Raw genomic sequence first — 72,089 nt, 5'->3', positions numbered from 1 at the left:
AACCCTGTGTTGCCCTCTCTCTGTTGGATCGGCTGCTATTCCTGGTATGTTCCCCTCGTATGTGTAACACTTTACTGTATTTGCAGAAAGCTAGGACCAGATACTAGATTCGGAAGAGCAGTTTAAAACTAGTTAAAGTCAGATGTCACAGACCAGGAATATGTTTGAACGGCTGATTTTATGTAGAAAATATAAACATACACATCTGCACCGTATCACGTTACCTCACAGATAAAGACAGTGGAATTGTGCAATTAAATCCCTTGAAAACATCCAAAATAAATACCACAATCTCAGAAAATAAATACGTCTGTTTTATCTAACTTTGGTTTGATTTAAACCTATTTGAGATCAAGATAAATAATTCTACTTTAATTCCTTTAAGTTGTTATTTAGTTTCTCTTGTCTCTTTTAGTTGACTCGGTTCCAAGTTCTCATTCTATCATATTTGGACCTATTTAACCGTTTAGTCCCAACTTCTCATTAATTTACTTAACTAGTAAATTAAGGTCAGACTTTACAGTAAGACAATCCCATTTGCATTGCCGGTTTGGCACAAAATCAATTGAGAATAACAAACAATTTAATATAGAAACAAAATCCAAAACTGTCACACAATGACATACAGTATATGATCATTAATTAAATTTCACAAGTAAATAGTCCTTTTGAAAAGTCTTTTGTTCTCCAAATTAATTCCACTGCGTGTCGCAGCAAAAATATTGAAAGTCCCAGTCCTACCACGACTCAGGTGTATGAATCAGTGTGTCCTTATCCAAGGAGTGTAGTTTCGTCTGGCAGAAGCAATGCTGTCCAACTCAATTTCTCTTCTATGGGTGGCTCGCCATCTTCGTTTCCCGGCTTCCGGTGTGTAAAAACCAAGCGATCATCTCAGCTGAAAAAAATGTTTCACATATTCAATCACAGAATGAAGTGCTTGAATAGAACTAGCACCTAAATACAGATTAACCATTTGAACCACACAAAATGGCACAAACTGAACCATGCTAACAAGGCTAACCTTGAACATGCCTGCTGCATGTAGCTTCTCAGTTCACTTTACACACAGACAAATGCACAAACTACACGATATGAACTTATTCCCACCGTCTTAGTTTAGCTACGGGACATTTTGGCTCCACATTCAACTTAAGAAAACAAGGAAATAGCATACTAATTTGACGTGAAAAATACAGTCACCAAATCCTGATTCAAAATTCAATCGAACCTCTTCCAGCAACAGGACGATAAAATAGTCCACGTACGTAACATTAAAGTTTACACTCTTCCAACGTATTTCTGAACTCATTTGTTTGTCTCTTTACTCGTTTGCGACCTCTCTTTCGCTTATATCTCGCGATCTACCGCGCTCTCGCTGTATTGTCCCTCTCTCACACACACCAGCAAGCGGCGCTACAGTAACATTGGATGCTGTATTTCTAAAAGGAACAGTACACAAATTATACAGGTAAAACCAACAGTGTAAACCACCATTCTGAGAGTTATTGTTTAACCTTTTATTTGTTTAAGGTTCTATATCTCATTTGTGCCCTGCTTTGTTCCCTGCTATGTTCCCTAGTATTTATCCTGCCTTGTTCTTTAGTATGTTCCCTGCTTTGTTCCCTAGTATGTTCCCTGCTTTGTTCCCTAGTATGTTCCCTAGTATGTTTCCTGCTTTGTTCCCTGCTTTATTCCCTCGGATGCTTCGTGCTTTGTTCCCTAGTTTGCTTCCCGCTTTATTCCCTAGCATGCACCCTGCTTTGTTCCCTGCTTTATTCCCGGCTTTGTTCCCTGCTATCCTGCCTCCTGTATCCTTTTTCCTGATTTCCCTGGTTAATCTGTAATTTTACCTGTTTATGGTTTTGGGGATTTTTTTCAGTTTCTCCTTTTTGCACTCTTTTGCTCTGTTAGTTTTGTTTGTGTAAGACGTTGCTTTGAAAAGGTGTGTTTTGTGTGTTTTTTCTTTATATTGTATCTTTTTTTTCACTTTAGCCGGAGTGTATTTCACCAGTGTTTCTGACCGTGAGTAGCCGCGACTTGGGTGTGACGGGAACTGTTAGTGTATCGCTGTGGGTGCAAACAACTGTAATAAGGAAAGCGGCACTACTACAGGCTAAGCATTCTGTTCATTCTGGAAAAGCATATTTTGAGCAGGTGTTTTTTTTTAATTCAGGGTGTTTCACTTTTTAACAATTTAAATGCATAATGTAATTCCGAGGAAAAGCCTTGCACCAGGGGCCAAATGTTCACTGCTTCACATCTACACCTTCTTCTTTTTTTAAATGGTCAACCAAAGAGAAATACAGCTCGAAGTCTAAATATCTCAAGAGGTAAAGGAACATTTTTAAAATGAGAATCCAGTAGTGGTTGAATCACCCTCATGTTGGTGGAGAAGCCATTGAAGTTTGCAGGATGATGAAACGCACAGCCAGTTAGCCTTCATAAATCTCAGCCTCTTCCCCAAACTACTGAAGTTATTCCACTGCCCCAAAATCCTGGCTACTTTTACCATTAAAAATAAATAAACTGCACATGTTTTTTTGTAACTCGAGTATTCAAAGGGCAATAGTGTATAAGACATAACATAAGGCTTTGACTGTCTCGGCCTATATTAAGATAATTTGATAAACTATTACGATACTAAATATTTATATATTTTTTTAATCAAAAAATGCATTTCCTTTTGTCTCATAAGATTTCATTTCCCTCAAAACATAATTACCTACTTATGTTACCTAGACGACCCGCACTGTGAGGAAGCTTTTCATTTGTAATCACGAGCGGCGTCTAGCCGATAAAGGCAGACAATTGCACGTATGTGGAGTCACAGGTTTGCGTCCCGAGTCTCATGCAACTTCCATTCGTAACAGTCTGGGTGTGGAGTGCAAGACCGGACAGGTGTGTGTGCACACCCACACATGCTGCTGAGTAAATCATGACGTCTGTCTCGACTTTGTGAGCGCGCCAGATCGCCCCGAGGCCAAAGCGCCGCTGTGACTCATCAACTTCCGCCAAATACTAGCAACAGTCATTATATACAGTACACGCTGCCTGCAGCGTGATGATACTGAGCCGAGTACGACAGGGACAAAGGAAAAAAAGTTTTTCTAAAATTTCATGCGAAGGTTTTTGAAACAAGATCAATGACGATTCTGTGGAAACCCATCTGCTGCCACGTGGGAATGAGGAAAGATAGAATAAGGAAGTACTGATAAGAGGGGGTGTTGTTGTTGTTCGCCAGAATTGCACATAATTTCTTATCTACTGTAATTGAGATATTACCAATTTCTTCCCCAACTGTCAGCCATGTAATGTTCTACTTCCCTGACTGCTTTTTCACAAGGTGTTCTGAGTGGTTTCCCTGTGTTTTCCATAATTGAGCCGCTGGTTGAACTTCATTCATTCGCACCACAATGTGGTGATTGATTGTTTTTTAGCCCATGTAAGTCCATGTCAACGAGTCCCTGGGTAGGACACTTAACCCCAAATTGCTCCCGAAGGTTGTTCCATCGGTGTGTGAATGGCTGACCGGCCCTGACGGATGGCGGCACCTCCAGTGTATGAATGGGTGTGAATGGGTTAATGACATGTAGCGTTGAAGTGGTCCGAGGACTAGAAAGCCGCTGCACAAGGCCATTACCATTCATCACCAGTACAGGAACCTGGTCTTTTTTTGAAGTAATGCATTAGGACCAAGTAATTACATTGTTATATTTAACTTAATTCATTTCACACACTTCACAGCAATTATATAAAAATTGATGAATTAAATGCTGCTTATAAAGGGGATATTGCCCATCTTTGTGTACACATACATTGTCAGGAAAATGTTGTGTTCCTTTTTTTTATGGGACATTTTTGAGTGAGAAACTTGATAAAAATACTATATAACATTCTGCCTTTTTTGTTAAATGTTATGTATACTTTTGTTCTTAGTTTTCTCCTTGACGGTTTTGTTTACATTCCTTTTTAAATCTTCTTTTAAATTTTCTGTTATGTTTGTATATCTTATGTCTTATATGTAGTTGTGTGTTTTCTGTATTGTTTCATGGCGTCTATAAACATTAGGTAAATGTAAGACGTGGTCTCATCGACGGTGTAAGTAGATATTTTATGTTGTAATGTTCTGGACTGAAGCCCTAACTGAGCGCATTCAGTTATATTTCTTGAAAAACTGATGCCGTCTTCCTGTTGCTCATCCTCTTCTAGCAAGAAGTACCGAAAAACCTAATTAACTTCCCGTACAACTGGATTTCTTGTTTATTTTTTGTGTCAGCGTTTGTGGGTTATATCTGAGGGAGAGAAAGCGTGAGAAAGTGTGTGTTTATGAGGAAGGGGGTGTGTCTACAGGTGTGCCGGCCCTCCTTTGTGTGTGTGTGTGTCGTCAGCAGTACATTGTTGTACTGATGTGACACCTACCTGCTGCTGTGTCTATAAAAGCGAACTCACGATTCATCTGCTTCATTATCAGTTCAGTGAACCAAATAGTTTCGGCTCGACAACTTCCCTTCCATGGCTGCTTCACAAGTTTCTGGTATGAAGATGAGGACTCTTCTTTTTGGGGTTATTCTTGGACTTCTTGCTGTGGTCCACTCAACACCTATTCATAGTAAGTAATACTCTGATATTCCTTTCTGTTTTAGAGCAGTGAATATTTTCCTAAACACTTAAACCAACACTTTCTATTTTAGCTGAGTACATGTGATAATATGAGCCATGTGGCTTTGTCTTATAAGATTACACTGTAAAAGGAAACGTTCTTTTTTTTCTGCTCGGCTTATATCCTCATAAGATATTCACTTTTCATGAATAGGATTCTGAGGTTAAATTACACTCTTTCACCTGAGTACTATAGTGAGGCCGTAGTTTTGGGTTTTCCGTTGTACAAACGCAGTAATTCTTCTCCACAGACCTCTGACATTTCAATAATGCCCACGGTGTCCTTGTTCTCACCCCCATGAGTCAGCATTCTCCTCTCTCCCTCTCCGAGATGCTCTTTACGTTTCAGGTCCAAGTCTCTCTGTAAGAATTCCAGGGTACTATTTCATCGTCTGTGCACAGGTTTCACCGGCACCGACCGGTTTAGACAACGGAGATCTTTGTAAAAAAAAAAATGTTCTGAGCCGCTCCAGGAGGTGCATTAATGGGAGTGTTTCTGAAGTAAGGTGAAACCAAAGATCAGCAGAAAGCTGTCACACAAGTTTGGGCAAATGGGTAACTTCATAGGGAACCAGAGCTGCACATGACGGGGCAGAAAGGGAGGGTGGAGGTGTCTTTCTATCTATTTATTCCCTTTTTTTTACCTTTTACTTTAATGTGAGTTTTCAAGGCAGCAGTTGGTTGCTTATTATGGCATGACGTGCTAAGTAATTGGATTATTTAACTTGGTACCATTAACCACATGTACAATACTCCATTACAAGTGTTTAAAGTATAGAAGTATTATCAGCAAAAGTACTTCTGCAGAAATGGTCCCTGTGACTAAAAACATTTTACATTATATGAATATTAGATTGTTAACACTGTTGTCAATGAGTAAGCATTTTACTGATGCTTCTGTTGTATAGCTAGTATTAACTCATTTACATATATAATTATCTTAGGCAGTGGTTCCAAAGGTTTGGGGAGTCGAGCCCCTCAAAGAGGTCACAAGATTAATCTGAGGTGTCATGAAGTGATTAATGAAGCGAAAAAGGAAAAGCATTTTGTTTTTACTACCCTCTCAAATGTGGATCATGTTTCCTCTTTGGGCCCTGAAAAGTATTTACAATCTAACCATCTGATACGTTTTTGAATCTCATAGACATTGTGTTTTGCAAGATTATGCAATTAATGTAACATCTTATTCTGAAAAGCCGGTTCTACAGCCGTCCAACAAGCGTAGCGCAGTATTGGAGTAGAATCAAGTAAAGTAGAACCTGAAGACTCACTAAATGTATGCTATGAAATATAAAACAAAAATTGGCAATAAACAATGACTATTTGCATTCATAATGCAGAACATTGCCTATTAATTCATCTTATTCTCCCCCTCCCAACTGGCACAAACCTCCTGATTATGGCTTCCTTCCAACTTAAACAAAGAGAAGCGTCATGGTTTACTCTGTTGCACTGGGTGTGTCAAACAAGCGCTCTGCTCTTCAATGAATGCTTTGATGAGGCTGCCTATCTTTTGTTAGCCCACTTACAGCTGATTAGTCACTCGGGTTAATCATTACCGTCGCCCACCTCATGAAAGAAGAGCGCGACAAGTTCATACAAGTATTGTTTTGGGGCGAAGCGCTTGAAAGCCCTGGTAACTTTCCTTTGCTCCGCTCGTGTCGGGTCAGGTAGGCAAACACTCGACGTGACCTGTGTTTTTTTGTTTTTTTTTCCTTTTCTTCTAGTCCTAGATGTGACCCAGATCCCCGCCAAAGCTGAGGATGAAGTAATCAGAGAGGCCGTGACGGACGGCTTCCTCGTCGAAAACCTTTCCCTCCCTTCAGGCGCAACTGGATCGCCCACAACTGAATCTCCAGCAACTGGATCGCGGGAGTCTCCTGCAACTGGATCGCCCACAACTGAATCTCCAGCAACTGGATCGCGGGAGTCTCCTGCAACTGGATCGCCCACAACTGAATCTCCAGCAACTGGATCGCGGGAGTCTCCTGCAACTGGATCGCCCACAACTGAATCTCCAGCAACTGGATCGCGGGAGTCTCCTGCAACTGGATCGCCCGCAACAAGCGTAACCGTTCAGGCGTCCCAGACGCCGGCCACCGACTCCAAAGAGGGCGTTGCGATCAAGGGCAGCGGTGGGGAGACCATCGTCGAGGCCACGACCGCCGTGTCTCTCCAGTTTGGAAACGCAACTGCTTCACATGCTCCGAGCTCCGCCTCCACAATGTCGCCAAAAGAAATCGGCGACTCCAGTTCAGTTTCATCCGCCACCCAAAGCCCACCGTCCGGCTCGACCCCGGTGCCGAACGAAGCCCAGCCGAGCGCCACCCCGGATCGCATCGCGGCCTCGCAAACCACCGACCCCGCCGTCTCCACCTTTGGCTTCCTGAGCTCCCAGGGTTCTGGTTCTGGCTCGGGGTCCGGCGATGGTGAAATGTTTGACCGGTACTTCACGACTACTACACGCTCCAGTATGACCTCCGGCTCCAGTGCAGAAACTAGCGCCGCATCGTCGACCTCCACGACCAGACAAAATGTGTTACCAAGAAGTGGCTTTGGCATAGGATCAGTGAACGGAGGACTGCAAGCGGAGCTCAATGATGCTGGTAAATATCAAATACATACCTGCCCCTAGTGATGCTGACAATTACTTTAATAACATCCTTATCGATTGCTTATGGACAATTTTACCTATTTCTTTCCAGAACAAAGCAAAAGGGATGTTGAACTTCCGCCCACAGCAGGAGGTACACCAGGTGAGTCCCAACAAAAAATGCTTTTAATAAACCAGATGTTCTGACTTGAGTCCATTTGACTAACTCCTACTCCCCCTTATCTCCAGGATGGATGATCATCGTTGGTTTTATTGTTGGTCTTGCAGCACTCGTAATGCTCTTTGTCGCCATCGCCACTAGAGACAAGTAAGAGGATCAGACGGAGACAAAAGATATGTTGTATTTAACTATTTTGAGCGTAGCCTTGAATTCTCAATGTTCCCTCTTTGTTTTTTCTGCGCAGGTGGAATGGACCGAGCCGGGCGTCCACGTTGGAGGACAAAGCTAACTCCTCAAACCAGCAGAGGGAGGTGGAGATGGAGACGTTCCTGCAAAAAGACCAACCCAAGGAGAACGGGCACGGCTCAGAGTACACGGTCATCCCCCTGGAAGAGCTTCCGGAGAAATGCTCGTCTCACTGAGGATCAGAAGCATGACCCTCTGGAGGCTTCAGACTCGTCACAGAACCACACGGACTGCGTTTGAAGCGTTTTTGTTCATCAGAACAAAACGGTTGGGGCTGTTGACCAAAAAGGTTTCTGTGGACTTTCACAGCTCTGAGCCCAGTGCCCAAAACTCATCATATCATATATTTACTTTGAGACAACAATATTCTGGTTAATGCATTTTTATTGTATTAACTGTAACATAAAAACTGGTTGGGTAAGTTGCACGAAGGCCCCTTATTTCAAGTCTTTCCTGTTTTGTTTTTTTGTTGTAAATATTGTTTTTAACTTGCAAGCCTTGGACAAGTACATGTCCAGTATGGTGAATTTTATTTTGTAAATTGTCCTTAATATAAATATGATTTTAAAACCTTTTGTAATAACACAACTGATGTCTGTTATGCATTGTAACTTATATTAAGCTGTTCTGTTGTTTCCCCCACATTCATTAAAGAAACAGTGCTCGGAATAACTAACTCGCTGGCTTTATTGACCTCGTCGGAGAAATAAACACAACGGCAGCTCATCAATAAACATTTATTTGTTTCCATTAATATTTACACGCGAGTATTAAGACATTTACACACGTTCAGTCCACTTGCTTGACAAATACCGCTTGTGCTCTGTTGTAAGTTTATGTAGCGCGAGGAAGCGTTGAATACATTCTTGCACCAATATGTGCACGGAATCCAAAAGAAAGATAGAAAATGTTTTATCTAAAGATTGTACAATTCCACATGTCCATAGAAAACACTTGCTACGCGAGGCCAGTCCAATAAGAAACCATTCCTATTTAGACCGAGGCCCAATAAGAAATGCAATAAATTGGAAAATTATGTGATTAATTAATAGATAATGGGGTTATTGAAATGAATCGGTGTGCTGTTAATTTGTGAGGAAGGCTGTCACAGCATGTAGACATACTGTAGCTGCCAACACCAATGTTCCACATGCAAAAAAAACAAAACGACCCTAATGTGCTCACAACTCTTAAATAATCAATAACAACATTCAGTAATATTGGGCTTTGTTTTTTCTCCCTGACAAACATTTGGAGCTCAGTTTCTTTTTAAAAACGAATAAATTGAATGCCTTGTTTGCAAGTAATCTAAATTCACAACCTATCGGGGCAACTAGCGGCCCATAAAAGGAAAATTGACGTACTAACATTGTTGCATACATATAGTTATAGAAACTTTTAGCATAGCAAAAACAATCCTGATGACATGAAATGTCAAATTCTATACATTTGATTTATACACTTTATCTAAAGAGAGTATATACACAAAGTGCAAGGAGGCACTTTAAACATGATTATATAAGCTGTCGCTTACAAAAAAAAAGACAAATAAATAAACCCGTTTGAACAGAGTTGCGACACAGAGTTAAACTCAAAAACGTGCACATTATTCAGCCAACATCCAAAGACCTTTTGTTGTCGCGGCCTCAGATTCAAGCGAGTGCCGGAGGGCAGAACTTAGTGTGCACTTGCCCAACTTTGACCACAGCTAATCCCAGCTCGTTCTTTGTGTTTTAAATATGCGGCGTGGAAACTACACCGTGAGATCTAAGTGACATCCTGAGAGGGAAGACCCCGCCCGCCGTCGCTCGGAGTGAAGCGACGCCGGGACGTGGAGGAACTCTTCTTCTTACTCCCAACTCCTCTAATTTAAAAAAAAAAAAAAACGGCCTCAAAATCCGTGAGTCCCTCTATTCGGTTGAAATGAACAGTTCTGACAGAAACGTGTTAGTCATCACACTGACTGCACTCTGCAGTTGACATCGTCAAGGCAAGGTTTGTCATGTAGCAAAGAAATAAAACAGTTTGACATAAAACACAGAGCAATGCACCGGCCTGCTGAGCGATGCCATCTTTGTTTCCTCCTGTTGAACCTTCCGACTTTCTTTCCTCTTGTTAATCTTGCTCTTGCTCTCAGAAACACACACATGAATACGCGGCACATTCCAGCACACAGGCATACTTTTTCTTTCCTTTTTGGACTGCAAACAGAAACGTAGTGCATTGCTCACACAGAACATGTATACAAAAAGTAATAAATCAATAAATAAACAGCTGTGAGGGCACCCTTCACGTACTCTATTTTCTGCTTTAAAGCTCCCTGCAAGACATCCTGTACTGTTGCTGCCACTTTTAGAGGTCACCCCCCTCTGCTCTTATGGTCTTAGCCTTAAGCTTTGCTTCTTAGGCTTGGCCATGTGTGTGACATCACGGTGTAATCCCATAAGTCAAACAGTCAAAAGGTAACGCAGCGTAACCATCACATACATCACAGTGCCACACGAAGCGCTCTGTCGCTCTGCCCAAGCTTTGTGTTCATAAACCCAGTTTGCATTATTTGGAGCATCCTCGGGTCTAGAGTTTACGGACATTTTATAAGAAGACAGAGCGTCTCAGAGTACACAAAACAATCACCTGTCTGATTCTGATCGGCCGATCTCCTCCAGTAACAGTTCCGAGTCATTTACACCGACGTTGACGTTTTCTCTTACTTGGTCCTTGCATTAAGTGGAACAAGTACATCGTCCACGTGTCGCGCCGCTGCCCTTCGAGCTACAAAGGAAAATTCTTCGATACAAAAGAAAAATGAGCTGTTGCACGAGGTCGAAGAAGTCTTTCGTTGAGGGGACAAGAAGGAAGCTTGCAGCGGCACCGAGTAAGGCCCTGAGTGGAGTCAACCGCGGGATGTTTTGTTCTGTACAAAGCGCTGGAAATGCACCAGTTCATTACAGTTTGTGTCTAGTGCAAATGCAAGATCTAACACAAGTTCGGAGAGTCATCTGTAGTACGCTCCAGCAGCTCCCCGGATGGGTAACTGAGAGAAGAAGAAGAAGAAAAAAAAGACTGTCCGACTGTTTGTTCTCGTGGTCTCTGCTTACTTTCACTGTTTCGCTCCTTCTTTTTCTATGCGATTTCTTTTTTTTTTTTTTGTGTGTTTCCTTTCTTTTTGTGTTGCTTTTTTGTTGATTTCTATAGTCGTGTCGGCAGAAAGTTAAAGCTGTCGGAACTCGGGGTAAGGCGCGGCAGCATCGGGATCTGCTTTACTCGCATTTCCACGGTCCCTCCTCAACAAGAGAGAACCCTGCGGTGTTGCCAATTTTGCCATTGGTGACCTGCAAGCAATTATCAAGAACATCTAACTGTGGGGGAGGGGGCCAAGGCACCGTCATTTACACACCGTCAGCGGTTGGGAGCAGAGAAGCCATTGTACGTCTTTACATTCTGGCCATTGGCCTCGGGGCTGAATTATTGTTTGAATCCCCCGGCATTGAAACGCATGTCATCTCATACACTGATACAATGACACAGTGATGCTGCTTACATGTCAATGTGGTTCGTCAGTAACAACATTATATGAAAATATGGAGCATCATAGTTTTCTTGAGAGTTGGCCATGTATTTTATGGATTCTCTGCCCAACCGAATTACAATAATCAGTCATCAAAGTAATCAGCATGCAAAAGTTGCATCATACAGACAACAAAATATCAGCAAATATTCTATCGTATGAGTGAAATTCTCCTAAAAACTAACTTTCATAGGCATTTCATAAATGTATGCATCACTCTGGATGAAACATTGGGTGAAACAGCAGTCTTTATGTATACCACTGGCTACAGGAAAAATAAAATAAAAATACTCTTTTAAAAAGATGGCCAATGATTGAAAAGTGTAATTTGGTCAGGGCTGCCATAAATACATGTCCAATTAAGTAGACAAGAGAAGAAGAAGAAACAAGAACAGTTTCTTAATGAAATCAAAACATATAACATCAAAATACAACTTAAATATAATTGTGTACAAGACAACGCATTGGAAAATGGTTGATGCTTAAAATTGAACACTTACATGTGTGTTTCACGAGATTAAAACAGAGTTTTTGACGATGATAAAAATCTATAATGTAAAAAAAAAAGAACGTACTTTGCTTTTGCTGAACCCGGTACCACAAAAACTGCTTTTTCATATGAGTAACAGGTGAATAAATAAATATAGAAATATTTATTCAGCGTTTTCACCAAATGTGACATTGTCTATTCACACACGCACACACAAATACACCGATACAAGAAGTCACATTGAAACACGGAAAGGAAAAGAAAGACGAACACAGCAGACACAGAGCTGGGGGAGGATTCTCTACATGCACGTCTCTATGTCCGTTAACGTGAAATGTACCTTGCAGTCGTCTATCAAGATTGAGTTGTGGTGAGCGTACACATTCTGGTTGCTGTTATTTTCAAAGAAGGATTGTGTCTTTGCCATCTCAAAGTCCTCCATCCGGGCCTGTTGGTCAAAGGAGTCCAGCTCGTGCTTGGAAAGGTGGTACACGATGCCGGCCCCGTAGGAGTCCCCCACCACATTGACGGAGGTACGGAAACGATCCCTGCATGTTGAGGAGGACAGTTGCATGGATGGATAGAAACAGAAGGGGTAATTGATGGAAGAAAAGGAGAACGGTTTCTTTTTGGGGGTGGAGGGGGGGTAATTTTGGTTTTGGAGATGGAAGCGAGTGAATGAGTGGGCATGAAGAGAGTAAATACTCCGCTGAAAAGTTATCAAAGCCCGAGTGTTTTTACACCCACAAAACACATGTCGGAGACCGGGAGAGAAAAACGCTCACTTTGCAAATCAAAGTCAAGCGTCTGTTTTGAAGATACTTTGGCCACGGCGGTGGTTTTATCTCCGCCGGGAATAAATTATGTCATTGTCGTGCGATTCCGAAAACCAAAGATGTGTCGTTGAATGTCGGCGTTTTTGCATTCGGTGTATCGAGCGAACATTGTTGAAAGTTACGTGGTATGAAAGTGAAGTAGCAGACAAACGAGTAGCAAGAAAGTTCACAAAGGGTGGGCGGCGGCTGGTGGACCCGTGCGAAACCGAGGAGAACTCTTTAATTTATTTGTGGTAAAATATAGTCGATGAAACATTACTTAAACGTTTTCTCAATCCGTTTGCTTGACAGAATGTAATGAATTATACAGAGCAAACCCTGTTAAAGTTGTTAAATGATGAAATAATTATTTAACTATACAGCAAGTTTTGTCTTTAAGCTTCTTGGGCATCATTTATAGTCATAATAATGGTCCAAGAAGAAGAAAAAAATCCTGCTGCATAATATGTTTCAGCATCCTGACTGGGACACTGCTCCTAAAACCTGAGTCTGTCTGGCTGGTGCTGAACTTCAAATAAGTAGCAACACTATGGGTTGATTTCACTTCTATATAAGATGCATAGCCCATGCATAATAATATAACAATAAACTGAACACCATTGATCACAACTGACAGTGTATCATGCTGAAATAAATAATAAATAAATAGGAATAGGGAGCAAGAGATTGCTGATACCGGCCAACAAGCACGTTTTACTCATCTGTCAATGTGATATTTCTCCTTCACAAATCTCTGTGGTTTTGTTGTCAAAACACGACACGTTCTGCCCTGCATATGTTAAAGAAGTGTTTAAGTTAACTGTTATGTGTTTTCATTGTTTCATGCATAATTGGGTGTAGCGCTTTTATTTTGAAACCTGTAATGAAGCAGGAAGTGAGAAACAGGAAGTAGGACGTTAAAGAGCTGTAAACTGCAGGGAGCATGGTCATGGCTGTGTGGCACCCCATGTTTAATCAACAGTAATCCTTTGCCTGTATTCCTCAGAAAGCAATGACTGTAAGTGTTTTATATTCTTCACGTGTTGTACAATTAGGAATAGTGACTTTTGGCTGTTAATATTTATCTGCTATTCAATTAAGATGTTTTGTATTTTCTTTTCTAGTTTTACTCTGATTCAATGTTGTCTGTGCGACCTCGCTGGTATACAACGTGTTCTCTGCATGCAGCTTTCTAGTGAAGATACTTAAGCATCCAAAGGATTGTTGGGGGGAATTTGAGACAATGTGGTGGACGGAGTTATGCTTTGAAGCTGGATATTGGTATTTCTTAAAAACCCGCTGATATATGTTTCTCATTTTCTCAAATGTCATAGTTTTGTTGAAATGACGGCACATTCTGAAGAAAGAAAATGTGAATTTGGTCTCATTTAGGGATTTTTTTGAGGGGTAAACAGATTGCAAGTGTCTTTATGTTTTTCAATGGTATCATTGGTGTCGCTGGTGAACTCACAGCAGCCAGTCGACAGCGACCAGGAGGCTGATGTCCTCGGTGGGCAGCCCCACCGCCGTGAGGATCAGAAGCATGGTCACAAGTCCAGCACTGGGGATACTGGCTGCTCCAACACTGGCCAGGGTGGCTGTCATACTAAACAAGGGAAGCAAATTCATACTCTCAGCAGGAGGACAGAGGGCATGGCCATGAAAAACTATTTCAACATGCAGGCACGGTATTTCTAATAAAAAAACGGTTTGACGACCAACCTGAACATTTGAAATGACTCACCAAACGCACGAGGAAGTGCATGAGTAACACAGTGCCTGACCATAATCAAGACACTGAATTAATTCATATCCACAATGGTTCGCAAACTCCCAAATTATGGTTTTCATTAAATTTATGTGAAACAAATTACTGTATTTGACCTCTTCACTGCATATAATTTCTCATGCTCAGGCCAATTTACTGCCAAAATGCGAACCCTTTGCAAACGTCTGCAACCCCCTGCAGCCGCATGCTCACCTGACGGTAACAATCTGGCCCCAGTCCAGGTGGATCCCATTCATCTGAGCGATGAAGATGGCGGCCACCGCCTCATACAGCGCCGTGCCGTCCATGTTGATGGTGGCGCCGACTGGGAGGACAAAGCGCGTGACCCTCTTGTCGATGCCCAGGTTGTCCTCCAAGCATCGGAACGTGACGGGCAAGGTGCCGGCACTGCGGTGAAATGAAAGGAGGAAGGAATGTTTTGCGATGGTCACGAAACCGAAAGTGCAGTCGGGGGTCTGTTTTCAAACCCTGCACCAAGTCGGCACTAACTTTCTGGTTAGAAATCAAGAACTTTACAGCAAATCCTAGACTGTCTGTTGAGAATTAATCAGACTGGGTCGCACTTGATGTTGCAGTATTTTTTGTCAAATTAATGACGCTATTCTTCTTTTCACACAGACATAAATCCACTCTGAACTATGGTAAAATATTCATGTTACATTGTTAAATAAAACAGACGAATGTAGACGAAGGCCTCAATGAGTTTCACTTCACCAAGGAAGCAAAAAGTTATTCAAGTTTGAGTTCACGTTGAGGCTGAATCTCATCCTGAAAAACAGCCGTTGTGGCTCAGCGGTTGTTGTGTATGTTTTTGTCTTGATAATTAACAAGTGTTTCTGGCACACGGCGGACGCCGAAGGGGCCAGAACGTGACGGGGCCGAGCTCAACCTCATTAATAAAACATCTGGTCCAGGGAGGTCCTCCCACACGGAGACACAGTGAGAAGCCAAAGATGGCAAGACGACTTCATAGTGACCATTTTTTAATAAAGCTTGCATCTGGTATTTACCATATGGACATGGGGGGGTGGGAGGAGAGGGAAATGTGAGTATTTATACAAATATGGGGGCGCTCACTACGGTCAGAATAAGCCAGGAATTAGAAGCAGGCACAGAAATCCCCTCATCATACCTGGACGCTGTTCCGAGTGCCGTGACCCAAGCTTGGAATATCCCCATGAAGAACGTGAAGGGGTTTTCTTTTACTATCACAAAATATATCAGCGGAAGGAAGATGCCTCCGTGGATGATCAGGCCCACTATCACAGTGACCATGTACATGCCCAGCTGCCTCGCGACCACCTCCAAGTCCGCGATGGAGATGATCTTTCCACAGATGAGGCAGGCGATACCAAAAGGGGAGTACCTTCAGAGAGACACAAGATGTTTGCCATCAAGATTACTTCTTTTTTTTTTGACGTTTTATGTCTGGAGGTTTTGAATGTATTGAGGAGGAATGGTTTGGCAGTGTCAATACGCCTGTAGTGGAGAGCACTTACCACATAATTGCGCCAACGAGCCTCATGACAATCTCATTCAGGACGTTGAAAAACTCTAACATCATCTTGGCCTTTTCCCCCATTTTGCCCATAATTACTCCAAAAGCGACAAAGAAGCCAATCAAGCCTGTACGGACAGAGTAATGTTGCATTACGCTTGGATACACGTGCCTTAAAGAAAATAAATAGCCTGGAACGAGGGCAAAATGTGGCACAGAAATGTAGATTTCTTTTGTGTTTGCAACAATAATAATAAAAAACAGGATAATGCAAGTATATCTGCAAAGTACAATAACTTTGGCGTCACAGGTGTTGGAAAAAGGACAATTGAATTCATTGTTACACCTGCCAAGGAGGTTTTGTTTTTGGATCTGTTTAGGTGCAGGTGGGTGTTAGCTTATTGTGTTCTCTAGTTATTATGTTCTAGAAAATGAAAAAGAAACTCTTGGTTTTCTTCAACAACTTCTCAGACTTTTCACCTACCAAGGACGTTCATCCCTCCTTTGAACTGGAGCGTCCTTTTTACGGTGAATTGCGGGGGCGCTTTGGTTCTGTTGGTGGGCACTTGTACTTTGGTGATTACTGTTTGGATCTACACAAAGAGAGCAGAGAGAAGAACATAGAGGTTGGAGGAAGTGACATGAATCAGACTCTCTGTGGTGGGCGGACTCTTTCGGCGAGACGCCTACCTGCTGGAAGCAGGCCTGCACCAAGTTCTCCGGGAAAAGGTTTCGGATGAGATCGAAGAAAGCGTCCACGCTCGACACGTCGTCGTTCTTCTTTCCCGGCCCGAGGTTGGCCTTCAGCTTGGGGTTACCGGGATGAATGAGCAGCACCAGGATCACTCCCAGGACGGCCGCGATCACCGTCGTCGACATGTAGTACACCATGGCCCTGGTGCCCAAGCGGCCGCTGGATTTGGCGTCCAAACCCGCGAGTCCTGTTGGCATAAGGGAAATTACAATTAAAGTGCCCCAGTACTGAAAATGTTTCTCTCTTTATTAGATTGTGATTAAGTACCATTTTGAAAATGTATCCATGCATTTATTCATGTGTCTGACCTCTTCTCTAAACCCCAAAACACAAAATGCAGAAATATTCTGCATTCTTTTTTTTATTTTAATTTTAAAATCCCACTAGAGCCGGAACCAAAAATGATTATACTGGGAATATCTGAGGCAATTAGGACATTGACCGCTTCTTAACAACAGACTATGGGCTAATAGTATTTATTAAAAAAAAGAAACTCTTAAGAACAAATGCAGAATTTCTTCCAATAAAGCTGAAGCCTCAAGAGGATTAGATGTATTTATTGTATAGTTTTTACTCCATTTGTTTTTTCTTTCCTTTGTCTGTCTTTGTTTTCTCTCTCTTCCATTTCATTTAAAGTAAATCATGGAAGAAAAGTAGTTCCCTACTATATACGAATGCCAATTATTTAGCACAAATGAGTTCAATGAAAATATTTGAAACTCAACATCACCATTAAGTTGATCAGCTGCCTCCACCAAACTGCTGCTTCCAGTCAGACCAGGTTGCAGCACTTGAACTGTGGATCCTCCACACACACACGGCTCACCTCATTTAGATAAGTGTGGATTGTGCGACTGTTCTCGCTGTGAGAACAAATTGTGCAAATCTATTGGAAAAACTAATTCTATTCCCCAAAAAATAAAAGAATTCACATGGCTAGCTTCCAAAAGTGAGATGAGTCAGAAACTCTGCTGTGAGAGAACACCAGAAGAACATTTCTGCACTTTAATTTCACATTTGTACGGACAATAGGACGAATCTATTGAATTTGTTTTTCAATGTGACAGCGAGTGATTGTAACACTGTGTCTCAACTTCTGGAACTGCACAGAATGAATAACTGGAGTTTCCAGCACATGAATTGTTTCCGGAGGGTAATCGAGTTCGTAGAGACGTTGTGTGAACTGTCAAAATATGTCTGCACATTGCGGCCTACTGTAGACAATATTTCTAATCGTCACATGTGCATCATAAATAGAAACAACTTTGTAAAACAAAGTTAAAACTATATTTTGTAAGCATATTTGACGATTATTTTCAACAAAAAAAACGTATGACAACGTAAATATTGTGTTCTTAAAACAGTTCTACTGTGATTTAGATACACATGAAAGAGCTGGACGTCATCATCGAAAGAACAAACAAACATAATAAACTAAATGTTCAAATGAAGGACTTCCATGTGCTCTTTAATTTCCAAATAAGTCTATTTTAAAAGGGAACAACATAATGAAATACTGAATATCAGTAGAATCTGTTAACCCAGTCGTCATAAAGTATGTGAGCATTGTAGATTTCTGCAAACCACGGATACGTTGAATGTCTATGTTTCTTTACAAAAAATAAAATAAAACACTTTTCAAAATAAAAGCACAATGACATGTGGTAACCATTGTGAAACGATTTGTTAGATGTAGGCGACACAACTACTTGGTTCAAGTTGGAAAAAAGATCATGGTTTGTGTTAAAACAATAAGATAACAATGTAATGTAACGTAAGAATAAATCAGGAAAATGGCGGTTGAATTTAATTTTCACTAAAGTAACGTAAAAAAAGTGCACGGTCAGCGCGGACTTTGCGCTTTTCTCAGGGGGGAGTGCCGTTCGATGACTTTGTGGCTTGTTATAGCCTACATATTATTATTATTATTATTATTATTATATCACGAAAATTATGTCCAAACGCAGGCGCTCAATATACGATGTATACAGTAATATACTGTCCCTTGCTCTGAGTGCGTGATTCGTTGTGCTGCTTCACCAAATGCTCTGACCAAATGTAAAAAACACAGACATTCAACGTATTCACTGTCTGTAGAAACATAAAACACCAAATTGGCAATTGGATTCATTTGGTCCAAGTTTTATCTTTTGAAGTCGTGTGATGTTCATGTTATCAATAAATATAGATTATAAGTGTGGACCCCCCGGCCAAAAAAAACATCTGTATGCCTCTCGTCCTCCAAACAGGTCTTCTGTTTAAACACAATATGCCGGAAGAAAAACCCCGCCCACTCTCTCATCTCTCCTGTTGCAACGCAACTCTCAGGCAGCAACAAGTTGCAACCGTTGCGACCTCATTTCGGCAAATTGAGCAGAACATTCGCAGCAGCCGCTGTACCAACTCGCCCACCTGTGACCAGACTGGAGACAACAAGAGGCAAAATAAGCATCTTCAGCATCCTCATTAGGATCTCTCCGGGGAAGGCGATGATCATAACGACGTCAGGAGGGAGAGGCGATATGTGCCGCAGCAACATTCCAGCGATGGAGCCCAGAAACACACCTGAGCCGGTGAGAAAAACACAAATCAATCACAAAGCGTGGTGACTCGGAGCCATGAGACGCTAACCCCGCACGCTGAAAGTGGCTGAAGGCGAACATATCGACGTCTGCGTGATGAATGTGGGCTCACATTTTTTTTTTTTTCTTTTAAGAGTTCATGAGTTTTTTTAATTAACAACACAACCCGGGTTATCTGAGCGCCGCGGTGCCATGGGCTTACATGGTTACCCCGTATAAAATAACGACACCAAGAGAATATTACTTTAATCCAAATGCTTTCCCAGTCACTGAACATCCGTCAACAAATGTAGAATAAAAATAGAGGAAAAATAACAGTGGAAAAATAACAAACGGAGGGCGACAGCTTTTTTCTTGTTTATATTCAGTTCAAATGAAATATTAAAGTAGCTCCCGACGTCAGAGCATCACAGAATAATCGCAATGCTTTGAACAAGAAGCTGTGAATCATTTTCATATTGGAATGGTTGGAATGGAATTCAATAACAAGTTATTGGCTTCACGTAGGGCAAGAGGGCTCTGGATTTGAGAGGGCGGGGCCTTCCTGAGGAAAGTTTGAATGTTTTTGGGAACTGGATTTTCTGCTGATGCTCCAGGTTCCTCCCACAGTTAATTTCCCATTGGTGTAAACATATAAATAAAATAGCGGCCATTTTTTAAGCAGTGGGATAACCTTCGTGTAAACTAAACTGACTGGAGGTGAAGGTTTTGCGGTAACGACTAAAACAAGTGAAGTCACAAAGCACCGAGAGAGCAAATGAGTCAATTCAAACAACTTAATGCTCCATTTACGCACTCCTATAGCACATCGCTATGAGGGACTACTTTGCCCGACTTGTTTTCTGTAACCAGGCTAGCATTAAAGCATGGTGGAATTTCCAAGCCAGCTAGCTAGTTGGCGAGCTAGCTTGAGGAGTCCACCATGCGGTGATGCTACACTGGTTACAGAAAACAAGCCACCGAGCTAACTAGCCAGCCATCCGTCTCACCGGAGCTTTTTTTGTTGGGTCAAATAACTATGTTCAATGTCCGTCCTCCTCTAATTCTATTTCTATCTGTGTTTTATTTGTCTAAGTGCGTTTTGTTTAATGCATGCTGGGAAAGTCTCTGTGAAGCGGGAGTTGAACGTGGGCGGATTGTGGATGAAAGTAGCGGCATCGAAAACAGCTTACCCAAGATGGTGAGAGTGAGGACCATGTTCTTCATGATTTTATCACACATGCTGCTACAAATGTTGTCAGGAGATTCCACGATGGGCTCAAGGTGGCTCCCGTCCATCTTGACCTCCACTTGCTTCTGCATTTTATTGGCACTGAAAGAGGCAAAGAAGGAAGAAGAGCTGGTGTTAATCAGACATTAACAATTCTACTGCACACCCATCTCTATTTTCAGCCTCCTTCATATTAAATTTGAGATTTAACTTTGAGTAGAAATGTTACATTATTACTAAGTATGGAACAAATAGAAAGATGTATGCACAGCCAGCTGTTGCTGAGACAACCTTTTTTAATTTACAGATATTATTTAGAGAATGCTAGAGGCTTCCGGCCTCGCTGTGCATTCTGGCAATGTTTATTAGTGTGAAGCCAGTGAGGGATCACATTATTGTCACTGGGATTTCAACTCCTACTGGTTGGTCAAGGGGCCTCAGCAGTGAATCTCCAACGCATTATACCCTCCTGGTAGCGAGATGATGTGCATAATACCCTCACTAGGCTAACCGTAGAGTTAGCAGTGACAAACCGGCAACACACAGGGTGGTGATGATGGCATTGACAAGCAATATGGCTACTTCAAAAGTAATCGATGAGGACACACGCACGCATGGTTAAATGTGATATAGTTCTGCAAAATGCTCTGCAGTCTGAATGCATGCAAAGTTGTAACAAAAAGTTTGCAGATGGCCTTTTACAATTAGTGATAGACATTCCCAAACAATTAGCACAGAATCAATAAAGAGCCCGTGTATAATCCGCATTTTAATCAATGTATTCCAGTTTGACTCATTTGAATAAAACGGAACGCCAGCTGTTCCCCGTATCCCCCTCTTTTGCTGCTTCTGCTGGATTTCTATGCATAGTCATTTATGATAATTTGAGAGATAAAAGTGTTTTTCACATCACAATACATGTGGGGTTTTTCTTTGTTATGTGGTCAGTGATTTGGCTCCATGCTTTTCTCTGAGTTTCCAGATCTTTCATTGCTCGGAGACGTTCACTTCAGACAGAGAACCCCGCCCCTCCTTTGATCTCGCTGCTTCATCATCTCGGCGAAGCAACAAGTGTCTCAGGTTTGTTGTGGTCTGCCGCAAAGCCTCTTTGACTTAGAGATCAGCTTTCCCCTGTGCAGCCGATAAATCCTCCGCAGAGCACAGACGTGCACGGTTATGTAACAGCGAGTGTGCCCGTTTCATTTGGACACTCGACCTTTGTGACTTTAACACCTGGAATATTAATGCTGGCAGCAAACGCCACAGAAGAAAAAAGTTGGAGTGAGGGAAAAGGTTTCTTCCCCATAAGGACGGCACACAGTCACAGAGGGGTGGACAAAGCTTTAATTATAGGCACGAAAGAAACTTAATGTACTCTTTCTTCCCACATTCAATGACATTGAAGATTGATAATCCAATATATTTGAATAACGTTCTGCAGAAGTGAAAGCGAACATGTGAGGTGAGGCCAGAGCAGCGGCCAAGTCAATCACACCTTTGTGATAAACTGTGCTCCAGCATTAATGAGACTTAAGCCTTCTAAAGAGGGTAAAATTAGCACCTCCAGCACACAAGTGATTGAGTTATGCAACAGAAAAGGGGCTTCCCAGGAAAAGTCAAGGTGTCACCGCCACTCAGCCTGACCACTGTTAAGCGGGAGATTACCAATCTGAATAACAAACTTTCGTGTTATTTGTTTAGGTTCCAACAAAAGCGTTAGACAAATCCTTTAAGACCGACAACAAGAAAACAAACATGACTGAGCAATATAATGGCACTTTCCCACCAAAGAAAAAGGAAATATTAAGGATTTACTGGAAGTTATTTTGGCGGTATTACCATTAACAGTCACAGAAAATGCACCTTATCAACATCTGTGCTTGTGAGGCTGATGAAAAAAAGGTCAACGGGGCAGAACAAGTACACGTGCTGTGACGAGATACATCTGAAAAACATCATACTTCAACATGTCAATAGCAGGATTGGACGGATGCTTTCCTTTATGTCGGTTGTTGCATCTGAACACAAAAGACCGCGGCTATTGTTGCATCCATCGTTCAGCTCTCAAGGCGAAGTTCCACGGGAGAGGCTGGACATTATTTTAATGTCCCCCCCCCCCATTCAGAACTACCACATACCACATGCTACTCAGAACGCTTACCAGTTGTTTTGTATGTTGCTTTGGACCGAAATTGTATTGGTGGAGAGCTACTGCACAGCCATCCGCGTCAGTGGGAAAAATAGAGTCATGACTCGTGCATTGGTAAATCCAGTCGGAACCTTGAAAAAAAAAAATTGTATCCCTTCAGAAGGGGCCTCGTCGCTCCTTTAAAATATCTGCAGATCACTTCTTTCTCAGCGTTTGGACGTCTATTCCCAAATCACCAAATCATTCAGCCTCAGGGTGGTGCGTAAAGGTAAACTGACTCCTGGAGGTCTGACAGGAGTCTCCCAGAGCGGGAGGGTGGAGTCAACCTGCTGAGATTAGCAAGGGGGTGAAAATCCTTGTTGCTGTCTTTTTCTTTTTTTCTTCCTCTACTTTTTTTCGTTGCTTTGGTTATATTTATTTACTTCTCCTTCCAGCAAGAAAGTTTTTTTCATTGCTTTGGACGTCCAATGGAAACAAGTCACAGGAGGTTCCCGAATGAGTGGAAATAAGTGCTGAGTCGTGTTCGTTTCCCGTTTCATTAAAAAGACAAATCGTGTTTAGGATATAAAAAAAAAGAAGCTAATTTACTTCGATTTCATGAATTAGAGAAATAGAACTAAACAATGCATATTCAGCAGGGACATTCTTTAAGCGTCTACGTGCTGCACCTGCACATCTTAATACAGATATTTATAAGAGCGTGGCTTGCAGATCTTTTTTCCTTTGCAGCCCTTTCAAAATAAAGGTTAGCAGGAGTTTTAACACCTCAGCTATTGCACGTACCGTGTTTTTCTCAAATGCTGTTATTAATCATTCGAGTCAAGTAACGCTCTTCATAACAGCTGATCGAACGTGTGCACTGTTCATCTGTGCCGCCATGTGGAGAATTTAAAACGATTTACCACGATTTGTGGGCAAACAACGCGGCTAAGCCTCTCTCAAAGCAAGTGATGATTTTGTAATCTCGAATGGGTTCATGCTTCATTGGTATGTGAGCCGCTTTTGTCAGGTTTCTCATTTAAAGTGTCGAGCACTCTGACAGGGGGGTTAAGGGGCTGTACATCCGGGTTCTGGTGTCGCCAGCTGATTCCCGCTGCTCGGTGTTTGCGGTCCGATTAGCAACTTGAGACGCGAGACTGGAGTTGGAGTTGTGAAACGACATCTTTCGACCAGATTGTCTCCTCAAGCAGATGGTGTAGGAGCACATTTTAAACCAACAAAAAAATATTTGTCGAACGGAATTGCGTAATTATGCAAGATTACATTCGGCAAATACGTTTTGGCTCCACCCGTTTACCCGCTCGGACGTAATCGGTCGATACGACTCGGACTGTCGGCGGAAAAACAGAACGCTTCCGATACCGAAACGTCGTCCTGTTCAGTCCCTAGCATGCGAGTGCAGAATCTGTTCGTAGCGATTAAGTTCGCTCTAAACAATGGCGTACAAATTAAACCGCAAAAGCTTCGAGGAGAACTCATCGAGCAGAATAAGAGTTGATTACGAGAGGAAAACCAAAAAGACAAACAACTGATTGCAGCTTTTTTCTTCAACATGTTTTCAGAGTATTTAATCAGACATCCATTATGCCTTATGTCTGGGTACGTGTTTGTACTACTTGTATGTTAACGGTTTTGCCGTGCGTGTCATTTCAGGAACGCTTGAGATGACTCGACGATTTGTATTTGGATGAAGGCAAATGTAGAAAAGAGGGGGAAATCAAGCCAAATATATTATTTCATGATTTTTTTTTTTTTAGAAATTGCATGTTTGATAATAATAGTATGACCATGAGTGTTTAGCCAGCACTAAATCTTGATTTGATTTGCAGGCATTTGCAGTGCTGCTTAGTCTTTTGAGTGGCCTCCTCTTCCCCGAGGCTCCTTTAAGCTGCACAGTGTGACACGGTCGTTGGACATGAAGGCAACGTGCCGCTGTTGCCATGGCAGCACTTATTCTTAAATGTTATGTTGGGGCATTTTTGACGTGGACAAGATGATTGCCGAGGTGCGCGTTGCCTCGGAGCCGTTTGAACATTTCGACACTTCTAGTGCTCTCGGTCGGCCATCATGACGAGGAGGCATCGGGCCTTATAATTTAGTCATTGAAACGGCAGCTTCACCACGTACACTACTTTGTCGTTTGACGTGGGAATCAGAGAATTTCTGTGCAGGAATTACAGGATAATTGAATGCCAACTGTCTGATTGCAGAGGGGCAGAAATGTAATACAAAATAGCTGCTGCGGGAGAGAAGAGTTTTGCAATTTTCGCCCGGTGAAAGTGTTTCGAGCGCGTCACAATTCCTCCCGGCGAGGTGTGTGAATATTCCCATTTGCGCGGGGGGCCAGAGAGGCAATCCTGAGAGCACACGGCCGAGCACACGTCCACGCGACGGCACACCTCGCCTCGCCTTTTTCCTCCCCTCAGCGCCGAGCCGACCTCATGCCGCAACACCTGACAACGCACGCCACGCTTAGACAGCAGGTGTCTATAATTAACTAATCTGTCCTGAGCCATCCTAATCCAGCACACACACACACACACACACTGAGGTGGATCAGACGCGCTCAGGGAACAGGTCTGCAAGTGTGGAGCACATTTCCACACATCATAAAAACAAAAAAAAAGGGCTGGTACTTTATATTGGGATATTGATGGAGGATCACTTCGTGGCAATCAAGGAATACATTAGTTGAACGGCGATACACAGAAATAAATCCAGTGATTTCAGGAAACCTTTTCTTCACACTTAATTGTTGCACACATCTGCTCTACAAACACCCCAATGAGCATCCAGTGTGATGACCTCTTACTACATGTTGCAAGTTCCAGGCCTCCATCACTAATGTAAAAGGATTAGACTGTTCTGATGAGACAGTTTAGCACACCGTTAATGTACGGAGGGTCCGTGAATTATTGCTCTATTCAGTAATGATTAGTAGATAAGTGAAGGAAAATTATATTGCTATGATGTGCTATCATGGAAAATGTATTTTTTGGCAAGAAACTCGAAGGAAGTTGTTTGAAAGAGATTCTTTCATAGCAATATCAAATAATGGAATTAAGATTTTTAACTATCTAAAACTAGCTCAAAGTAGCCTATCATGCCTTATTGGAACTACTAATGCAAAGATTAGCAAAAATATGATTTCTCTAAAAGTTATATTGGCTCCTTTTTATTTTTCTGTTTTGCGATCTGTTCTTTGTTTTTTTTTACTGTTATTTCTGTTTCTGAGGAATCTGAAGATTTATTTTTTTTAAACTTGATTGATTGCACATGGAGGACGAAATAAAACACTTCACTATACAATAAAACCAGAAATTGCAATGGCCCTGTAGTAAATAGCAATTTGATGAACTTGAATCTTCTCCCTTTGTCAAGTTTTGATGAATGCAATATTAATTTTATGGACTTTGTTTGTGGATGCACAGATCTTTAAAAAGTCTAACATTTAGGCCTAATTTACCAAATGAACATCATGCAGTATTGACTAGAGATTGAGACATAAACTCATGTTTACAATGTTTACTGAGGGAAGTAGAGTAATTTTATATAGACTTCTATACAACCAGAGGAGTCGCCCCCTGATGGTCATTATGAATAATGCATGTTTAAGGCGCTTCGCCAACAGTAGCCATCTCTAAATGTCGTTCCTTCTCAATCATCACTTATGACCCACTAGACGTGTGTGGTGTCTGTATCTATAGATACATTTCCCTTTTATTTTGCCTTTGCTGCGTTCCGGACATTTCTGGGCATCGGCAAAGAGCGCTGGGACGCCATGTGTGCGTGTAACCCTCAGCCAATAAGCAGGTTTCCCAGGTCAAACACGACCACCTCAGCTGAGTGTGCAACAAGGACACAGTTGTGTTTACGCTGGCGTTAGCTGCAAGCCGGGTGCGTTGCATGGAGGCCACAAGCTGCTGTATCTGACTTATGCAGGATGTCCTCTGTTGGTTGTTTATTTTATCCTTTGCCCTCGACTTACACGGACCAAGAAGCCAGAGCCACATCATCAGAGGTCTATATGAGGAACGTTGCTATCCACAACAACGCCACAGTCACAAACCGACTGAAAGAAATCCATTTCGATAACAAAATATTTTTGACAGCGTCGACTTAAAAAAGGGAAAATTCCTCCGAGACAGTCGGAGATACTGTACAGAGCCAAAATCTCTTTCTGCTGCTGGCGGGGATTAATAATGAAGATAATAAAACGCATCGCTACATGAAACCTACAGCATAAACAATCAAAATCCGCAGCAGCTTCAATGCCAGTATGTATTCACTGCTATACTGTTTTTAGTGGAATAAACACATTAACAATAAATAACGGAACTTTTCCAGCCCTCATCCACATAATCTCGATTTTAAACCTGTAACCAAACCAATCTCCGTGCTCAAAGTTTTGTTACTGTAAAGCCATTGTATGCATTTATGTGCAATATATCTTTACGGTGAACCTCACAGGTGTTTACACCTCATGCATACTTTTAATACAAAAAGACTCCCAGCATGCATATGTTACACGTTACATAACACAGACATGTGGTTGCTATGAATGTGGAAAGTCCATTAACTGCAGAGCTTTAGTCTAAGGATGTAACCCGGGGGTCAGTCAGTCGGTAAAATACTGACAATTCATGCAGAAACAATGAGGATTAATGGGATTTTCTGATGGTTCCATGTGTCAAACTGTCAATGCTTTTAGGGATTTCATGCTTGGAGATCGGTTAAATATGATGTGCTTCACTACGTCTTTATGAATCTCCATATGCGGCAGAGGAAAAACATCTGTCACAAACTAGATGCACATTATCTCAGAAGAGTGAACATATAGGCACATTTTAAAAGTGAGGAACGTTGACATTTTCATTTGGCTGTAAGCGACAGAATACTGTAGAAAAATCGCCAAATTGTGGAAAAAGTTTCCAATTTTAAAACGGTCATTATTTATTGTAGCACGCACACAATGCAACACACATAACAGTTCAAAGGGTCGGGGCATAATGCAAACATGACAAAAACTCAACCTTCCGTGCACGTTGTAACATCTTTCTTATTCATGCGATTTAGTGAGATAATTTAGTTTGACTTGACTCTGACAAAAAAAATCAACAAATTGCTTAAAAAACAAAAATCACATGGCGAGCAGCTCGGACTGTGGTGTACTGGGCAGCATCCCGGTGTGAGCGTATGCAGATGTGAGCAGGGCGTTAAAAGGTGCTAAAAGAAAGACTTCCTTCTCTGGGAAACCCCTCTGAATAAAGAAAGGTTAAAGAATAAAATCGATAAAGTAATGAATCACAAACACTTTTTTCTGGAATCCTCTGAAAGAGAACTAATTAACATCAATTGATGCCAGACCAGAGGAAGTTGACATTTTTCAAGCGTGCTGAATTTCGTAGTCGAACTCTAGTCGTCGGCTCAGATCCAACAATACCACAGTGGACGCACTTCAGGGACCGCTATATATATATATTATGGGAGTGTTGTCACTCACCAGCTAGTAGAGGCCCTGTTTTGCATCATAGAGGCATGTTGCAGGCTGATGATCTGTTTCACTGATGATTTTAATTACATCTGTCTGCTAAGAGCATTTTTCGGTTGGATCCGAGCCAGAGCTCAGCACCAGCTCCTGATTATGAGAGCTAACTGCTCTTACTTATGCAGGAAATGTACAATTAAAAAAAAAAAAAAATTCAGACGGATAAGGAGCTCTTGACTTGCTCTGCCATCATGCCCTCCACTTGAGAGTGAAGTTGAAAAGGAGACGCCGTTTCCACTCAGACTTCATTTCACAAAGCCCCTTTGCGTCCTTCTTTTTAGGCAAATTAAAGACGGATTGACATCAATCTATATCTATTTGGCTTCGCTGGAAGCAGAAGGAACCAGCCGCCATTGACCCAAAGCATAAAAATCCATATCTCACCAGCGCCAAAAATCATGTTTACATGTTGAATCCAGTGTTCCCACAGATGTTATTGATGTGGTTGTTGTTGTTGCAACTTCAAAATAAGGATCATACCTCTGTGAAGTGTGCACTACATTAGAATGAACACATGAGTTTAATTTAAAAAAATGTTATGCCCCTGAAAATAATAATAAATAATCACGTGTAATGTGGTGCTTTTTCCTCAGCAAGGACTTTACTGCAATCTCATTTAAACCACTTATCCACCTCCTTAAATAAAGAAGGAAGAATGATTTTTTTGGACCACATCACAGACATGTACATAACAGACAATGACATTTCTATTTTCTTTAACAACCACTGAATCCTGTACAGCGTTAAGTCACATTCTGTCATGGAAGAAACATTGTTTTATCAAAATAATAAGAACTTTACATAGCTGAAAATGGCCCTCTTTGTCTGGAATAAAATGATTTAATAGGTCTTTCTGTGCATCCTCCCTCTGCAATTGTGTATTTCTGACCCTCGTGGTAATCACACCTTTCAGGGACAACGTGTCATTTTACTGAAAGAACATCAATATCTTTCTACTCAGACCCTCCAGCCAGCGTGCTGATGAATAAGAGGGGCTCTTTTGCTTCAAAAACCTTTTAGGTTGGGTCATGCACTTTAAAAAGATTATTTGTTGTTATATTTGTTGAAATTGTCTTCAGATCCTGATGTTTATCTCCATAATGATGATTTGGGGATAGTGGTTTCTGGAGGCCTGGAGGGACACGCTGACAATGTCACACAATTGCCAACTGTCCTCGCTAGATGTAGCGACTTTTAGAACTAGTGCTGCCAATATTGTCGTTATAAGACGGGAAAAATGTGATGACGCACGCCGGAGAACAAAGTAAACCCACACAGGGAGGGGAGGTGGTGGGCTCTGACGAACCAGGACTCTCTCAAAGCAATGTTGGGGTTATTGTGAAGTTCTGCGTTCTCCATAATTCTGTGAGGTTGTTTACGATTTACAGAGTTTACGAACTTATTTTGAGCCCAACCATGATGGTTTTTTTCTCAACCTAAGCAGGTGTTTTTATCATAGTTTGAGTGTCAGAGGAGAAATAAATATAAATATATGTATATATACATATATATATATTTATTCATATATTTAAATATGTGAGAGATTGGTGTGATTATGACAGAAAAAAAAGTTTGATGCAACAGGTGTCCACTATATGTTCGCAATTAGGACAATGTATCCTCTCTGCATGATACTATGCAGCAAATTGAAACGCTCCAAACACATTGTTTTATTTATACTGTGTGGTTGCGATTATGTTAATAGTCAGATTCCCTAACAACGAGCATAAAAAGAAGAAGAAACTGTCTGTTGTGCAACTCATCTACCCAGGATTTACAGCGTAAACCCTGCGGGCTATTCTTTTGAACTTCATCTTCTCGCAGCCTTGTCTCGAGCCGGGGAGTGTGGTGGGAGTGGATCTCGCCGAGCGCCGTATCTCTAATGATGCACATGTGGCCCAAGGCCAGCAGTTTTGCATTGCTTTAAGAAACTGTCACTTCCATGAAAACGCATTGGGCTGACTCGTTCCTGTCCCCAGATGTGATGCCATTAATCTTTAAATTCACCAACAGTTTGTGTGTTTCTCGCATTTTTTCCGGTGGATGAGGACCAACCCGGCTTGTTTTTGTGCACTGATGCTTTTCACTCACGGCATGTTGCCAGTATCCTGAGTTGACCTACAATGAGCTATTCACTCCGGAGTAGGAGTACGAATACAACCAGAGGCAGCGCCAACCATTACATTCAGGTATTCTTAGAATTGGGTCACAGCGGTAGAAACATGGGAACAACTCCTCCTTCATTGCCACAAAAATAAGGTCTCACCTAGCAACCATCTTAAGTACGAGGAGTGTCATTCAGCATCAACATGCATCACACTGGAGGATGAAGCTCGGGTCACCTTGAGGGAAAATTGCAGGCCCAATCGCTCTACGTTACTTTTTTTTAGGGGTGGGGGGGGCTACTACTTCCAATTACCTGCTTTTCTAGTCAAACGCACGGCGATATATAATAATCTGCCTCTAGCGTCTTTTAAAATGAAAAGTTTCTCACCTGCTGAAGTCCTGTCTTCGTTAAAAAAATTAATCTGTGGGCTTCCCTGAGTGGAGTGAACGTCGATTTCCTTCAAGTGTGTGTGTCGAGTCAAAGCGGCATTGAGAGATGCTTTTTTAGAGAGAAGTCATACAGGTGTTGCAGCATATTCCCCCTCTCCTCCTCTAGGCAGAGAAACACTTCCACTTTCCCCCTCCGCCACGTAAACACACAGCCTTGCACATGCACAACGCGGGCGGGCGGGGATTTGAGATGAGAGGTCAGCGCATCCACTCTGGGCGTGGGTGGAATGTCCTCTCCGTTAAAGAGTGACAGATTAGCAGACTCCCCTCCCAATTTTTAGCACCGTGACATCACCGACGTAGACCTCTGCGAGAGACAATGTCGACATCGGATGCGACTACTCATCATTACCGCTCATGTGGCCTTTCCTCGTTGGTTCTTTGGCGCCAAGTGGAGTCGGTAATGTGTTTTGGAAGTAGCAGCCGAATGCATTTTACAGTCTCGCACTTCGAAAAAGGTTTGTTCACGGTAGAGATGCAATCTTGCGATCGCTTCTCGAGCTGCAGAGGCAGACTCTCCTGAGCTATATGCTCATTGTTTAATTGGCCGGGCTTAAAGAGGTGTCCTGCACAAAGCCGCGGGGAGCACAGCGGGCGTCTGCGTCTCAGGAGTAAGAGCTAAGTTTAGCAAATCCTCTCAGTGTGTTTCTCAATGACAGCACATGTTGTACAGTCTGTGGTGGAGAGGGAGGGGAGGACTCACGGACGCGTCAGCTCACATGCGAGTGGGGGAGAAAAAAAAAGGCCGCCAATGAAGACACGGAGGTACCGTGCCTGCAGTAATTTACCGCGGCGGATGAACTTGTAGCTTGTAAAAGGCGCGCAAACAAGCGGAACGGTCCGTCACCGCACTCTAAATGACGGGCCGCGTGAATGTTTGCGCATCTTTAGAAACAGATGCACGCATGGGAAATACATGTTCGAGGCTCGATGTGAGAATTGAAACCGAAAACGTCTTCATATCAGCGCCGCGGAAGATAAACGTATGCTTGTCTGCACACACGTGCCGAGCTGTGCAGATAGCGGCTTATCTTTCTTGGAGATTGTATTCAGATAGGAGGTGGAGGAGGAGGAGGAGGAGGAGGAGGTCAAAGGGCCCAAGGGCACTTCGGCAGAACGGAGAGTTGGAAGTGTAGGGTGGAGACGGAACATTTTTAATTTGAATTTATTTTAACCGCGTATTAAATTATACTATCTGTTTTCTTGTATAATTTGATATATTACCTCTTCATGAAAGCAATAAGAACCAGGCCATAAGCACGGAATAAAGCCGAAGTAATACACCAGAAAATAAATGACAATAAAAAACAATAAAAGTGCGGATGCCTGCTGGTCAACTCTCTTCTGGTTTTAAGCCTGGAGGATCTAAAGATAGCTGGAAGCACACAGAGCCTGAACGACAGACTTCAGATGGGATGTCTTGTTGTTCCAGCTCGGTTGGAGTGCAGCTCATCAAAAGACTCAACGTGGCATCCGGTGGATTTCTTTAAATTTTTAAAGAGCAGCCCTTTATTTTTATGAATTCGGAGTTGCGCAATCACATGGCAACATTCGACGATCATCGTGTGTGTGTGTGTGTGTACGCCGAGTTGTTTGAAGTGGAGGTGGCCCAAATACAGAACAATAACATACGTGCACACACACACACACACACACACACACACGAAGAGAGCCAGGAGAACAGCTCTCACCTAACAGGATGTTGACACAGATAGCAGGAACAAAATTATCAGAATATGGTGTTTTTCTAACCGTACGCTCCATTTCCTCCAACTGTAAGGTTTACACGACTGGAATGAAATATTTAGGATCGTAGGTTGCCGGCAATTGGCCTAAAATGAGACTATAACTACTTTGTGTTTTTCTCTATCCAGTCTCGAAACTTGGCTATTCGAGTGTAGACTGTGTAACGCTGCTGGTGGCAGTCCTCCTCCTCCTCCTCCTCTTCCTCCTTGTAGCTGAAGCTCTCCAAACCGAGAAGCACCCAGCCGGCGTCGCCGGCGGCGGCCCCCCGCGTCTCCTCGCCGCGCCCCAACAAGACTCCCGGAACGACACTGGGACACGGGCCTCGGGGGCTGGACGGCTTCCCGAAGACACACAGCGCGTCGTCACCGATCGCGCCCCCTCGGGCGAGTTCTCGTTCGCACCGAGCGACGTCGCCCAACGCCGCGAGCGACGTCCGGCTGGTGGGATTGTGGCGGCTCCCGCGATTCGGCAGAGCCCACGTGGCGGCGTAAGCTTCCCGGGCCGCCACCTCTCCGCCTCGCGCCTCGGGCAGACACACCGGCCGCACGCGCTCGCTGATCCGGGCCTTGGCCTCCAGCTCGATGACGGCCACGTCGGAGTCCGGATGGACGGAGACGTCTGAAACCTGTCGGGGCAGAGAGGAGTGGAAAGGGAAATGGGAAGTTGGAATACCTGAGAAGTTTCCGGATGTCACTCAGAAGGCGCCAACTTCTGTTGTTTTTGTAATATTTGTCGAGATTAGATAATACGCGCCAAGATGCGCACAGATCTCCAAATCAAATATCCCGGTAAAGCTTTAAGTGCACATTTTAAAAGCCAAAGGATTTCTTCCTGTTCCGTTCACAAACAAAAGACCTATCCTGAAGATTATATTTATTTAATATGATCACCGCATCTGCTGTCTGGCATTCATGGGACACTTTTGTGTTAAAAACCCCACAAAAATTAGCATGTTTTTTTGGTAATTGCATGGCCAAAACAGGTGAAAGGCTTTCGAGGTTAAAGGTGGAATAAATGTGGTTGAAAATCATTTTTAGACATCAGTACAGCCAATGTTTTACCACCATTTAAATGAATAATTCTACCGACAGTTAGCACCTGACTAGGAGGAAATCTAGTCAATTTCTGTAAAGTCTCTTGAATAAAAACATCCAAGGCAGAACGTTAAATCATTCAGCCTTTAAACTAATTGAAATGTTGTCGCGCCAATCTCATCTTTTGAGAGCAAATGCATAAACCGTCTGATGGACTTTCACACTTGAAACCAACGGGCCACATATTTCCCTGACTGAGTCGTGTACCCCGAGGCGGTGCAGGCTTCTCTGCCGGTCCTTGGCTGTCTGCCGCTGAACGCCGATGACAACCTTCACATGTGCCGGGCGGAGGGTCTGCTGCTTGTCCTTGTCCACCACACACTGAGCTGCCACCAGGACGCTGCGCCTGCCGAGCAGAGCCCCGCTGCAGGCCAGCTGCCAGAATGTGGACTCCTCTGAGGCCCCCTGCTGGACGGACACGAGTGCTGCGCGGGGCCCGCCGGGAGCCGAGCGGACGTAGACGGCCGCGTGCCACGGCCACGCCGTGTCTGTGAGGTTGTGTGGACCGGGGGTGTCGAATTTGCCGCACACTTTGGTGGTGGTGGTGGTGGTGGTTGGGGAGAGGGTTGAGAAACAGTCAGAAGAGAAAGAGTGAGTGAAACGTTTCATTACAAAAAGTCGGATGAATTCAAGGCAATACTCGGGTAAATATAGTCCTGGAGCCCTGCATTTTGGAAAATCTGCTTGTTAGTTGATTTTTTTTTGCAGGTGATTATATTTGGACAAACTAAGTAAGTACATGTCTTTCGTCTCACGTACGTGTGTGTGTGTGTGTGTGTGTGTGTGTGTGTGTGTGTGTGTGTGTGTGTGTGTGTGAGAGAAGAAAGACACACCACTCCAGATGATTGCAAAGCAGACAATTGCTGTGAACGCCACTCAACGCCCATCCTGCTAACCAGCCTTTGATCATGCAGCCGAAGCACCGCTCGTGCGCGCGCGCGCACGCACGCACGCACGCACGCGGCAAATGTATCAATGCAAATCTAACGGCCCTGGACTCAAACCACAGCTAGTTTTATCTGTTTATGAAATATGCATCAAGGATCAGGGAGAAATAAAGAAAATACATAAATAGGCAGGCTATGACTCAAATATATATATATATATATATATATATATATATATATATATATATATATATATATATATATATATATATATATATATATATATATAAGTACTTTCAGTATTATGGTTGAATAGGAAAAAATAAATCGTCCTTCCTACATTTCCCTGACAGCTGTGCAGTTGCATATTTACGCCAACTGAAGAGTCTTAAGAGCAGACTTACAGAGCGATATCTCTCTAAAGCATTCGTTAACATTAGCCACCACGGGTTTTGATCAAACCGTTCCAGATTCAGCTTTGTTTAACCGGCTTTTATTAATCTCTCTGGAAAAAAGCTTGGGTTCCACTTTACCCGGCGAGCAGGAAACATGGCGCCCGCTCCACCTGCCGGACTTCAGACAGGTGCGCCGCGAGCTCCCCGCGTGGCGGTAGAGCGGGGAGGCGCACGCGTACTCCAGGATCGTGCGGACCGGGTGGAGGCCGCGAGGGAGCTCCGCGAAGGCGGCGTCGTCGTCTACGTCCGATTGAAGTGGAATAAAACCAGCAGACAACAAATCGCGCACATTGTACCCGGATGAGAGGCGGAGTCTTTGGTCTGGATTCTCTCTGTGGAAAAGAAAAAGAGGTTTGTATTAATAGCTCCCTATGTGAAAACTCCATTGTGTACTGTGTACGAAACCGCCAGCTATCATACTGCATCCTAACAAACTAAACTAACTAAAGTAACGATTAAGTATACCATCATCAGCAGACTTTTCACACTGAGTAAACTCAAGTAACATTTATTTTCTGTATCACATGACCGTATCGATTACAAAGTTAGCGGTCTGAGCTACCGTTGAATGAAAACCAATCCGCTCATACTCAGAAATAACCTTCTGAGCATTTCTCAACACCCCAAATCCACATATTAAGCAGTTTCAATGGGCTACATATTGCATTTTACATCATATTTAGTACCAGTATTATGTTAGTGTGCAATAGAGTGGTGGTGAAATTAGTCCGGAAACCTAGAAATTAATTCAAATACTTTTTTTATTGGCTTTTGGCTAAATGCAAAAGAGAGAAACAATGCCATGCTGACATAAGGTCTGTGGTTAACACACGTTTAAGTATTTCTATGTTTAGTTCTACGATATGAAATACGCCAGTAAAAACCCCTCTTGTGGATTTTCGAGCTTTCGTGAGACGAGAAAAACGTCATTGCGCCTAGTTGGCCTAATTGTGTTTACCAGCGCTCATGCACCCGTGGTCTAGTTTGTATATCGCCTCACATTAGCTTTTAACTTTGCCAGCGAGGAGACGGAGCTTTTATCCGATGGAAAAGATACAAATCTCACCCAAAAAGTACAGCTGATGGGAATGTAATTGGTATTGGAGCGCTGAGCTGATGATGGCGTTAGCTGGAACATGAAGGGTTTAGAACTAAAAACACAGACTAAAACGTATCCGAGTCTCTACCTTGACGTCAGATGTGGCTTCACAACACTTTGCCGCACGAGTTCAGAAACTTTGGGCTCCCGACACGCTGTGGAGGGAAAATCAAGCAAGTGACTATTAGTGCACGAGAATCCCTTCGCTGGGCTCCCATTGGCATACATTATTTGGTTTCAGTGACATGAATAATTGTGAGCAAAGTAAATAGGTCCATGCATAAAATATAAGGGACAAACATATTCATTATTCAGAAAAAATCCCAAACAATTACTGCTTAAGCTTTTTTAAATGAACAGCCTTGTTTAGCATACACTCATCATGGTGGTCTTATTTCTAAATTGTTACTTTGTGGTTTGTTTGTCAGGAGATGTACATTGTCAGGCGGAAAGACTAACAGTAGGACCAACTGTGTGTTGGAAACGTTTTCACATTTTCAAAATAGGCTGCTCAGTGTGCTCCCAGCCCCAATGCGATTTTCAATAAGGGCTACCTCTCACACACTTGGGCGGCCGGCTACTCCAGGATCCATTAGAGAGGCAGGTGCTCTGGTGGTTCCCGCTCAGAATGTAGGAGTTTTTACAGAAAAACCCGACGCCCTCTGCGCCTCCAGCTGCGTCCGCAGCAGCCTTGTGGTAGCCATTGAGCAATTTGGGCGGAGGGGAACACCGGGCTCTGTTGGTTTGGCCTGAAGTGGGAACAGGAACTCCCAACAATAACAACCTAACGTGGTTTTCACACTGTGCAAACATCAGAAAAAAGGACACCAGAAGCTACTTGGTGGGTGGTGGGAGGAAGTACCTTTCACACATGTTGGAACTGCGTCACTCCACGTGCCGTTTGGCAGACAGATCCTCTGCTGGGATCCGATCAGCGTGAACGGTGGACGGCAACGGTAGTTTACCGATACGAGCTCCTCCTCCGGTCCATATTCAGGCAGGAAATATCCATTCACCAGTTCCTCTGGTGGTGCACACACTTGATGCTTGATGGCCGAAACTGTGGAGAAATGATCTGTGATGAATAAAAATAAAATAATAAACTCCACTGCAATTTAAAACTCAATGAAGGTACATGTTTTACCGTTCATTGGATTCACATAAATGGGACAAAAACGGATCGCAAAAGCTTGGAAATCTCCTGCAGTTGGTTCAGATATTGTTTTGCTGTTCAAAAGTGCTGATCTGGCAAGTAGAAAACAGTGTTGGAGAGTAGGGAACTACATGTAATTAAACTACTGATACCATGTTTCCAGTAGCTCTCTCGTAGTTCATTCATTCATCCATTTTTTTGCGGTAAACTACACAGAATGTTGGGCCATAAAAGGAGAGGAATGATTTTTTTTAAATTTATAATTGACCATTTCTTCTAAACTGTAATTGAAGCCTCTGACTAGTAAAAGCGTCCACTTGAACTCGAGAGGACGGAGCAATTTAGGAATTTGGTGTTCAAAGGTCAAAGACACACTTTGGGCCACAACTGGGCCAAGCATTTGGATGCTAACTGTGAAAATTTCCCACACATTTTCCAGTACGATGAAATGGTTGCAGGACAGACGTGGATGTAAACATGGCGGTCGGAGGAGGCATTCGAACGTGTAACGACGACTTGTTTGCTTACGTATTTTCGCCCCAAATTCATCCATGACATTAACCACCAGAATTGAACCCATTAGATTGCCCTGCCTCTCTATTACCGCCACCTTTTAGTTTGGCCCAATTTGATTATATCTTGAAGAGGTTAATTGTTTGCCCTCCGGAATTAATTATATGTTAAACTTAACCCTTCTTGGATTTATCTGGGGGGGTAATCTATACAGAAATATCGCTAAATCGGGGCCCTACAGTCCTGCCAATTGCCGCAGTCTCTGCCATGATGTGTTCAGGTTAGCTAGCGAGAGCCAGCGGGGTTCAGACTGAATAAATGAGATGCAAGTTCGATGCATAATTTGCTGCAAAGAGGGCAAACGGAGAGAGATGAGTGTGATTAATCTGTGGCGCTGAATGTCCGTCTCACATCGTTGCCCTGTATGGGAGGCTGCGCACACACACACACACACACACACACACACACACACACACACACACAGCGGAATGAAAGAAAAAGGTCGCAGAGCAATCAAAAGAGGCACTGCATGCGTGGAGGGAGAGCAGAGCATCCTCTGTATCTCGTATTCATGAGGACCGTGATGGAGTAAATATACCTGCAGTAAACATTGTGAATGAGATACGCATCAGAAAGATACATTGTGTATTCCACAGAGGAAACCATGTTTGTGAGGACAAAATAAAAGCAAAAACTACACTTTACAATGCAATGTAGTGCGACAACCATAGCAACAAAAAAGCCGCCATGGCAAATGCACAGCAGGGGGTGCGAGATAGCATCGCGTTGCCCGATGCGTCCGTGGCGTTCACACACACTGCGGTTGTACCTGCCTGAACTTTCCTGAAAAGCGAGAACAAAGCCGTCGAGGTTGTTGTAGCCGTCGGAGGTGAACAGGACGTGCACGAGGTTCCCGGAGCTGCGGACCGGAGGAGGCAGCAGATCCCCGCAGAAGCGGCCGATCACGGGGGCGCTCAGGTCGCCGCCGTCGCGCACCTCCACGTGGTCATAGCGGCAGCTGGGGTCCGACTCCAGACTGAGCAGCGAGAACCTGCGGAGCGACGGGGACGATGTTACGTTGGAATGAGAAGAATATTCACATCAGTGTTCGTTTACGTTGTGCTGAAGACGGACCCTTTTTGCATCTGAAGGTTTTTTTTTTTTTTGTCAGTGCCCAATTTTCTCACGAGATGGGACAGTTTATTTTTGCCGACATGTGCTAAAAGTATTTCTTGAAAGCCTTTTCACAATAACTTGCTTCAACTTCAGCTGACGAAAATAATGAGCCGGTCCACTGTGACTGTTAAGTAGTATATGAATGAAACATGTCCATTAACTTGGGGCCTGTTTTAAAAAGACAGGATGTCACATTGCCTGTTTTGGCAGGTTGTCCTCATCATACACACTCTTTGTTAGCGCTGCTGCATTGTGGGCTTTGATGCCCCAAGACGATTGTGATTGGACAAAAGAAATGAGAGCCCAGCCCAATATAAACTTCAGCAGTTTCACAGGAAGTGACATGCCAATTGCTTTAAACCCCGGAAAATAAAGACTTATAGAGAACAAAGTTTTGAAAAGAAAGTCACCCCACCTCAGCTCGACGGTGCTGCCGCCCTGAACTCGCACCGTCCACTCACAGCGGGCGTTTGTCGGGTAACTCTCCACGGCGATGTGGCCCTGAGTCCGCTGAATGACGCCTCCGCATGCTACAACACAAGAGAACTGTAATTACTTTCGGTTTCTTCTCTGTATTCCCTCATTCGAATGTGGCGCTGGGCTATTTGACGGTAGCATGCAGGGTCAGCAATGCGAGGGTTGGAAAATGATGAGGTGACGGGGATGCAACTTGCAAATGATTGTGAACATCGTGCTGTGGCAACAAAACCAAAGGTTGAGGTTTGATATTCATGTCGTTTTAGAATGTTTTAGAATTTAAAAAACTATGTTTGTTTTAAAGGGCAAGCATTCAAATGAGATGTATTTAAATGTGAATGCTCGGCCACTTTGGACCTCTGCAGACTCCAAACAGGTTGTGCGGGACAACAGATGCTGCACAATGGCCCCTGTGTCTTCCCTTGCGTGCGTCAAACTGACGGTACGTGACAGAATGGCATCCGAGTGGCAGCTTCCCCTGGGCCATATACCAAAAATAACAATGGGAAAAAATTATAATGAGAGTGAACAAGAGGAGTGGCAAGCAGTAAACGTGTTTGCTCTCCTCTATTAATAGCATCGTATCGTGGGGATTTAACTCATTCGGTAGCTGCTATAGCGCAATGCCGATAATTATGTTGTCCATATCTGAGTGAATGTAAACTACAAGTAGGTACTAACACTCGACTGGAGTTGAATCTTGGCTAAAGCAACAACAAAAAAAGCACTGTCGCCACCAAGTGTCCTGAGGGCGTATTACAGTTGCTCAATGCAGCAGCATGAACAGAGACGGTGACGATTACAGACCCGGATCCTGTGTTCCATCAATTAATTGTGCACTTCCTCATAGCCCGAGACACTTAAGAGGTTCTATCTGTCGGTGACAATGTTTCCTCAACTAATTAACCAACTTATATTCCAACATAATTAAAAACCACCCTGGCAATGTTTGCCCACGCTGGCAAACATGTAAACACAAAAACATTTTAAAGAAGTATGGAAGCCCAATTACCGCCAGTAAAAGAAAAAATTAATGTTACGAGATAAAAAGTCATAATAATAGATAGAGATACTCAAGTATGCCACTATGAAGAAGGGCCATAGATGTAACCATCTGTACATCTCTTTATGAACACATGGCCTCGTTAGTTTAGGGGTCACGAGTATGGAAGCCCATTACCGCCAGTAAAAAAAAATTAAGAATATGAGATAGAATTATGAGATGAAACATTTTTATCTCATAATTTTGACTTTCTGACTCATAATTATGACTTTATCTCATGTTTTTCTTCTTTTACTATCGGAAATGGGCTTCCATACATGAGAACACATCACACTTCTTCATAGTGGCATAAAGGAGTATCTCTGGAATGGACGTGTCAGAGTATTCTTGCACTAAAAGCAGTCCCACTCACTCCGGCAGTCCCCTCCGCTCCAGCCGGGGCGACACGCCGTGCAATACTTTCCATCGACGAAGAAGTCGTCGTTGGCTTTCCACGTTCCGTTGTAGCAGCTTTTGCAGTTCTCGAACAGACTGCAGCCTGGCGAGGACACGAGCAGAAGAAGAGTGTTCGATCGAGACAGATAAAACAATTTTTAAAAAAAAAGGAAATTCGGACGAAGGTGGCGTACCCGGGTGGATGATGCACGGGTCACACTCGTCCAGAACGTTGCGGCAGCAGGGGACGGTGTAGCCGACCCGGGACCCCCTGGAGGGACAGCGGCACTGGATCAGGTGGTACTCGCAGCACGGCCGACACATGGCGTTCCACTTGGAGCTCGGACACTTGTCCCCTCCCGGAGGCGTGGAACCAAAAACAAGAAAAAATGACAAGGTGGCTTCAAATGTTGTAATGGGTTTCGTGGCCTCGGTCAAATGTTCTGGATAGGACCCATGTTGTGGATTTTAATTAGCTCCCTAGGTCAATTAAATGCAATGTGGCTTCATTGGCAAGAAGCACACTCGTATTAATGTGACTATTAACACAAGATTAACATAGCATTATGATTGTTGTATACTAATATACATAATTACATTCAGTCCTTGTCAAAATCCCTTTTTACACATCCTAGAACGGGTTTATTTGAATTTCTCTTTGAGTGAGTGAGCACAATGCAATGTGTGTTTGGCAGCCGGAAGTCTTTTTGTTGGTCCATGAGCTTTAAGTCTTCTGAACTGTGTGCGTAGTGACATTTCTTCGTTCAATGGAGAAACACTGCGGTACAGCACGGGCTCCCAGTTTGTGATGGTTTCATGGAAAGGTCACGACCTCGGCCGCCATCGTGCTGCCTCACACTCCACGACGGATGATCAAGAAAACTCTAGACTGACCTTTAGGGCTTGGCTTATGTTTCATATTACTTTTCTTTTTTGTGCGTGTGAGACTTCTTTTTAAATTGGATAATGATTTCCCGCTTAGAAATTATTTATTTGCATTCACAATTGTAATCAGCTATGTTTAGACTATTTGATTGTTTTAAATCTGAAGTGGGGGAGAGACCTGTGAGAAGCCTTTTAGGTTATTTTGGACTTATTATTAAAATAGTTTTGATAATTGTTCCTTTTAATGTGCCAGTAAATACATTTTTTTTTAAAGAAAGACGTATGCAATGTGAAAGATTAAAGCAGAGGAGTAACCCTTTAATATTTCAACTGACACATGGTTATAGACATAAGGTACAAATATGTCCATTCAGCATATTTTCCCGTGATCTGATGATGCAGATCAGACCTCCTCCTCGTGCGACATTTCCCGATGACCGGACAAACTGCTGAGATGTGACATCCACCCTGGCAGCTGATTTAGTGGCAGACGCCGCCGCCACCAAACTGGAGCTGAACCGCGTCTGTGAACCGACCTCTCTGATCTCGAGCTGCTGCGTGACCTTTTGAACCCACGTTGAACGCGCTGAGCAGCTCGGGACGCGGAGACCGGTTGAAATACATGTCACCATGAAATCCCACTTAAGATGCCAGCTTTTGTTTTCTGCAGTGGGGAAGAGGAGCTCCAGCTAACTGTCATCACCGCAGGTCTAATCCCTCGACAGTTATGGATCCCCGTGCCAAGTGAAATGTAAAAGCCTCCCAGGTACTGAACCCTCACTAATACACCCGATACCTACTCTCATCGGCACGAGAAGGAGCTCTTACTGCAGCGAGGCTCGTGGAGTCAGACGCATGAACTGAGACGAGTCGTGGCAGCAGAAGTGACTCATCCACATGAAATAACTCCAGTTAGTTACGTCAGGCTCTTCTCTTTTGAAGAGTTGGCAACATTTTCACAAAGACAAGGCCACGGGATGTGAAGATACTCTGGTATTGTGTCCAGTAAGAGCAGAATTAGACCTAAAAACTACTAGAAAAAGGCCTTTTACTCACCATGTGGCCAAGCGTCTACACAGAGACGGAGAAGCAGAAGGAGGGAGAAGAGTTTGGGGTCCAGAAGCGTCGACATGGACGCTTTGAGCATGCTGGCTGCCAAGCTCTGCCTCCTTGGAGCAATAAAAGCCCTCCAAAAGACGTCTCTGTAGCCGCGTGTTAGAGCGCGATCTCTCCGTCTCCTCAGGACGTGATGTACACTAAAGTGTGATGAATTCTCCCATCTCAGCTCAACAGACAGGGGTTCTGGCTCAACCCACTCCTTCCGCTTTCTCTTTGCGTTCGCTTTTTGAAATATGTTCAGCTCCAGAAAAGAAAAAGAAATCCAGTGGTAGGTCTCCCGACTCGTTCCCCCCACCCCGTCTCTCTGCTCTCGATGTGAGACGCTGAATAGTAACAGAGGGGGGAGGTTGGGTGGGTGCTTGTTGGCAAAGGAGATGGAAAGTGCATTTGAGGGGAGTAAAGACATGCTAATGAGGAAAACAGTGAAGAGTGATGAAGGAGGGGGAAAAAAGAAATTCCATCTGTCAGTTTGCTGAAAGGTTTCAAGGAAAGAACAGAAGGGAATCTCACTACAGCTGCAAGTTAGACTTGTTTTTTTCCTCTCCAAAAAGAGTTGTGGAAAAAAACACACACACGCACACAAATATCTGCAGGTGCACCGAGCCAAATATGTTTTGTCGACGCTTCGTCATACACCAGCTGTCACGCTGGACATGACAATTTCCCAACTGCTTGGAAGATGGATAACAGATGTCCCCTCTCTGTGAAATGTTTATGATGTCAGGCTACATAGATTTGCCGCGAGCAACGAGGCTGACAGGATCGTCACGGCCCATTTCACGGCCAAGGTTGCCTTTCCATTAGCCCGGGAGTTTCCATGTTACCGAGTCGCCTCGTCATCTTCTGCATGACATCAGGCTGTGAGCAGATCAGACGACCTCGAATGTGGTTTGATGAGCATTATCTGATATTCTCCCCCCCTCCCCGATAAATATCAAAAGTGTGAGTGTGGAATTCTAAAATGTACATTTGTAGGAAGTGATTGGCTCGTTAGTTACGCAATCGCTTTTGTTCTTTTCGGGTTCATCGTTCGTATACACAAATATGAATAATGATGTATAATATCTTACTTATCTTATATGACATCAATGGCAATCTCTAAATATGGTGATGCTGAATTGTTTCAGAAAATGTAAAACTTGGAAGGATCAAGTATTCCTTTCCGAGTTGAGACATGTCTCCTGCTGTAGCGCCTAAATAAACCGCAACTCTGTTTTATAACCAGCTGTTTTTATTAGTTCAGGAAAAGGTTGATGCTTTGGTAACGCATGTTTTCACAGGACAGAGAAGTCCTTTCTTGTTAATAAGCCTCAGGCCTTGAGCAAATAATCAAAGGCTTCACTCCTGGACTTTTCTTGTTAAGCTTTAGTTATGTTTTGACCACTAGAGGGCAGCATATCTCTATATTGAGTTCATACTAGTGACAGTATAACCTCATGTTCTTAAAGGTTCTCCATACAGAGTTTAGTATTAATACAGCAGTAATCAACTATTTTCCATGTCCATATATTTGGTGATGTCATCCCGAAGAGCAGAGAATAGAGCGCTGCAGGGATGATGTATCTTTTTTAGGATTTCATTGGATTTTGGTTTATTGCAGAAAACACACTTTGTGGAAGACAATAGTTAATGATACAGACATCTTTTGTTGGGCAAGATCATCTTAAAAAAAGAACACTTGCCATTTTTTAAATGCAATCTTTAGAAGTTGTTAACAACCTCCTTTTGCAAGACACGTAAAAGCTTCAACATTGCCGAGAGAGATATCTGCTGACGTATTTTATGTTGTATAAACAACGTCAGACGTCTCTTAAAAGCGTGTTAACCACAGACCTTATTTCAGCCATCTAACAAAGTCCATTTATAAAAAACAAAAAACACACAGCCTTCGAGACAAGCGCTTTTAAGACCAATATAATATAATGTATTATTGCCTATTTCCGCAAGGAGAAGACAAGTCATGACGTTGATAGATGTTTGACTTTCCTTTCCAAGCTCTCAGCTTTATCGGTATGAACATCTGTCCAGCTCGACTTTGAGCAAACATGTAGGAGGAATGGGATGAAATGTGATAATTACAGATGTGTCAGAGAAAATGAGCTGCAATTAGTGCCGCAGGTGCTCGTACAAAGTCGAGACTTCAAGTATATTACCTCATTCAATTGGAACCACTTTAGAAATAATCACCAGGTCATGCTTTCATCCTGACAGTCTAATATACACATCATATTTTTGCTGAAGTCCCACACTTTTGAGCCCACTATTATAATCCACCCTGAACATACACGGCAGTGTGGCTGATAGACTGTCGTCACATTTTAAAAATCACATTGAAGAAATAGCCTTTTCAAAATGAAATGCAATATTGTATTGCTTAAAAGGGAATTGGTGGAGACCAAAATGGAGCTTAAAAAGAAGGGCGGACACTGGACTTGTGGTTCCTCTGGTGGCCAGAAACACGACTCTAAATGAAAGTTAATGTTGCTCCAAATAGGCACATTATCACATCAACTTCTTAAAGAGGTGATACTTTATCAGGGTGGCATTTACAGCTGGTTTTGCGAACCCCCAAGTGCCCCCCAAAAAAACAAAATGACGTTGTGACAGTTATACACGTTTCCCTGGAGCCACAAGGCCACATTCACTGTTGAAATTAGTTCTTGACATCAGAGACCAGTGTGTTTTTTTTTTTTGGGTACAAGTCATTTGCCCATGGTGCCCCGTCAGCTATTTTTAGCCACCAGAGAAATATTCCTTCTGGAGCCCAGAGACTCCAACATCCACTAACCTCCATCAACGCTGACAATAACCAAGCAAACCCACACAGATCTTAAATGAGCGGGAATTACGGGGATAGATATTAAGCTGTTATATTATGTTAAAAGAGGAAAGCACGGCTGCTTTAAAATATTTAATAAAAATGAGAAACATTTTTCTCTAAAAGGCCAATCATCTAATGTTGATCATGTTGAAATGTGGCTGCTGTTGCATCTCACCAAATCTAATATGTTGCCCCAAAACTAATTCTGAAGCTCCTGGTCGACTTTTCGGAGGAAGATTGTTTTTGTCACGGTGAGACAGGAACGCACATGCTCGGCTTTACAAATAACAGCGTAGACATATTTTAATAACAAAGATTGTAATTAAACTAAACGATAGAAATGAAAAACATTACAGCCGATCATTTAATTTGACATATTTTATGACAGCAATATCTGGTCTATTACTATTAATTTGTTTTATTCAGTTAAATGAACACATCTCATTACCACACTCGTAAAACTCTTCATTTATTTCAATAAAAAAATTAAAAGTATTTAAACAATAATTTGTTTTATTTGACTTAGAGTGCCGCGACATTTAAATGTATTTTCATGAATCTTTTAATTGAAACCACAATGTGTGAATGAGAAGACGTACAAACAGCTGAATTGTGCCGCACCTTTAATGCCGTGTGTGAAGTGTCAGTAGAGAGGCGACCGGTCACGTGTCACAGGTGAAAAGTGAAGGTCGCGTACAAACAAAGACTTCAACTGCCGCGCCATGAAGACACAAACCCACGGGACGGTGCACTTCAAATGCAAATATATGTTCATTCGCCCGACGCCTTCGTCTGGGTTTACAATTTTAAAAAAAACGATGCTGCGATGCGCTGGAGCAAATAATGCACATGATTAACGCTGCAACAGTTGACAATGCGGGCTTTGTTCACATTTGAGAAAAGCAGTCCATGAAATTCTTAAAGGAACATACACGTGTATGTTTCACAAAACCCACTAATACAATTTATGGAATCATAATTAATAATTTTTAAAAAGTCACTTGTCGCTATACAACTTCAATAACCCCAATAGGAGTGAATATACACTCCCTATGAATAAAAACACTTTCGACCATATAAGACACATTATTACATTTCTCAGTTAAAGCAAATGAAAAAAAAAGGCCCCAAATGCATGTGAATAGCTTTAAATAAAATATATATACACAAATTCCTTCAGGCCTCAAATAAAACTGTATAAAACCATGACTATTAAAATCGATTCCACATCTGCATCACTTCAAATCCCCGATCAGCCACGTGCCAAATGTTGCATTATTTCACATTTTCCCGCCACATAAAAGATATAAAAGTTTGAAAGTTGCAAGTTTAAAAAAAAAAAAAAAAAAAAGTTACACTCCTGTGTCGTCTTTCTCCGCCGGCAGCAGTTTCTCCTTGGCGGAGTCCGGAGGGTTTCTGTGTGGCGCCTTCTTCATTTCTCGACTCTTTACCCAGGTGTAGGCCGACGAGCCTCCGAGCACCATCATGTTGCTGGTCCACCACAGCAGGCTCTTACTGGACGAGTTGTACACCACCGCGATGACGGTCTGCGCGCAGGCCTTCGCCGTCCCCGACACGTTGTGCGTGAGCGGGCTGGTGAACTTGATCTGCAGGCCCGTGACGTAGCCGATGGCGAAGCCGAACGCGCCGCCGAGCGTCATCATGCCCCAGAACCCGAGGTCACCGAGGCGGCTGAAGCCGGCGAGGCGGCCCAGGTCTCCGGACATAACCACGAGCGGCAGGAACAGGACGCAGGCGTTGACGTTGTTGTAGTAGGACAGCTTCCAGATGTTTCCGTCCACCGCCGGCATCACCTTCTTGGTGAAGATGGCGTTCAGAGAGACGCAGGCGCTGGCCAACACACCGAAGAAGACGCCTGTCCAGGAGAGGGAACCCGTCATGCCTTCCTGGTCCACGCCGAGCCAGAATCCACCTGAGAAGCACGGACACATGCAGGACTGTGAGATCACCGAGAAAAAAAAAGGGCTGCAAAAATTAATCTAAATGTTTTGATAACTAACACAATTTGTTTTCCGCTTCTATTCACTGAAACTGTTGGGACCCCGCCTGCCACAAAAGCTGCATTTGTTCTATGTTATCATGACAATGAGTGCACAAAGCCAGTTCCATAGCATTTGTATAACATTTCTGAGTTTGGTGTGGCAGAACTTGCTGCTCGAGCCGATCTGACATGTTGAGGATGATCAGGAATGCCATCTTACTCCCAAAACATACCTCACATGTTCTGAATGCTACCAAATCCCTAAAGACAGGTTCCTAAAATATTGTTCAAGCCTTCCAGTCCGGTCTGACTCGAGTCCAGGTCACGTGACTGGAGTCCACACCTCTGTTTGGAAAGGAGGTGTTCAACGATGATACAATGACACCTGCATTTCAATTTTAACCTTTGACCCATTTCAGCTAACTTTCAAAGAAAACTTCCACATGCAAAGTCTGTAAATAAATAATGCACACAATAAGAGAAAACACTGCGTTACGGTTCACTTCCGGGTACAGAGAAAAGGCCACCGTACCCAGTATGATCCCACAGCACAGGACGGCTTGCAGCGACGTGGTTTGCTTCAGGATGACGTAGGACAGCAGCACGTTGAACACGGTGCTAAGCGACCGGCCGACCGTGTAGAAGGCCACGCCCACGTGCTTCAGGCACAGGTTGTTGAAGGTGATCATGCCGATGAACACGACCGACAGCGGCAGCACCTCCCGGGACGTCTTCAGGTCGAAGCGGACCGCGGGGAAGTCGATGAGTCCCGGGCACATCCGGGACAGCAGCTGCATGAGCCAGCACAGCACCACCGTCACCACGCACTGGTAGAAGGTGACTAGCAGCGGCGCGTCCAGGTCCCGGTTGTCCAGCAGGTAGTTGTTGAGGAACACCATCGTGATGGAGACGAACCAGTACAGCGCGACCACGGCTCCTATTTTGACAGCTTTGAGTACGAAGGTGTCTCCATTGGGTCCGTCCGGGTCCATCGTCTCCGAGCCGGCTAGAGCCATCCTCAAGATACCGGACCGCTTCAGCTGCGCCCTGTTCATGATGGCGGAGAAAGAAGAACAAAATAAAAAATAAACCGCAGCATTTACACGAGCTACTACTGTAGCTACGGACCGCTGCTAACTACGCGATACAAAACATTACGACCGTCTTCCGCCAACGGCAGAATAGAGACAACTTCCGGTATAACTTTTATTTTTCAAATTAAAAGCACTTCGGTCCGAAATCTACGCCCGGCTGAAACCGAAGTTGTGCAAAAGTAGTTCCGCAGGTAAATGCAAATTAGCAATATAAAAAAACCGCCTGCTTTTACATGCATCACTAATATGTGGACACATAAGACAAACCATGCCTTCCTCTCCGGCTGGGGCAGTTTACCAGTAGCAAATTAGATTAGCAAAATAGATGTTGCCCTACTGACCTTATCTTAGTTTCAAACGGACACATGTGTAGTTTAATACAATGTCATCATTCTGACACCAATCATTATATAAAATGTATGTTATGTGGGTGTTTTTTATGTCAAATACAAGTTTAAATTTCTTACTTGCCGGACTCTCGACTCCTGGAGCGTGACTTCCTTGTTCGAGCCAACTGTTAAAAATTTAAAGAGATACTGTCCTTTAATAAACATTTTCAACACTTGACTCTTTCAAAAAACAAGTTGAGCTCTTTTTAGAGGTTTCAGCCTGCATTTCACCGTTTTCATCTACTATCTAATCAATGTGTTTTTTAATATCACCTGCCAAATACACATTTGCATTTTGTTCCTGATATGATTGTTAAAATATATGTTCATACCTTAAGTCGTTGGAGATTGCTCTTTATTTGATAAGTCCTGCACAGAGAAACATGTCTATCAGGATGTGTGTCCTGCCCATTTATGTTTCCCACTACGCAGCAGCACAGGTGACTGTTGCATGATCCATCATTTCCTGGTATGCATCATTTGCCCCATCAGAGGGCAGTGCATGCACCAAATAATGGTAGGGCATTGTCATGTAATATATATTGATAATATAATGAAATACAATACAACAGCATGTCTAGCCGGTTTATTTAAAAATGTCTGATTTACCTGTTAGTAGACCTACCGAAGGATCTCAGACGGCACCAACTAAAATAGAAACATGCTCTTATCTAGTGCTGGCTCGCTCACTGAACCAGTTTAGGAAACACAAAGGGTGGCAACACGTTGTCGTGTATGACGGTAGTTTGGTTGTGGGTTATGCCAGTTTTTCAGGTCCGGTAGTTTCACTCATGACAGACACAGGAGTCCTTTCACTATGCAGGAAAGTCCTGTTTCCTGCATAAAGAATTGCAAGGCTTTCATCCTAAAGCTTTAAAAACAGAGTACCTTTTGTGGAAATAATATTCTGCCGCTAGAATTTAATTGTTTTACAAACAATTACTTCTTATAGTATGTGGCCACATCTTCAAACATGACTTCATAGGATATCCTAAATTATATTTTAAGAATAAATATTTTTGGGACTCAACCTGAAGATGGGCATTTGTTAACCAGGGAGTCACATTATAGACACTCGTCTGACTATTTATGCAACAATTTGGCCACAAATTCACACTTTGACTTTCACAGTTGACAGTAGCCCACACGATCAGGATGGCACCTCCTCCTCAATACTTTACTTCATTATTTTGGGTCAGATTATGTGCTCACAGGCATATTCTTCATGCAGTCTGTGCTTGGATGTCTTTTCTTCCAGTTGTGATGAGTTTCCCGTGCGTAACGGTTATATATTAAAGGGCCCAAGAAGATGTTTAAAGTTCAGCATCATAATAATTGTTAAAGTTTTAATTAATCCAATATTGAACTCTTATGTTAAAGAAATATTGAAATTTCCACCTAGATAAACCTGAACAAAAACAAAACAGCTTACCTTGTTTTTTTTGCTGTGAATTTACCATTTTGCTTTTCAATTTTCATAATATTCACCGATACATTCCGGCTGTACTAAAGCCTCTTGGCAGTAGGTGGCAGCAGATAATCAAAGTTGATTATCTTGCTGGCTGCAGGATTATGAACACCCAAATCCTGCAAAGACATATTGCTGTTGCATAGTGAGGATGAGCATTATGGTGTTTTTTTGTTTTTTTATTGGGAATGAAACAATACATAGTGGGAAATCATATTTTTCAAACAAGAAAATGAACACATGAAAACCGACAACAGATACCTGTATGACAGCCGGTGTTTAAAATGTTTTATATAAAAAAAAATAAAACACCAATCTTTTCTCATTTATACTACTCGATTGCTCTTTTGACTTCCCTCAGAAAAGCAGTGCTTGATCACGGTCTAGATGTTTTTAGTTAAACCCAATACTGAGTTGTTAATACCATTCAGTGGATCTGTTCAATGACTACTGGGGCGGAAGAGTGTGTGCTTTTGCATTTTTTTTTATTCAAGTGAAGAGAGACAGGAAATGTGGTGAGAAAGCTGCGTGACATGCAGCGAAAGAACCAGGACGTTGTGATTCATGGCATACAAGGCCAGCGATCCTCGAGGACAACCGCATGTATGACACATTCTTAGTCCTTACGCTCCAGAACCAACTCCACCCGTCTGCTGACTGCCTTGAGCACCACCTCAAAAACTCTTTTGTAGGTTTTCGTTGCCTTCCTCGCTCTAGTGCGTGGTCCGATTATCTGTGTAAATGCTACGTTTTAGTTGTTTTTCCAGACCTTGTATCAAACCACGTCGTTCAGTTGCAGTAAGTGAATGCTGTCCGTTGCCGTTACATTTTCTGGCCGCCGAGTTGGTAAGCAATACCCGTGGACTCGTACATGCTCTCAGCAAGAATGTAAAACTCCATCAGCCTCCAAGAACACAGAGGCAGCATTTGTGCAGTCTGACTCAGTCTGCACATCCATCACAGGGTGTCTGACCCCTCGTTGTGCTCCTTTTTGCTCGGGCTTTGGAAGGGGATGCCCTGCTGGAGCCTCCCTTGCTACTCGCAAGGAGGTCGGATCCCCTGTCCCCCTGTGAGCTGGGGAGATTTCCCGCACTTTATTAGTGAGCACAAAAAAAGAAAGAAAGGGAAATGGAGGGAAGATGCCGCTGGTGGTATCTTGGATCAGAGGCTCTGCAGCATCTACGCTGCACACCGGTTTAGTGAAATGTCGAGGAAACAGGCGGTTGTGGAAATAGATGAATAGAATTGTTACATGGGTTTCAAAGATGCTATGTTATAGCCTCTAGACACTGGTGCCTAATTCTGGATCCCAAAAATTACAATGAGAATGTCAAAAATATAAATACTTCTTTGTAGCGGTGTCTATTTTATGCTTAAAAAGGGGACACATGCTTATTTCCAGGTTCATACTTGTGTTTTAGATTTCTGAGAGAACATGTTTTCATGCTTAAAAAACACATTAGTTTTCTCATACTGTCTGAATATACCCGTATAGTCACCTTGTCTGAAACACTTTACTAGTTTGTGGGTTGGTAGTCACTCCAGATGCCTAAATGTAAGCAAAAGCACCGAAAGAATTTCATGACATGCCCTCTTAAATTTGATATTAGAATATATACTTATAAAGACTACTGAATAAACCGCTATCAAAAGACATAACTGCCTTCACATGCTTGTGAACTTGGGTCAAGGGAGGATTTGTTCATGGTAATATATATAAATAAAAATGCAACAAAGCTTTTGTGACAGTGAGACTTCTAATTAACCTTTATCCCTCAGTATCCCATGTATTTCACATTCTGCTGACCTTTAACTACAGTAAGTGATCTATGTCTGCGTTAGTCTTTAATAAAAACAATAATCTTTTATCTCTGTACTATGAAAAGACTTCTTCATAATATATCAAACTAATTCTTCGAACAAACCTTTTCTAAACGTGCCAACGTGTCAGCTAACTGCTGCTGGATGATGCACTTACACTAATAAGCAAGAGAGATACCACTAACAGTGACTCAATGTCAGCATCAAGGGTATAATTTACAGGCATTTTTTATCAAATATTCATGTGAACGGCTCATTTGACAAACGTCCGCGATGATGGCCACTTATTAATTAAAATGACAAATACTCCTTGAAGGCATTCTGCTCTGGTCACAGAGCACACGGCATGGTTAATGTCAAGTCACGTCAGTTTTAGCCGAACAGCCCAATATCAGAAATTTGCCTCAAGGGGCTCTATGTGTGTACAGCGTATGACACCCTCCATCCATCTCAACAACTAGAAATGCTGCCACCCTTGTTCTCCTTCTACAGACCAATGACTGGCATAAGTACCTTCTCAGTCTCACCTAAAAATGGAACATACCATCTGTTCAGGATAGCACAGGGGTCAGTTAAAATGGTGTAAACCAGGCGGGCAACTTCCAGTTTGAGAAAAGAGAAGCGCCGTAAACGTGCATCATTTCTACTGACCATCATGAGGCGTTTTATGGAAGTCTGAGAAAATGACTTCCCTCTTGATTTATTCTCTCAGTAAACGTGTGTGTAGTCTCAATCGCAAGAAGTCTTTCTCAATACCTAAATTATGTTAATTTAGTTAATTATTGCTCCATTTAAAAAAGGCAAATAGACCATAAAGCAGGCTTTTGGGTGTGGCTACCACTGTGACAGATCTGTACACAGTGGGCACATTCCAAGACTTTTATTTGTCATTTCCGCGGTACTTCACTCTGTATCAGTCAAGTTTTATATACACGTTTTCTGATTCACCATCTGGTTTAACAATATGTTCATTGTGGGTCTGAGCAACAAAAAGGACCACAAACAACTTCCTTCATTTATTAGAAAGATTAGTCATTTTATGATCTGTTATTTCCCCCCCAATAACTTATTTTATGGATACAATTAAAGTCAGAGAGAGCTGGAGAGTCTGTGTATCTCAGCAAGAAAGCCGTTACACATCATTTAGCGTCATTCAGTCACGTGAGGCTGATCCTTCCTGAGTGAAACTTTTAGCCTAATGTATACTTTCCAGGTTCAAAAGAAACCACAATCTGGATCATTTAATGACTTTACTATCAGAATATCTATAAATAGACGCAAACAAGGAATAAATAAGACGGACACAATCTGCCAGTAGAAATCAATCCTGTGTAAACAGGACACAACATTCTCTTGTTTGTGTCAACATTCCTGGCAAATAAACGGTTTCTGATTTTGAACATAAAAAAAACACTGCTGCTCCGATTTGCTTTTATTAATATTAGTACATTTCATACGTGTTGACACAAACTAAACTCCATCAAAACTCTCTCCAGCTCTTAAAGCCGACCGACGGCCGAGATTGGCGGCCGCCATCATAGGAAACGAACGTTGCTTCATGTGATTAAGAAAGGATGTCTGACTTTTCTAAAAACCCATTTATTTAATCCCTCTTTCCTCGCAGGGTTTCCTTAAGTCTCTCCATGCGTCCCCGGTGAAAAAGGACCAAGACATGGAAACGTGCATGTAATGAAGAGACTTTGGATGTTGACCCATTGTCTCTATTACAGCGTCCTCCGCAGCCATTCCAAATATGGTCACTTTTCCATTCACTCGTTGCAAAAAACAACAATGGAGCACACCTGGTCCCACTATCACCAAATTAGATAACATGCATCATCATCATCATCAGGAGAAAAAAAAAGGCATCCAATCATCACCAGTTATGTTGACCTTTTAACAGATCATCACTCTGTAGAACAGGGAAAAACTACAACAGGCTTATATTGGCGTATACATTATTTATTGGTGCAGGGCCCAGTGAAGTCAAGAAACAAGGCTTTTATTCCCCCAGACCAAAAGACAACAGAGCTCCTTTTTACTAGAACCACTGGTTTTTTATTATTAATGACACCACTATCATTAAATGAGGCCGCGTTGCTAACCCGGATGCCACCGTTGTGCTGGTCTATAGGTAATTGCTGTTCGCAATGAATCATCCAGCAAGTGGGGTGAATGGATATTAGGCCGAGAGAGGGTGAGCGGCGCGGTACAGTCCACAGGGCAGCTTAATTTCAAACACACATAATCCTCCCTTGTTGGCCAAAGTTGGTTTCCCAGCCACACCGCTTTTACTACTTTGATCTCCCTGTGGTTGTAACAAGCCCTTCTTTCCCGCCGTCTAGGGAAAAGAAAGAGCAGGAGGTCCTCCTCATGAATGCTTTCACTACAATTGGGTGTGTAAAAGTAGGCTTGAACGGGGGACAAACCTATAAAAAAGTTGCACACGTAATGAGTTTATTAAATCCAGGTTTTCCATAAATTGCGACGACAACGGCAGTGCACGGTCATGCCAGCAGCTCCCACAAGTTTGGCTCCATTTTTGCCTTAATTTGTTGTCTCTCTGACCCTTTTCCTCAGAGCACTCGTGGCATACGACAGAAATCACTCCGCACCGGTCAAGGAAGCGTGGGGATTCATTCGCGGGGACGTGGACCTCGAGACGAATTGTTTTCCGCTGCTGCCGTTTGCTTTCATGCAGATATAAGTTACGAAAAAAAATGCACTGGAATACACTTGTGGTTTGCTTCGTTGTTTGAAGCAAATGAGCAACAATTGCATTCGGCAACGCAACCCTTTGTTGCATGGTGATGAGAGATGATCCTTGGCGCCTTGAATGGCTGCAGTTGGTACCCTGCAGTGTACAGTTGTGCCGTGGATTTCATGAACAAGAGGTGCGTTTCACAGCAGGCATGTTGGCAGGTCATTGCAGTGTAAACACAGGTGTGTAATTACTAACAATTATGCCCCAGGTGTGCAAGAGCCCTGGTACGTGCACGTTTGCCCACTGGAAAGCCTGCGACATCCTAAAAATGTAATTGAACTTTGGTTAAAAGAGTCAGTTGGCAAATAAAAACAAAAGTATCCCTGTTGTTCAAGATGACTATTTATCTGGTGCTCTTATACGTCATGTTGTAAAAATAAAAACGTTATTCAGATGTGACAAATATTGTTTAAATCACAGAAATTACAATCTTTTTACGACACAGAAAAACCCGAATCATTCCTTAAATCTTTCACTTGAAATGATCAAGCTTTATGGACCGTTGACAGAATCCCAAACATGGACCCCCGAGCAACAGCTTACTTCCCGTCAGCTGATGTCATGCACACACACGGTGCCAAAGAACCAAAAAAAAAACCTGCGTCTGAAAATCCATATTTTTAAAATGCCATTTGGCATACGCTAAAACAGTACGTGAGGTTTTTTAGTGAGTCTGAAGCCAATAGTACACAAATTGCACATTATACAATACATAATGCAAACATGTGACACTATGCCCGCATAAATATCCCACAATGCAATGCTGTAGTGCCGACAATGTTCATAACAGACAATGGCGAACATCTGTGTAACGTCAGAAGTAATATATACATACATATACACACACACATTATATACACACACACACACACACGTTGATTACAGTTCAGTGCATCCGAAAAGATACATACAGTTGTTTATTCACACAAAGGTATGTTGAATACTAATAATCAAACTGAGTATGATATGCACAGTATGGCAGCATGCATTGGGACACATTTAGAAAACGATCAATCGGAAACAATTTGTTCAAGATAGATGAACGGGATAAGAGTGAAAACTTGTACAGGAGGCTAATTAAAGCTATTCATTTGTGTTCCTACGACAATGACTGAATATCAAAGCTGGATTTAATATTTAGTCAAGTGTCATTTTCTCACAATGCATCAACATAGTCGTAATGAATTATCTCAGTTACAATTTGCTAATGCACGCTTGAGTTGCTAAAGTGCTTATGGTGCTGCTGGCCGGCATCTCCTCGCTGTGATTTTGTCTTTTTTGTCTCAAGCCCCTCCCATGTGGGGAGAACTGAAGTCAAAGGCATCTATAATTGAGGGGACATGTCTCTGGCCATCATGCACATAAACCATCCCATCCTTGTAAGACTTTTAGAGCCAAGAAAGGAGGACATCCTCCGAAAGAAGTAAAGGCCATAAAACATGAATGAGCTGTCCTCTCAGAATTAAATAGCACCATGGAGCTATTAAGAATCCCTCCAACTATTCAGCTGGTCATCGTCTTCTCAGCTCTGCAACATGAATTACAGCTGCAGTGTGTGTGTGCAGATGTGCCATTCGTCACTTCGAGACCGACATGTTGGCTTTGTTCACCGGCAGACTCCGAGCCCCCGTCATCAGGGAATGAGACGAGTGCGATGACTCATCCTCCGGTGCGGAGCAGCGCGATGGTAATGGTGCTGCCATTTTGTTCTGTCAGGCTTTCCATACATCCACTCTCTCAAGTACTGCTTTTCATCCATGTGGAGGGCAAGAGTCAGTCCAAGCGGGCAATGATAGCGTAAATAATGCAATAAATAAAAATAAACACTCCCGATAGGTCACCAGTCAAACAACATGACACAGACTCTGACAACACTGGACTGAATGTCCTGGGGAGCAAGCGAGGAAAGTGAAGCAAAGACACATGAACAAAGACGGGAAATCTACACAGAAGAGGAAAGGAGAGTTTTTTTATTCAGCGGCAAGGCAATTCAAAAGCGCTCTAAATAAAACATCAAAAGCCGAAAAGACAAAAGTGTATAAGAAACACAGCATTAAAAAAGGAAATCCAAATAGTCATTAGAGACCGACTGATTAAATAAAAGATAAGGGAAAAGACAAAGAATAAAAGAACTGATTCAATAAAAGGAAACGGTAAACAGAATTTTTCCATCACAATTCAGAAGAAGCGCGTTGCAGATGACCTGAAGCTTTCTGGAAGTTTGTGCCAGAAATATGACATGAAAATGAACACTGCTCCCCCACTTCTAGGACAGAAAGCAGACCTGAGAGGTCTGGGTGGTTTATAATGGAGCAGAAGATCAGGAAAATAAAAACAGTACTCTAAACCAACAGCATTTTGACATGACATATTATGACACATTATCCAGCCCATAAACACTTCAGCACTGAAGTGACAGGATACTTTCTTGGACTTTGCAATTGTCCCGCCTCTCTTAACCCCTAAAGAAAGGGCGTCGTCACGCCCTGATTGGCAGAGAGGGGAAAGGCACCAAGCTGCTCTCAATTCATTAATTAGCAGCTGGTCTCTCAGGTGCTGAGCAACAGGTGATCTGAATAAACCCTCCAATCAACTCAGGGGAACTGATCTTCAGCTGAAATGAACTGCGGGGGAAATGACAGTAAGCATCAAAGCAAACGCTACAGCAACTAGCTGCTTCAATTAATGCTTAAAGTAATTTATTTACAATCATGCTGCAACACAACGTGATGTTTTACAATAGTGTATTATAGAGGAAAGAAGATGATAACTGTTTGTCTTCCTGGCTGAACATATGTAGATTTTTATGGAAAATATGAATCACTCATCGATATGTGGAAGAGCTATTCATGTCAGTGACAACCGAGCGGGAATTAATTTATTACAAAACATTCATGTAATCATAAGGCCTTCAAACACCAGGGGGCATTTTTTTCTTCTTCTTACGATTAATTCGTACGCCAATGTATTTTTTTTTTACTGTTTTTTTGTACGTATATGTTACACCGACAAAAAAAAGAAGCTACATTTCGCACCGTTGTGCCGGACAGGGTCAGTTATATTTATGTCAGTAGAACAACAACCCGGATGCTTCGTAGTCTGAGCCAAGATAGCAAACTTTATTACTACTTTCAATCTTGACAAAGTCAGCACAGTTCAGATCCACTCTTTTGGTTGTTACATTTCACAATAAAAGCCCCAAACATGCAATTTCCACAGGTAAGTATTTCACATTTTCATGTTGTATATTTGCTGGTGTGTTTTTAAAGTGGAAATAAAATAATACAACATTTACAATTATGTAATATTGTACGTAAGTTAAACTAGCTCCTCCCGTACAATTGACCATGGCACATGATGTGCACATGAGTGCCCTCAAAGGTCGCCAGCAGACTGCCCCTCTGAGTGGCTCACAGGTTCCAGCGCTGCTCATGAAGCTGAAGTGGTTGTGTGCCGCACGCTTGTGTTTCCGTTCCCCTGCACCGCTGCCCAAGGGCTCGGTTAATTATCTCCTTTGTTTAAAATGGTTCTCACAGCAGCCTTTGAATGTGCCGTTAGTGGGCTGACTGAGTGGTTGGTGCTTGATCGATAACAGGACTCCCACTTGCTTTCCTCTTGTGTGCGTTTTCCTCTTCTTTGCTGCTCCCTCCCTTTGCCGTTTATCTCCTCTGTTCTTTCTCACTCTGACACTTTCCTGCTTCATTTCCATGCTTTCCTGTCAGTGAGGTCACCTTCTGCATGAAATAAATGATCTCAAAGTCCAAGTGATAGTAGGTTTACTTGACAAGAATAGAATGGAAACAATAATTTTAGAGATCAGATAATTGGGTAACACTTTAACCATTATTAATGAATGGTATGATAGTCAAACTTTAGTTAACTGTTAATAATGAAGTAATCATTTGTTTACTAAATACTATTAATGTTATAACTGATACTATTAAGGTATAATACATATTTGTTGATTACAAAATGTGTTAATCTATATTCACTAGACTAAATAATATAAACAATGTTTATAGATGCTTTAGAAAGTTGTTATTAACACTTTAACAAAGTGTTAACTATTGTTTTAAATTATGTTTAAAGATGCTTTACAAAGTATTTATTAATAATTTTGCATGATGTATGTATGCAATAGTCATCTAAATATTGTTTATAGACAGTGTACAGTCTAATTATTAACCACCTATATATGCAATGTTAAGGCTGTTATACAAACATAGTTTTTTAAATATAAAGGTTAATAAATAATTTGATTATCATTAACAAATACATATTACAATATATGCAAATGTGTGCAACAACATACATTTAAGCACCATTAATAATTAGTCCCAGGCTATTTATTATCTCTTAATGGTTTGCTAACAGTAAAAACTTTTTTTTTACTTATGTTGAATTATATTGTTCAATTGTTTTGTTGTTGCAGTGTCATTTTTTAAGGAAATGAAGGGCATCTAAACGGCTTTCAGTCTCGGCTGAAGTTTCATATTTGGGAGTTTGTAGCGTTGAGAGAGTAAGATGACAGTAGTGACCATATATCCATGCCACAGCATTATTGTAAAAACATACCTCCACGTCAAAATGAATGCATGTACAGTTTTATTAAAAAATTGAAAAGGCATTCACAAAAGCCGTCTGTTAGAACTGTAAAAACATATTTTGACAACTGGCTCCAATTACCTTTTGTAGTTGACAAGGCATCAACACATAAAACCAACTCTTGAAATGTACCAGAGGAAACAACGGGAACATTTCCTGAGTGCATTGAAAGCATCAAACGTCAAACAGAAACTAACACAAGACCTCGGCTACGGAATAAAATAAAGATATTTCCTCAGTGACGGGATGGAGTTTTTCCTCATTACCAAACTTCTGTTATAGCCTTTCTGACTTTAGCCTCCTCCTTTCTGGTTGTGTAGCCCGTAAAAAGAGCTCATAAAATAAAAGTTTTACTCACCAATAAAGTTCTCACACAGACAGAGCCATGATTAACAGGGCACTAAACACATCCCTGCTATATATTCAGCGTCAAGAACTAGTGCACGGACACATTTTACACCTGCGCCTCTTTATGCAACTGGCATTGACAAGATGGCGGAGGGCTTATTGTGCCATTTGAGAAGATGTTTTCACCTCATTCAGCTGACAAATAAATGCGTACATGCTCACTTTAAAATAAGTCAAAGGCAGTGCCACACACGGTGAAGTTGAAACTTGAAAGACGTCTTAAATAAACCCGGGGATCAGCTTCACCCGACAGTCTTTTTCCCCCCTAAATGAAATAAGCCCAAACTCATTAAGGTTTAATTGTGTGGGCCTCCAGCATCTCAGGAATAACAGCTGTTGGAATTCTGTCAAAGACATTCAGTGGGTCTCAGAAAAATGTAATTAAGAAAATATGTTTTAGCAACTCGTGTGTATTCAGCTTCTGCAAATACACTTTTAACATATTAGTTTTGTTCAAACTAAATAGGAGAGAAAAGCCAATCTATAAAATGCCAACGATTTCATTCTCAAAACTAGGATTATTTTGCAAGCTAAAGGGATGTTTAGAATATTTATAACTTTATTTTTGAATCAAACTATTCTTAATTTCATGTTGTCAGTCACTCCGAATGTGCATCTTATTTTTGGAGGATCCTCATTGACAGTCCAGGCTTTAAATACTGAATCAACTTTTGACTTCTCATCGCTTGCATTACCGCATCCCTCAAAGTCGGTCACCAGGGAAAATAACTCATCAGTGTGAAAAGACAAATGATTAAACGAGTGGGCCGGCCGTGCATGTGTGTATGTGTGTGCACTCACATTTCTAGTGTGTGTGTGTGTGTGTGTGTGTGTGTGTGTGTGTGTGGTGGGATGGGACGTGCTGGTGAAAAGAAGCTGTATTCTCCATTATCTCGTGGCCAAGGCGGAGTTTCTGCTGACACGGTGAAATATTGATGTGGAATAAATTCCCGTCTAATTAGAGTGGCTGAATTAATCGGGAAGCGTTTAATTAGCAGAGTTTTCTTTTCAGTCGAGGGGAGGTTTTGATCCGAGCCATATGGCTGCTCCCTCTGATGTGCCGTGGTTCACAGGCTTTTAAATATGAAGTGACTGGAGCTTCAATGAAAATTAGCTTTTTTTTTGGTGTCAGAAGGTAAACTGTAATAGACCCGGTTAGTATGAGATACTTGTAATGGCATTACATGAATACTATGTCCTGTCATCCATGCTATACTGGACAACTGACATATGCTAATTTATGGGAAATTGGAATAAAGTTATTGCTCCTGGGATTTTTATTAATGCGTTTCCTGTGCTTTTGATTCTGCAAAATTCACCCATTATCATCTATTTTATTATTCTATACTTATTTTACAATCAGTCTTGTAGACTGCAGTAGTTTAATCCACTCCAACGTCGCTTTAACTTCCAATTGAATTGCAATTTAGGTTATTCGGCATAGAAAAATAAGCCTTTGAAGCATTGACTATGTATAGATGGACAGTGTGTCTGCAATTCCCACTGAGGAACTGGCTAAAAAGATGGAAAAACTAACCATAATATCCTTTATTAATACATTTATGATGTTCAATTCCATAGATTCGCGATTCAGAAGTTTCATCTGCATGTCAAATGTTTGGAAGCTAGCTATTGCTACACGGTCAGTAACTGTATGAACCATACACTGAATATAAATGTATTTACATTAGTCTGTAAATAAGGATCCTATCATAAAAGGTCTTTAAAGTCGATGGTAGAAACAGATAATCCGTTATTCTTCTCTCGACGTTTCTACTATCCGAACAATTTCGGATGATGACCACTTAACTCAGAGCAGCTGTCAATCATGATGCCACACCTCGCCTTTACGGGCGATCTAGCATCCAGCCAACAGGGGGCGATCAAGATATTTTGCTTCGCTTTTGGGGAGCTGACATGTAGTCACGTAGCTGTTACATACAGTATGGTCTGAAGCCAGACTGGCAGGTCTGTGAGCACGGTAACAGAAAACCCCCTGTCCTGCTGACGAGGACATGTTGGTGTTTGGCAAGTTGAGGCTGATGAAAATGTCACGAGGTTCACAGACATTGGGTTGTAAACCAAACTATAGATCAACTTAAAAATTGTCACATCGTCTCGGAATTGCAAATGTAAAAATGTGATCCATCCATGTAGAGATATTTCACTGGATATGCGAAAACTCTAGATGAAAAGTCAGAAGGTCAGAAAAATGATTTGTTTTTTCTTCCTTTGGGCACCTTTGGACCAAATGTCATGGCAATCCATTCAATTGTCGTTTCGGCTTTTCACTAAAAACAAGTAAAATGTCAATCTCACGGTGGCGCTAAAGAACTCACAGCAATCTACCCGTTAGCTGCTATGTATATCTGATATTTCAGACTGGACTTAAGGGGTGGACTGACCGACAGACAGACAAAAACAGAATGACATCACCACTTCAATAGCCATGCATATCTCTCATTTTTAATGAAATGTAATATAAAAAAAGTTAAAGTTGGGATTACTCTGCAAGGGAACTCAGTGGCGTTCAAAAACAAAATAATGTGACACACGTAGAAAAGGGCATATTGTTTCATTTTTTTTCAACTTTTCGTGAGCCTCGGCACATTTTCTACAATAAAATAATCCTGCGGCACACCAACAACAAAAAAACTTAAAAAATGTCACATTGTAGCATAATACAGCATATATGGTAAGTATTGTGCTACATACAGGCATGGAAGAGTATTTAATTACTAGACCAGCCACTATATTGCAGGCTTATGCTGCGTTCACACCAAAAGAGTTGCAAAGTATTCTTCTTCGCCGGGCGGCGCGAATGAGGCAAAATATAAATATAAAGCAGAACTAGCGGTTATTTCAAAGGTGACTGGCGGAAATAGTAACTGTTTTCACGAAGTAAAGCCACGGAGATACAATTAGAAATGGTTGTTATTCCTTCTATGGTGGATAGCGGAAATGAAAACTGTTTTACGGAGAAAGCCGCGCCCCCTTTCCGCCGCAAATGGTTGCGAAAAAGCAAATTAACCACATAAAGTCGAGCGAAAAAGCATTGGGAAAATTCGCAACTCTTTTGGCGTTAACGCGGCATTAGACGTTCAACAATGGAACATTATTTGCGGCAACTAAATAATATTCCTTTGGACTGATAAAGTGAAATTGGACATTTTCCCACGGCACATCTGACGATCTCTCACGGCACACTGGTGGTTGAAAATCACTGGTTTACATGACAATGAACAAGTGTCAAGTGTAGTCAATGCACTCCGTCCACGACAAGTCCCCGAGTGACGTCTGGCTGACATCAAGCTACTCTTTAGATAATGAAAAAAAAAAATATAACAGCTGCAAATTTATTTCAGAATTAACCGAAGGTGTCAATCAGAAACAATTGAAAGTCTATCAAAGCTTTTTGCCGAATGAAACACCTGTTGCGCCTCGGGGTGCCCAAGATCTGCACCAAATCAGGAGCATGATAATTATACAAAACCAACGTGTCACTCAACATGAATCATGGAGAAAATATGGAACGGTTTTGGGGGATTTTTACGGCAGGATATAAAATATAAATAAAAACACCTGTGAATTTAAATATCCTCAACAGCCAGGCTCATTGCACAAACAGCACGGCGTGACATTTAAAGCGTTACGCACAAATCTGGAAAATGCATCAATGTGTCAAGCAATAATCTCAGATAACACCAGCTACTTGTGAATTATATTGCACATTAACATTATCCGAGCGTGTGGATATCCCTTAATGTGCAAACTCGGGAGCGTCATCGGGCGCTTGATTGATGAGACGGTCAGAAGACAATCTGCCCTCCTGTCATCAGCCAATCGGCGATGAGTGGGATGAAGGAAATAAAGATGTGAAGAGCAGTCAGTGGTGCGATTGATGAGTTTGGACTTAAGTATTGTTGCAGAAGTAGACGCATGCAGATGACTGTCACACATACCGATCAGCAGATGCATAAGCCCTTTAAACAGGTTGCCAACCATGGTGCTATAGCTTGTCAAGCTGTGTACAAGCATTTATAAGATCGCTTTCCAAACGCAAACTAATTGACCCTTCAGATCTGAGTGCCATTAGTGAGTGGAGACAATACAAGTGGGCCGATAATCAGCGGCCAGATATATATATACACGATCTATCAGGGTCTAAAGGAAGTCTTGACTCAAATGTGTATTATTGCCAAATAATAGATATATATATACTTTATTCATCCCCAGGGGGGATTTTTTTTGTAGCAGCAGCAGCAAGCAAAGTTACATAGGAGACATACAAATATTAAGTATGAAACATACTTAATATACACAACACAGTAAAATAGCAGAGCATATTACATTTAAGGAAAGAAAATAATAAAGAAAATGCAAAGTATATACAATGAAATAGAAGTATATACAGTGACTAACACCAATGACCACACCTCTTATCGGGTTGCAAATTGTTTTGTTTGTATAAGTTAATCATAATAATATTTGAATGCAAACGTTATGAATATAGCTTTAAACTATTCGGGACCGCCAAATGCTGTCAATGAGATGTATAATGGCCGCATCTCGCTGATTTAAAAAGCATTCAAAACAAGCAAACAAGAGAATCACACCAAAGATAAATTGAATGTGACACAAAATGTATTTATAGAATTTGATAGACAAAAAAGGAGTTGCTGGATTCAATCAAATAGGTGCCATTCCCAGTTTGTGGTGTCCCGAATCATGTAGGTTCAGGGCCAGGATCCGGCCCAAATTAAGCCCATGCAAGGAATCTGTCTCGGTGTCATCCTGGACCCAACACTATCATTCCAATCTCATATCAGGTCCATTACCAAATCCGCCTTCTTCCACCTCAAAAACATCTCACGTCTCCGGCAATCACTCTCTGACTCTGTGGCAGAAACCCTTATCCACGCTTTCGTCACCTCCCGTTTGGACTACTGCAATGGAGTTCTGTCCGGGGTTCGCAGCAAAGCCCTGGACAGGCTCCAGTATGTGCAAAACTTGGCTGCCAGGGTTCTCACCCGCACCAAGCCCTTGCAGCACATCACCCCCACCCTCATCCACCTCCACTGGCTTCCGGTCAAGTCCCGCATCACCTACAAGATCCTCCTCCTCACCTACAAATCCCTCAATGCCCTGGCTCCTCAGTATCTATCTAACCTCCTCCACCCTTACACACAGTCCCAGAACCTTCGATCCTCAGGCACGGGTCAGCTCTCCATCCCTCACACAAAAATGCAAACTTTTGGGGACAGAGCCTTCAGTGTGACAGCCCCCACACTTTGGAACTCTCTCCCCATAGAGCTCCGCAACACACCATCTCTGGACACCTTCAAAAAACTCCTCAAAACTCACCTCTTCACCAAAGCCTATGTCCTCTAGCTACTGTTGCATTTGTTATGTTTATTTATGTCTTTGTTAAGCGTCCTTGGGTTTCATGAAAGGCGCTATATAAATCCTAGCTATTATTATTATTAATGAGGTTCATAGTAATACAATTTCAACACAATGAGTTGCCAGATGAAGCCCCATTGGTTCCACGTTCCAAGGGTCACCTGAATTTCTTCTTCTTTTTTTTTAGCCAGCGCCATCACTAACACACTGGTCCCATCCAAATGATTGAGGACGCAGCGTCTCCAATGTGCTGCGCGTGTCGGTGTGAACATGGATTTACAGCCATTCTGAGAACGCGTCCATACATCGCCGTCTTTCCCGCGGTGGAGTAAACCAGGGTGCTGTTTAACTCAAGATAGCATATGAATAAATATGCCAACTTGTAATAGTTGGATTGCCAACATTAGCATAATGGCGCCTTTACCGCCTGCAGCTGACCTCTGACTTTATTGGGGGCAGACAAAAAGGCAGAACATTTTCTACTTGGGGCGGAGATAATCCATCTATCTGCTATTATCACACGGGCATCGGCCATACACTTCGGGGTTGTAAACTTGCAATGTGTGCATATTCTGTCACCTGTTTAGATAACAAGCTGAAAGAGGGAAATTATCACAGCTGCTCAGCTTGCAGGGCAAACATGGCAGTGTTTGTTTGTCTTGGGGATCTGTGTGTTTGTTTGCTGGGTGAGGTCATTACTTTGGGAGTTCAAAAATGTAATTGAATGACCCTTTTTACAAAGTCTCCACTGCGGCAGAGTGTAATTCAAGGCCAATATTGTTTCGGTTATTCACGTTGATTAGAAAAGGTTTTAGGCTCAGGTTCAATATTTAGTCTGAAGGATGATTGAACATTGGCTTGAGGAGCTAACATTTATCAACTGATTATGTTTGTTTCCTGGACTGTATTTGGGGAGTAGGTGATTACATGGCCTGTTGTTTTTATTTCTTTAAATATTCACAAGCCTTCAGCAGAGTCAGTATTCGTTTAAATCATTGAGATTGGAAAAGTGTACAACTATTTCCATGATTATAATTTTAATGTTGTGTAGCTGGTCAGAGGTCTGCATTGATGATTTAGCTGAACAGTGAGAGTAAGAGCCATGTCGAGGCTGTCAGCGGCAGGATGCTTTTTAAAAAGGTCTAATAAAGCAAGGAAAACTGTTTATTTAAAGGTGCATGTGCATTCAGGTATGGGCAACATTTTCAAACTAAAAACCGAGGTATTTTTTAGGATTCTGCTCGAAACAACATACCCAAACTAAAAAGGGTGTATCTCTGCAACCACAAGGATTATTTGAATAATTTTGGTGTTAGATTGAAACACAGCAAAAATAGAAGTTTCAGGTCCGCCAATAAAAAAAAAGCACTTTCAGGTCTAAAGGTTTAAGGTCTAAAGCTCTCCCAAATCATAGCATAATGACAGTCTCTCTGCAAAGTTTGACTTTGAAAAAGTGAAGCAGAACAAAGTTAGAGAGGGTTTAGTACAGAGAGAATTCAGGCGAGGTCTCCAAAATGTGTGCCATTTGAATTTTCTCATGTGAATATATTTATATTCTTATATTCTTTTTTTCTGATAGCACCGAGCTGCATAGTTCCGGACACATGCCGAGTGGCATTATATGAGTCGGTATATATGTGGATACTGAGTTCAGCTTTGATATGTAACATCAAAACACAGTTTGAGTATTTGCCACCCAAACCGTTCTATCCAAGGGCAACGTAAACAGAGTCTCTGTCTTTCAGCATCAACCCAAGCACAATGATGTGCACTCAAGATAAATCAAACACGCCACTCAGACACCCGTCTCACACAAAATGGCCAGTTTACTCTGCTCTGTGTTATCGTCGAAGAGCACAGGGAGCCGATGTGCTGGCTCAAGTGAACTGCCAGGGATCCCTTTTATTGCCTGGTGAAATGTGACACTGATGACTGAGCAGGGAAAGCGATATCACAGTCTCCTCTTTTATCCTGTTTTCCACTACTTCACCATTCAGGGAGTGTCAAGATCAGTGGACATATCTGCCATCTCGCCACACTGAGAGGAACGGCGGGGAGGATTTCTGGGGAATTTATTGGCAGTAATGGAATCCAATATTCATAACTATGTTTTCATTAAGGTATAATAACCTCAAACTATAAATCGTTGTGTCTTCCTTTCCGCTTAAAATGAGCCGCCTCTCTTCACGGAGTCTGCCATGATGCACCGCCTCGAACGTTAAAACCAATCATGGCTCTTGTGAGGGTCTTTTTGCAGGTTTTCTCCGTTCCCTGAAGGCCAGTATTCAGTTGGATGCAATCTGCAATCTCACCACTAGATGTCACTGAATTCTACACACCGCTCCTTCAGGATTCTCAGTTCTTTTCACCAGCCGCGACAGCGACAGCGACCCGTGTTTAGTTTTCACCTTCTGAGTCTGTGTGTAAGTCACCAGGTGTTTCTTCTGTGGACAGATTTTTTTATCAACGTAGCATGGAACTCTTTACAAGACCCCCTCCCCCCAACCCGCTTTATGACCCTAGCATTGCAATTAGCATCGCGGCTGGTGTGATCCTGAGAGGCTGAGGCTGGGTTTGAAATCCTATTAACGTACTGCATACGATATACTCAATCAATATGTGCTGCCTTCTAAAAGAACAGCTGAAGGCGCAGTGTGTAGGATTCAGCGGCATCTAGTGGTGAGGTTGCAGATTGCAACAGACTGAAACGTCTCCCGTGTGCCAAGCGTGTAGGACAGTTTTGGTGGGTGACATAAACACACGGTTGGCCTCATCTATAGCTAGGTTTGTCCCTTCTGGGCTACTGTAAAAACACGATGACCTGTTCCATATGTAGATACTAACAGCTCATTCTCGGGTAAAGAAAACACAATGATTCTTATTTGCAGGTTATTATACACTAAATAAAACACTTATTATTATTATTTTACATTGTGCCAATAGATAACCCTAAATGCTACACTGATCCTTTAAGTGTGATTTTACCAGCAGACTGTTCACGCTGAAGTATGCTCAAGGCACCCTGCCAGCGGATCCGTCACATCTCTGGAAGGATTGCAGCAAATTTCCAAATATGATAACCAGACTCCATATTGAAATCTAAAAGGGTACTTTCTGGCATTAAAACAAAATAAAAACGTAATAAAGTGACATCAACAGCTTTTAGCCTGCCTCGAAATCTCACCAGACCAACAGCCGGACTCAAGTCACCCTGGTGAAATGCATTGTGGGGCAGCTGTGCAGTAAGCTCACGTCTCATCCCCTGAAGTTCTTGCAAATGTAGCATAGATGCAGCATTTCTCACACACAAAATCCACGTATGCAGTGTGAACGCACTAGTCATTTTTATGAATAAATGATTTCGAACTCTGCCTGAGAGAATATGGATTTGTATCTCAGCATATAAAGGCTTGACGAATGCATTTCAAATTTATAGAATCAGTTTATATAATTATATTTAATTGTATTTATATAGTTATATTTATAGATTTTAAGAATATGAAGACGTCTTTTTTTTAATCCACCATTTCTCAAGTTATTTCATTTCTCATTTATCGAAGTGATTAAACTGCTGAATCTATGATTAACCACACATTGCATTTTTGGTATTCGTTGCTCACATCAGAGTCACGCTTTCACGTAATTAACCTCAAATGCCAGGGGGTCACTCCAAACCCTGAAGGTATTTTTAATGATGTCACGGGGGTACAATATTGATCAAAAACACCGTCGGCTCCTCACGACTGTAACGCTGTCAGACCGTGCTATATGGGCCACAGAACGATGCCTTTGTTGTCCTGTTAAACTGTAGGTAGAAAATGCAAAGAGCCCATTCATTTGTATGGGTTTTCTCAGAGGATCCTCTCACAGTCGTTGCTAATGATGAAAGGTGACCCAGAAATCAATCCGGGAGCAGATACTTGGGTAAGTAACTTGACTAAAGAGGTTCCCTCTTGGACACACAAAAGAGAAATGGTGAGCAGCGATGTAATCAAACAAGGTCAGTGAAGGGCCATATATTTCTGGAACAGAATGGAGTCTGTCACTGGTTTACTAATGGGCTCTTGACTGAGAGTGGAGGGGGGTGAGGAAGGGGATTCTGGGCCGCAAGACTAATTTCATTTAAACCAGCAGCCAGCCGCTCTGTGTACATCAGAACAAATCTGCAATCAAATTAATCACATAGATTGTATTGAAGTCTGTGAGTCAGGAGAACTTGCTCTGGTATCGCTCACAATGCTGTGCATGATACAGTTTTTTGTTCAGTACTCTGGCTGGCCTTGGTGCAGAAGAAAGAAAACAGAAGGCCTAAAACACATTTGATCCGTTCTTAGAAGTGGGGACACTAAAGGAGGATTAATATAGTAGCAAACAACTATTTGGTAGAGTAATGGCTACCGGAGCAGAAAATAAAGTTGCATTGTGGGTTAATCCAAGCTTCTCTGTGCTTTGTTCACATAACCGAGTTATAACTTTCAGTGCATGTGAGCTAGCCCCACTGGCTAGCTAACGGAAGCGTAGCGCCCGTCCTCTGGTTCCCCTTCACAACACGGTTAGCTCTGTCAGCACTGTTTCTGCTATTTGCGCTGTTAGCTCCGCTACGCTGTGAGCCACCAGGTCATAAATAAACTATCAATATCTATGGAATGATACTTTGTTGTGTTCCCTCTGCCACCATTTTGCTTTGAGCTTTAGACGTGGTGTTTGTGAAAACCCGTAGCTTGGCCACTTGTAATTTTCTTTTTGTGTGAACATGTATTAAAAAAGCAAGGACTGATTTTAAAAGCCCGGCGACAAATGCTTCTTGCATCCCAGATGTCCTGCAGACTTAAATAGAAGTAGAACCATAAAGTGTGAATCTGATATTTTTCAGCAGCTGTCAGATGTCGAAGCTTTTCACTGACACTGTAATGGAGCAAAGTTAGTTTCCCCTCTGTTCTTCTGAATGATGAGAATATTCAGAGTCCTTCAGATCTTGAGTCCAACAATTCAAGGATACGTTTTTGAAAGTGGACAGTATTAAATGTAACTGATTCATAGTGAATGAGCTCAATGATTAGTTTTTATTAACGGAGGGTATTAATCCATATCCGGGTCTTATCCAGAGATAACTCATTATACAAAAAAGGATGAGGAGCTTGAGAACAGTTGAAAGTAAAATGAGCACCTTTGCAGAAGAGGTTTTATTTTCAGTATATTACTCTGGTTAAAATGAATCCAGCATACTGAAGTAGCTTTAATCACTTCCCCTCCTCTTTCTCTGAGGTTCAGTATATATGAATTAATAACTTTTCTTTTCACTATTATAAATCACTGGGGTCCAGGACTATCACAGCTTATTGCCATTATGAGCAGTGATTTTTGAAGATTTCTACAGACATTTTATGTATCGCACTCTTCACATTAAGTGTCTCTAATTGTTTGCTGAGTAAAAGCTTGCAGCTCTTCAGTGATTTTATTAGCTGGATTGCTGATAAACTAAACTGTAATGGCTGCAGTTTATGATTTATAATCTGACCTGAGATGGAGCCAGTGTAGTTGGTTGTCAGCAAGCGACGGTGGAAAGCGTTGCAAGCTGAGCAGCTCGTGAAATCAGGCTTGATATCCCCAGTGTGTGTCCCAGCAGCATATTCAACATGCAGTATGCAAACAAGCGACACCCGTACCCATGCATATTTTCTATGACACATTCTTGGCAGACAGAGGCACGGAGAACGTCAAAATATGGCCCCGGCCCAGTGCAGAGTACCAGGAGGAATTCCAACAGAGCCAGAATCTATCTGTTACCAGCTGCAGCTGATCCATGGCCCAGTAGGAGGTTCATTCAAAAAGGAAAGGATTTTTTTGCTTCACCTAAAATGTTAAGACTATAAAACATATTGGACATCCTTTCCCGTTTTTATAGAAAATTATTTGCAATTACATCTTGAAGTCTAATAAAAATGAAAACCATATATATTGATTTTTCACTATTTACCATCCTAAAATGGATAGCGTATATTAAATGACAAAAAGGGGATGCAGTTATATGAGTCATTCTGTACATACACATTCTCTCATAACACATCCTGTGCCATTAGGTTGTTATGGGCTCAAATGTAATAACACTTTGGGTATAAAAACAATCAACTATGTCCCTTTTAAAAAAAATACTTAAAGCGGTAGGTGCTTTATATTTATTGGATTATGTACTGAAAACTGATCAGCCTCCACATGCAGGAAGCCGTCTCTTTGGTAGAAGTAAGTTTAATTTTGCGGTCCGTGTGGACAGAAACGGTAGTGTTTGAGAAACATGGAAACCCGGAAATGAGTCTTTTTCGCACTTTCGGTTCCTTCGTCTCAAAGTCAATGGGTTTTTGGTTAGATGCCTGAAATAAGGTCTATGTTTAACACAACGTTTTGTTATAGAACATAAAATGTGTCAGTAAAAAAGCCCTCTTGTGAATTTGCAATCCTTTACTCCGCCTTTATAGCCTTGTTGTGTACACCCGCGCTCATGCACGTTAGCTTTTTGTACTTCTGTGGATAACATTTATGCTCCAAAATTCCTAAAAGTGGTGTTCATTAAGTAACGTATTTCCTGGGATATTTAAAAATCGAATGGAAAAATCCCATTGGCTTTTTGTCAAGGGAA

The 72,089-nt window shown here is 42.2% G+C and overlaps 4 protein-coding genes across 5 annotated transcripts; 1 reads left to right on the top strand and 3 right to left on the bottom strand.

The window, feature by feature from the left end:
- The first annotated feature begins 4,475 nt into the window (after positions 1–4,475).
- LOC306735401 (uncharacterized protein) lies at positions 4,476–8,349 on the top strand. The gene is made up of 5 exons (XM_079216862.1): positions 4,476–4,609; positions 6,387–7,265; positions 7,365–7,415; positions 7,502–7,580; positions 7,678–8,349. Exons 1-5 carry the CDS (start codon positions 4,513–4,515, stop codon positions 7,853–7,855), a joined length of 1,284 nt encoding a protein of 427 aa, XP_079072988.1. The 5' UTR covers positions 4,476–4,512; the 3' UTR covers positions 7,856–8,349.
- Positions 8,350–10,939: 2,590 nt separating this feature from the next.
- Positions 10,940–20,477, bottom strand: LOC306735400 (excitatory amino acid transporter 2-like; the record flags this gene model as incomplete). The annotated part of the gene is made up of 10 exons (XM_079216861.1): positions 10,940–11,011; positions 12,078–12,285; positions 14,024–14,158; positions 14,534–14,728; positions 15,474–15,707; positions 15,841–15,967; positions 16,324–16,432; positions 16,530–16,780; positions 19,006–19,158; positions 20,348–20,477. The coding sequence occupies 10 exons, from the start codon at positions 20,475–20,477 to the stop codon at positions 10,940–10,942; spliced, it is 1,614 nt and encodes a 537-aa protein (XP_079072987.1).
- Positions 20,478–32,487: 12,010 nt separating this feature from the next.
- pamr1a (peptidase domain containing associated with muscle regeneration 1a) lies at positions 32,488–42,708 on the bottom strand (the record flags this gene model as incomplete). Its single annotated transcript, XM_079216802.1, has 11 exons — positions 32,488–33,009; positions 33,686–34,008; positions 34,899–35,152; positions 36,008–36,074; positions 36,474–36,668; positions 36,782–36,979; positions 38,419–38,636; positions 39,177–39,291; positions 40,654–40,779; positions 40,871–41,032; positions 42,618–42,708. The coding sequence occupies 11 exons, from the start codon at positions 42,706–42,708 to the stop codon at positions 32,488–32,490; spliced, it is 2,271 nt and encodes a 756-aa protein (XP_079072928.1).
- A 3,399-nt stretch (positions 42,709–46,107) lies between these two features.
- Positions 46,108–49,382, bottom strand: slc35c1 (solute carrier family 35 member C1; the record flags this gene model as incomplete). 2 transcript variants are annotated; one of them, XM_079217031.1, is made up of 4 exons in its annotated part: positions 46,108–47,434; positions 48,036–48,550; positions 49,065–49,111; positions 49,319–49,382. In XM_079217031.1, the coding sequence occupies 2 exons, from the start codon at positions 48,517–48,519 to the stop codon at positions 46,854–46,856; spliced, it is 1,065 nt and encodes a 354-aa protein (XP_079073157.1). In that variant the 3' UTR covers positions 46,108–46,853. The 2 variants fall into 2 exon arrangements, with proteins under 2 accessions (XP_079073157.1, XP_079073156.1); XM_079217030.1 differs by lacking the exons at positions 49,065–49,111; positions 49,319–49,382 and having other exon boundaries at positions 48,036–48,558.
- Positions 49,383–72,089: the final 22,707 nt, after the last annotated feature.

The sequence above is a fragment of the Taurulus bubalis genome, assembly GCF_910589615.1.
Source record: "Taurulus bubalis genome assembly, chromosome: 4".
Classification (NCBI taxonomy): domain Eukaryota; kingdom Metazoa; phylum Chordata; class Actinopteri; order Perciformes; family Cottidae; genus Taurulus; species Taurulus bubalis.
This window is presented reverse-complemented; position numbering and strand designations above follow the sequence as displayed.

Excerpts from the sequence above, each read along its gene's own strand:
- LOC306735401 (XM_079216862.1), top strand. The coding sequence starts at position 4,513 with ATGGCTGCTTCACAAGTTTCTGGTATGAAGATGAGGACTCTTCTTTTT. Across the intron at positions 7,266-7,364 it reads AGCGGAGCTCAATGATGCTG|AACAAAGCAAAAGGGATGTT; the intron begins GTAAATATCAAA and ends ATTTCTTTCCAG. Across the intron at positions 7,581-7,677 it reads GCCATCGCCACTAGAGACAA|GTGGAATGGACCGAGCCGGG; the intron begins GTAAGAGGATCA and ends TTTTCTGCGCAG.